The sequence below is a fragment of the Oncorhynchus nerka genome, linkage group LG22 (genome assembly GCF_034236695.1).
Source record: "Oncorhynchus nerka isolate Pitt River linkage group LG22, Oner_Uvic_2.0, whole genome shotgun sequence".
Lineage (NCBI taxonomy): Eukaryota > Metazoa > Chordata > Actinopteri > Salmoniformes > Salmonidae > Oncorhynchus > Oncorhynchus nerka.
This window is the reverse complement of record NC_088417.1, coordinates 36,887,768-36,959,856: the sequence shown is the minus strand read 5'-3', so window position 1 is coordinate 36,959,856 and position 72,089 is coordinate 36,887,768. Positions and strand designations below refer to the sequence as shown.

General features: G+C 42.4%; 1 protein-coding gene across 1 annotated transcript; it reads right to left on the bottom strand.

The window, feature by feature from the left end:
- Positions 1-35,513: 35,513 nt before the first annotated feature.
- LOC115105127 (divergent protein kinase domain 1C-like) lies at positions 35,514-55,707 on the bottom strand. The gene is made up of 4 exons (XM_029626769.2): positions 54,876-55,707; positions 43,423-44,106; positions 40,546-40,710; positions 35,514-36,511 (listed from the first exon to the last, which is right to left on the bottom strand). Exons 1-4 carry the CDS (start codon positions 55,089-55,091, stop codon positions 36,242-36,244), a joined length of 1,335 nt encoding a protein of 444 aa, XP_029482629.1. The 5' UTR covers positions 55,092-55,707; the 3' UTR covers positions 35,514-36,241.
- Positions 55,708-72,089: the final 16,382 nt, after the last annotated feature.

Below are 72,089 nucleotides of genomic sequence, written 5' to 3'. Positions count from 1 at the left end.
CAGATGACACTCATAGGACTTCATGTTATACAATACATTTATGTTTTGTTCGATAAAGTACATATTTATATCCAAAAATCTCAGTTTACATTGGCACGTTACGTTCAGTAATGTTTTGCTTCCAAAACATCTGGTGATTTTGCAGAGAGCCACATCAATTTACAGAAAAACTCATCATAAATGCTGATGAAAATACAAGTGTTATGCGTGGAACTTTAGAAACTTCTCCTTAATGCAACCGCTGTCAAATTTCAAAAAAGCTTTACCGAAAAAGCACACCATGCAATAATCTGAGTACAGCGCTCAGACAGCAAAACATGCCATACAGATATCCGCCATGTTGTGGAGTCAACAGAAGTCAGAAATAGCATTATAAATATTCACTTATCTTTGATGATCTTCATCCGAATGCACTCCCAGGAATCCCAGTTCCCCAATAAATGTTTGATTTGTTCGATAAAGTCCATCATTTATTTCCAAATACCTCCTTTTTGTTTTCACTTTTAGTACAAAATCCAAACTCACGAGGCGCGGGCAAGTCCAGGCGAAAGTTCAGATGAAAAGTCATATTACAGTTCGTAGAAACATGTCAAACGAAGTATAGAATCAATCTTTAGGATGTTTTTATCATAAATCTTCAATAATGTTTCAACCGGAGAATTCCTTTGTCTTTAGAAATGCAATGGAACGCAAGCTAATTCTCACGTGAGCGCGCATGATCAGCTCATGGCACTCTGCCAGACCCCTGACTCAATCAGCTCTCATTCCCCCCTCCTTCACAGTAGAAGCCTCAAACAATGTTCTAAAGACGGTTGACATCTAGTGGAAGCCTTAGGAAGTGCAATATGACCCCATAGACACTGTATGTTCGATAGGCAATGACTTGAAAAACTACAAACCTCAGATTTACCACTTCCTGGTTGGATTTTTTCTAAGGTTTCTGCCTGCCATAAGAGTTCTGTTATACTCAAACAGTTTTAGAAACTTCAGAGTGTTTTCTATCCAAATCTAGTAATAATATGCATATATTAGCAACTGAAGATAATTCGTAAAAATCCAAATAACTTCACAGATCTTCATTGTAAATGGTTTAAACACTGTTTCCCATGCTTGTCCAATGAACCACAAACAATTAATGAACATGCACCTGTGGAACGGTCGTTAAGACACTAACAGCTTAGGCAATTAAGACGGTAGGCAATTAAGGTCACAGTTATGAAAACTTAGGACACTGAACGCACAATCCCTCCATCATTGCTCAGACTATCCGCAATAGGCTGAGAGAGGCTGGACTGAGGGCTTGTAGGCCTGTTGTAAGGCAGGTCCTCACCAGATATCACCGACACGTCACCTATGAGCACAAACCCAGCATCGCTGGACCAGACAGGACTGGCATAAAGTGCTCTTCATTGACGATTCGCGGTTTTGTCTCACCAGGGGTGATGGTCGTCGAATATATCATCAAAGTAATGAGCGTTACGCCGAGGCCTGTACTCTGGAGCGGGATGGATTTGGAGGTTTGGGTCCGTCAGGGTCTGGGGCGGTGTGTCACAGCATCATCGGACTGAGCTTGTTGTCATTGCAGGCAATCTCAACACTGTGCATTACAGGGAGGACATCCTTCTCCCTCATGTGGTACCCTTCCTGCAGGCTCATCCTGACATGGCCCTCCAGCATGACAATGCCACCAGCCATACTGTTAATCCGTGCGTGATTTCCTGTAAGACAGGAATATCAGTGTTCTGCTATTGCCAGCGAAGAGCTCGCATCTCAATCCCATTGAGCGTGTCCGGAAATTTGCAGGTGCCTTGGTGGAAGAGTGGGGTAACATCTCACAGCAAGAACTGGCATATCTGGTGCAGAACCATACCTGGTTCACCAACTACTTTGCAGACAGAGTTCAGTGTGTCAATGGGGGTGCCACAGGGTTAAATTTTCGGGCCGACTCTTTTCTCTGTATATATCAATGATGTTGCTCTTGCTGCGGGCGATTCCCTGATCCACCTTTACGCAGACGACACCATTCTGTATACTTCCGGCCCGTCCTTGGACACTGTGCCATCTAACCTCCAAACGAGCTTCAATGCCATACAACACTCCTTCCGTGGCCTCCAACTGCTCTTAAACGCTAGTAAAACCAAATGCATGCTTTCTATTCCGCAACAAAGCCTCCTTCACTCACGCCGCCAAACTTACCCTAGTAAAACTGACTATCCTACCGATCCTCGACTTCGGCGATGTCATCTACAAAATAGCTTCCAATACTCTACTCAGCAAACTTGATGCAGTTTATCACAGTGCCATCCGTTTTGTTACTAAAGCACCTTATACCACCCACCACTGCGACCTGTCGGCTGGCCCTCGCTACATATTCGTCGCCAGACCCACTGGCTCCAGGTCATCTACAAGTCCATGCTAGGTAAAGCTCCGCCTTATCTCAGTTCACTGGTCACGATGCCAACACCCACCCGTAGCACGCGCTCCAGCAGGTGTATCTCACTGTTCATCCCTAAAGCCAACACCTCATTTGGCCGCCTTTCCTTCCAGTTCTCTGCCGCATTGTGACTGGAACGAATTGCAAAAATCGCTGAAGTTGGATACTTTTATCTCCCTCACCAACTTCAAACATCTGCTATCTGAGCAGCTAACCGATCGCTGCAGCTGTACATAGTCTATCGGTAAATAGCCCACCCAATTTTACCTACCTCATCCCCATACTGTTTATATTTATTTACTTTTCTGCTCTTTTGCACACCAATATCTCTACCTGTACATGACCATCTGATCATTTATCAGTCCAGTGTTAATCTGCAAAATTGTAATTATCCGCCTACCTCCTCATGCCTTTTGCACACAATGTATATAGACTCCCTTTTTTTCTACTGTGTTATTGACTTGTTAATTGTTTACTCCATGTGTAACTCTGTGTTGTCTGTTCACACTGCTGTGCTTTATCTTGGCCAGGTCGCAGTTGCAAATGAGAACTTGTTCTCAACCAGCCTACCTGGTTAAATAAAGGTGAAATAAAAAAATAAAAAAAATAAAAAATGAGGAGGAGATGCACTGCAATACTTAATGCAGCTTGTGGCCACACCAGATACTGACTGTTACTTTTGATTTTTTCCACTCCTTTGTTCAGGGACACATTATTCAATTTCTGCTAGTCACATGTCTGTGGAACTTGTTCCGTTTATGTCTCAGTTGTTGAATCTTGTTATGTTCATACAAATATTTACACATGTTAAGTTTGCTGAAGATAAATGCAGTTGACAGTGAGAGGACATTTTTTTTTTGACTGAGTTTACAATACACACACAGTTACCCTGTGAATGTATTTGTCCTCACTACTTCTTCCTTCCTTGTTGTTTTTTCATATTTTTCAGTATGGCTACCGACTCTCCCAAAATGACGAGGAAAAAAGGAATCTAGTGCAGCATGTACTTCAAACTGGTTGGAGAAAGGCTGGTCACGTGTCTTTTTACACCCGTGGTATGGATTGGGGAACATCTGAGGCTTCTGCCTTTGTCCCACTTATCGAATGCTATGTTGTTATGCAGTCACTTTAATGTCTACTAATTCAACTATTATTAACATAGGCTACAGCTATTGTTTGCATGTAATTGCTTGTAGCCAGCATGTGTCCCTTGATAGGCTGTAAAATGAAACAGTAGTGGAAAGAGGGAGAGAGAAAATAACAATATGGTGTAATATGGGTCACATTTGGTTACATATGCTGCTCTTTAAATCAGTGTTCACTCTCTGTTTAAATTAATACACATTTTGCAGACATTTCAAGTAAAAGGACAATTACATCGTTACAAACCATGTAGTAAAACAAGCTTAGAGTATATTTTGGCTTCTGATAGCATTGATCTAAGCTCTTGAGACATTTATAAGTTCTATTCAAGAATCAATTTCTTCAATTAATTTATAAGCCCAAAAATGGATTGCTCCTTTAAAGTGAGTTCCATCCAGACAGCGGAGTTGGTCCGTTTCTTAACTAGTCAACTGAGGTACCCTCTGAGCTGTATCCGGACTGAGCCGGTGTAGCACTGTCCCAGAGTCAACCGCCAGGGGGTGCTCAGATCCTTCCTGTCCTACCTGAGGGATAGCCTTCAGGCAGTCTGGATTTCCAGCCTGCGTGACCAGCAAGTCCTGCTACCACATCGCCACACACAGGTACAGAACTCTCGACTGTCATTGATACGACGTATGCCATTTTCACATGTAAACACACATACTGGTACTATGTTTTGCCTCTCATATGTTTATCTTGCATTTCAAATGACACACACAAGATTTGTAAGTGTTAGAAATAAAATAATTTTTTTTAAACAAATAAAAGCGTCACATTTCTCAAGATCCAAAAAAGTATTCAACATATTCTTCTCATCCCCTGCCTGTCAGAGAGGAGCTGTGATGATAATGTCTGGGTCCTCCCAAAAGTATGTGAGAAACAAGCAGACAGAGAGAGAAGGCGCCGGTTCCCTCCTCTGTCCTCCCACTATTTCTGGTGATTTATTAGTACAACCTGGGTGAATAATACAAGGCATATTAAATCCTTGAGTTTCCAAGTTCAAACAATGGCAAAGCCATTAGAATGTATTCATTAGTGCACATGTAGCAAAACGTTCTACAAAGGAAGATGTTTTGCCACAAAAACGAGTGTTTCTTATTGGACAACTTCAGGTTATTTCCTCTCTGTTTAAATCTATTTTCTTCAATTAGATTCCCAGTGAATATGACCCTCGTTTGTTATGGCCCACAGATGGCGGAAGTGGTGGAAGCGCTGGCTGCCAAAGTGAACAGAGTTTATTTGTACTGGACCTGTAACGCGATGGTGATATTAAAGTTTGACAAACGAGGTGGGAGCTTGATTGAAAGAGCAGTATGTTTCAGCGGACACAGATGTCAGTCCATTTTATGCCAGCAAGAAGTTAACACATTCACAGTTTTTAAATGAAGAAGTTAATGAATAAATAGGACTCACACTCTCACAGTAATCACTCATTTTACAGGAGTTATACATTTATAGGTACAGTAGAAGTCGGAAGTTTACTTATTTACTTACTGACTTCAAATTTTTGTTGAAGTGTCATGTACACATTTAAGGTGGCGTTTAAATACAAAACAAAATTGACAATACAACTTTCATAACAGTTACATACAAAAAAAATAAAAAATAACAATCATTATAATAAATAAGGAAGTTTGCATTTAGGTTGGAGTCATTAAAACTTGTTTTTCAACCACTCCACAAATTTCTTGTTAACAAACTATAGTTTTGGCAAATCGGACTGAGCTTAGAAACTTCAAGTCATTCTTCCAACAATTGTTAAAATTCACTGTGTCACAATTCCAGTGGTCAGATGTTTACATACACTAAATTGACTGTGCCTTTAAACAGCTTGGAAAATTACAGAAAATTATGTCATGGCTTTAGAAACTTCTGATTGGCTAATTGACATCATTTGAGTAAATTGGAGGAGTACCTGTGGATGTATTTCAAGGCCTACCTTCAAACTCAGTGCCTCTTAAATTGACATGGGAAAATCAAAAGAAATCAGCCAAGAAAAAAATGTAGACCTCCACAAGTCTGGTTCATCCTTGGGAGCAATTTCCAAAATGCCTGAAGGTAGCACGTTCATCTGTAAAACAATAGCACGCAAGTATAAACACCATTTGACCACTCAGCCGTCATACCGCTCAGGACAGAGAAGTGTTCTGTCTCCTAGAGATTAACATACTTTGGTGTGAAAAGTGCAAATCAATCCCATAACAACAGCAAAGGACCTTGTGAAGATGCTGGAGGAAACAGGTACAAAAGTATCTATATCCACAGTAAAATGAGTCCTATATCGACAACCTGATAGGCCGCTCAGCAAGGTAGAAGCCACTGCTCCAAAACTGCCTTAAATAGCCAGACTACGGGTTGCAACTGCACAAGGGGACAAAGATCGTACTTTCTGAAGAAATGTCCTCTGGTCTGATGAAACAAAAATACAACTGTTTGGCCATAAGGACCATCGTTATGTTTGGAGGAAAAAGGGGAGGCTTGCAAGCCAAAGAACATAATCTCAACTGTGAAGCACGGACGTGGCAATGTCATGTTGTGGCTGTGCTTTGCTGCAGGAGGGACTGGTGCCCTTCATAAAATAGATGGCATCATGAGGGAGGGAAATTATGTGGATATATTGAAGCAACATCTCAAGACATAAGTCAGGAAGATAAAGCTTGGTCGCAAATGGGTCTTTCAAATGGACAATGACCTCAAGCATACTTCCAAAGTTGTGGCAAAATGGCTTAAGGACAACAAAGTCAAGGTATTGGAGTGGCCGTCACAAAGCCCTGCCCTCAATCCTATAGAACATTTTTGGGCAGAACTGAAAAAGTGTGTGCGAGTAAGGAGGCCTACAAACCTGACTCAGTTACACAAGTTCTGTCAGGAGGAATGGGCCAAAATTCACTCAACTTATTGTGGGAAGCTTGTGGAAGGCTACCTGAAATGTTCGACCCAAGTTAACCAATTTATAGGCAATGCTACCAAATACTAATTAAGTGTATGTAAACTTCTGACCCACTGGGAATGTGACGAATGAAATAAAAACTGAAATAATTCGCTCTACTTTTATTCTGACATTTCACATTCTTAAAATAAAGTGGTGATCCTAACTGACCTAAGACATGGAATTAAATGTCAGAAATTATGAAAAACTGAGCTTAAATGTAATTGGCTTGTCATGTTCGTCGTAATGAGGAGACCAAGGTGCAGCATGACAAGCGTACATAACTTTTTTTAATAAAAGAAAGAACACTGAACAAACTATCAAAACAACAAAACAAACCGTGAAGCTAATATGTGTAGTGCAGACAGACCTAAACATGTATGGGAGGGTCTGGGTGGGCATCTAACTTTGGTGGCGGCTCTGGCTCTAGACGCCGCCCCTTTTCTTTACATTGAGCCCTCCGCCCTTGTTTCACTGACCCGTGGATCGTCGCCGGAGGCTAATTACTGATGATCATCGCTGGAGACCCCGAGCTGGGGACCGTCGCTGGAGACCCCAGGCTGGGGACCATCACTGCATGGATCATCACCGGAGGCCCTGGGCTGTGGCCCGTCGTGGGAGGTTCCGGACTGTGGCCTGTCGTGGGAGGTTCCGGACTGTGGCCCGTCGCAGGGAGGTTCCGGACTGTGACCTGTCGCCGGTAGGTTCTGGACTGTGGCCTGTCGCCGGGAGGTTCCGGACTGGGTACTGTCGCCGGATGCTCTGGACTGGGTACTGTCGCCGGACGCTCTGGACTGGGTACTGTCGCCGGACGCTCTGGACTGGGTACTGTCGCCGGACGCTCTGGACTGGGTACTGTCGCCGGACGCTCTGGACTGTCGAGGCGCACTATAGGCCTGGTGCATGGTGCCGGCACTGGTGGTACCGGGCTGGGGACACGCACCTCAGGGCGGGTGCGAGGAGCAGGAACAGGGCATACTGGACCCTGGAGGCGCACTGGAAGCCTGGTGCCGGCACTGGTGGTACTGGGCTGGTGACACACACCTCAGGGCGAGTGCGGGGAGGAGGAACAGGACGTACTGGACTGTGGAGGAGTACTGGAGGTCTGGAGTGTAGAGCTGACACAACCCGTCCTGGCTGGAAGTTTATTTTCGTCCTACAAATGCAGGGCGCTGGCACAGGACGTACTGGGCTGTGTAGACTCACCGGAGACACAGTAAGCAAAGCCGGAGCAGGATATTCTGGTCCAAGGAGGTACACTGGAGACTAGAAGCGCTGAGCCGGCACCCCTCCTTCCTGGCTGGATGCCCATTCCAGAGCTGGAATAGAGCGCACCGGGCTAGAATAGCACACTGGAGACACAATGCATTCTACAGCATAACACTGTGCCTGACCAGTAACACGCTCTGCACAGTAAGCACGAAGAGTTGGCTCAGGTCTCCTACCTGACTCAGCCAATGTCCTCGTGTCCCTCCCCCCACCAAAACAATCTTGGGGCCTCTCTTTCCTCCTCAGAAAGGGGATACTCCCCCGGCTGCGTCCAGGGTCCTGCCCCATCCAATATTTCCTCCCAGGTCCATCTCCCCATTAAATGCTGCTCCTCCTTTTTCACGCTGCTTGGTCCTGTTCTGGTGGGTAATTCTGTCACGTTCGTCATAGTGAGGAGACCAAGGCAAAGTGTGATTTGAATGCATTCTTCTTTTATTAACGAAGAACATTAAACAAACTAACAAAAATAACAACCCAAACGTGTCGCTATAAACAACGAGTGCTGAAACAGGCAACTAAACATAGACCGTAACCCACAAAATACCCAAGGAATATGGCTACCTAAATATGGTCCCCAATCAGAGACAACGATAAACAGCTGCCTCTGATTGAGAACCAATCTAGGCAACCATAGACATATAAACCCCTAGACATACAAAACCCCTAGACATACAAAACCCCCTAGACAATAAAAAACTAAACAAACCACCTTTGTCACACCCTGACCTAACCAAAATAATAAAGAAAACAAAGACAACTAAGGTCAGGGCGTGACATGGCCCTGACAAGTCAACAAAGACATGCCACCAGAAGAGCTTCAATGCGCCTTGGCATAGATTCTACAAGTGTCCAGTACTTTATTGAAGCGATGCGACACCATTCTTACACAAGAAATTCCACAATTTGGTGTTTCGTTTATGGTGGTGGAAAATGCTGTCTCAGGAGGCGCACCAGAATCTCCCATAAATGTTCAATTGGGTTGAGATCTGGTGACTGAGACACACACTCACGTAGAATTAGTGCTGCCACTTTGACTGATTCGTTTTCGGGCTCGGGCACACATAGGCACTAAATTGACATATTGACTTAATGGCAGCATTGCAATGAAGACCCAGGAACCTGCAGGCTACCCCTGGATTTCTTAAAGTATCTGTCCAGTGTTCCAGATTTTTATAAAATATGACCTAAAATGTTTTACAATATGAATGAAATAGATGTCCTTCCAAAAAATTACAATGAATCTTTTCTCTATGCCCCTGCTTGGCCTGCTAGGAAACAACAGAGTGGTCTGGGCATGTATTGGGCATATACTGGTAAAAACAAGTGAGACATTCATACACTTGGATATACAGTATGCCCGGCACTACTTTTAAAAATAGATTTGTACTTGTACAGTTACTTTAACATTCAACTAACGGAAGGTTTACAAGGAGCTCCGAGCTAAAATAATGCTTGTTGCAATGAACAAACTGCGGAACAAAACTAGTAGACCAGCTGATCTGACGGTGTTATTTGTCATGCCGGCTTTATAATAGGCAGCGGGAATGGCAGGGGAAATGGTAATAGTCTGCATTCACTACTTCCGGCCCATTAAAATAACATCCTGTTAGGACAAACGATGGAAGATAGACGGAAGAATATGACATATAACAAACAAAATTAAATGATTCGACTGGAAATGTAGTCTTATGTCAATTACGATGATTTATCCAACATGTTGATTTGCAGACAATTACTTATGCCTGCACCAAGTGATATGGAATTCAGCAACATGTGTGATAGAAAACTTGAATATCATTATAAAATTAAGAATCTGTTTGGTTAAGATATCGACTTCCAAATGATACGAAATTACTCTCCCTACCAAATTTCTTTCCAATTCAGAATGTTTTTTCTTCAGTAGAGTGCAATATGCCACAGAGTGTTATCCATTGTTCTACCAATAAATAATCTCCATTTTCCACACAGCATAGGAAATGCTACTCATAATAGCTTAAACACGATAAACATTTGTGCAACTTTGTTAGAATGCAATATAATTTCATTCAAAATACAACACAATCACAATCAGTTTAGTTTCAAATGTCAAATGTGTAGCCTACAGTTCAGGAATATTTCCTTTCCCCCTCTTGATAAGAAATTAGCATATTTTTTTAGGACAAGTAAGGTCATTAATGGATTTGTCACGACTTCTCCCGAAGTCGATGCCTCTCCTCATTCGGGCGGTGCTCGACGTCGACGTCGCCGGTCTTCTAGCCATCGCCGATCAATTCTTCATTTTCCATTTGTCTTGTCTTGTTTTTTCCACACACCTGGTTTTCATTTCCCTCATTATGTGTTGTGTATTTAACCCTCTGTTTCCCTCATGTCTTTGTGTGGTATTGTTTATTCTGTTTCATGTTATGTGCACGTTAGTCTGTTGCGCTGGGTTATGTTAACCTGAATTGTTATTTTGTGTTTATTTTTGCCTGTGCTTTTGGTTCGCCTAAATAAAAGTCTCCGTTGGCTACCCAATATCTGCTCTCCTGCACCTGACTCCCTTACAGCCAATTACGCATACCTGACAGGATTACATCATTTGAAAATGAAAAATGTATCGTATACCATGAAAGTATCCAAAAGGGCCAAAATTACATAAAATACTTGAAAGTTACAAAAATTCTGGCAGTTTGCTGGGAAACGTAGAAAGTTTCCAGTAATATACCCTCCCTTTGCAACCCTAATCAGGACTAAAAGATAACCCCCGACATCCGTGTTATGGAGTGGTAAATCGGTGGTGGATGATGGTTGCCAGTGAGATCAGCTGTTCCAGTGATTTTAGCGCATATTGATGGTTTAATGAGAGCTCAGTTGGCGATAACCTAGTGGCCATCAGTGGTTGCCATTGGCTCAATATACTTTAGGGAGGGATAAGAGCGTCTGCTAAATTACTTAAATGTAAATGTAAAAATCTACAGGGTTATTAATCTCCAAAATAACAAAAAAAAACACCCATTGGAGCCAGGAAATTTGCTTACATCTCCACAAAATCTACAGAAAGTGCATTTTCTCTGTACAATAAAGAATACTAGCAATCACAACCCATAATGTAGGGAAAACACTCATGTAAGAAATGTCTCGACGTTTGAGGTGCTCGCCCTCATAAAAAGGTGAAGGTTTCTCACTACCGTGTCTGATGAAATCTCTCAACTCTCGTAGGCTTCCTTACTCTCCGAACTCTCCAGACGTTCCTTATCTGTCGATTCAAGAGCTATAATTGGAAACTCAAGTAAGCAAAGTAAGCATCCGGAAGATGACATTATACAAAGATTACAGTATACCTGTCAGGAGATTCTCTACCGCCTCAGATTCTTTGTCGACTTATAGTAGGATGAGTAGGATGTAAAACGTGCTTCATGAAATACATTTGATTGATTGTCTGTCCGAACGTGTCCTGTTTGCTACTCAGCTTTTGAAGACCCTGCAGGCCTGGCTGAAGGGCAGCGGAGTGGTGGTACGACTCCAAGGACAGGAAAGTGGAGCTGGTGTCAAAGGTCATGCATTGCCTGAGTGAATCTTGAGTGGTGAGGGCCACCTTCCAGACAGACACAGCGACGGGTCACATTACACTTTGCAACATCACTGAGAACGAGCCGGTTTTAAGATAATTGATAGTGAGCTTTGCATTGCTATCATCAGGTTTCACCATGGTTTCAGGTTTCACACTATGGTGTTCTTGTCATGGAGCTAGTAAGATGTTTCTGGCATTGAGGTTCAGGTAAGAAAATACGTTTTTAGCTAATATATTTAGTTAACATATAAAGAGTAAGATATCTTATTTACATTGTTTTGTTTTATATATATGTGTGTTTTTATGAATCCCCATTGCTTTTCTTATTGTTCAGTACATCATTTTATGTAGTGTGTCTGAGCTTTATTCCAGAAAAGGTAAAAGCTAATGTTTGTTAGTGGAGTTTTCATTTGCAGAGTTGTAATGCTTAGTCAGTATTTATTCAGATCCTTTGAAATTGTGCATACCCATTGACTGCCATAACAAAACAAAGATGTTGTTTTACATAGACAGAAATAGACAGAAGGATTCCCCATCATATGCCGCATTGCACTTTCTGCTTTCTGCAAAGTGAATGTTCTCTGACCAGACCTGAGATCCATTACAATTAGAAATCTTTCAAAGACTTTGAGTATTTGCTTTAACGTGCATGGAGTGCCAGGTGAGTGGGGTTTGCACTTTGGGGACATTTCTATTGGTTCCATTGCAACAGGCAAGCTCAATAAAGCACAAATAAAGAATTTGAAATTATATCAAATAGAATTTGAACTCAGGTCTGCCATTGTCCACATTGAAGTGTGCTATGTTTACTGAGCCAGCAAGGCAACTCACGTATTCTGTTCAATGCCTCTCTCAAAGACAGAATTCTAGAGTGTGACGGCTGCTGTGACAGCAGAAAAGTGTGGTCTAACTAAGTATGACGGAAAGCGCTGCGATGGTTGTTTGAGCCAGCTGTAATGATACCCTCAGTATGGATTGACGGCAGAAAAAGAAGCATTTGAGTGAAATGTAAATGAAGGATGCCGACTTTGATGGCAAGCGTCAGAAGCCAAACTGCATCACTTTCAAAGAGGACACTTTAAGCTCTTTCTTTATGGTTTATTCAGACAAAAGCTTAATGATCCGTACAAATCTGACAGCTATGCATTTAGTTAGGGTTCACGACATGGCAAGATTCTACTTTTCTTTCAAGGTTTTTTAAAGCCATTATTTTGGAGGGCTGGTGTTTCAATACATCAAAGTTTTTAATGTGAAACAGACTGGATTCATTTTTCCTCTTCCCTTTCTTGTCTTTAAGGGCGACTGTTAGTTATTAGAGTATATGGCCCCATGCATCATGGCTCTTTTATGGATGCATGTGCTCTTTGTGACAGTAACGTGATATTACTTTGATAATTAGCCTGCTAGTCATTACCAGCAGTACAGTAGTTGTGTTTCAATCTTCTTCTTAATCAATCCATTAGTCCAACATATCTTTTGTCAAATATGGGTTGCATATCTAATTTCCAATGCCTACGGGTACACAAAATGCAATGGGGTGTGATTGGAGGCCAAAATCACTTCAAGCCTAATAGTCTTAAAGGTCCAATGCAGCCATTTTTATCTCAATATCAAATCATTTCTGGGTAACAATTAAGTATCTTATTGTGATTGTTTTCAATGAGATGGTCAAAAAGAAACAAATATAGCTTCTTAGTGAAGAACAATTTCTCAAGCAAGAACTTTGATAGGACTGTCTGGGGAGAACTGAATACTAGCTGTTTACATTTTAGTCATTTCGCAGACACTTTTATCCCAGAGCAATTAGGGTTAAGTGCCTTGTTCAAGGGCACATTGGTATATTTTTCACCTAGTCTGCTCGGGGATTCAAACCAGAAAACTGTTCCAGTGCTCTTAACCGCTAGGCTACCCGCCGCCCTGCTGTTACTGGCAGAGAGGTTGTAAAATCTCTTTCTTATTGGTCTAATAATGAATTTACTGCATGGTAATGTCACCAGGCACCCCAAAACTTCATCCCACCAAAACAGGCTGACATGTTCAAACAGATCGTACACTAAAAGTGAATTATTGTACTTTTCACAATTTCACAGTATTATTCAAAATTCATACTGTGGGAATATACACTGCTCAAAAAAATAAAGGGAACACTTAAACAACACAATGTAACTACAAGTCAATCACACTTCTGTGAAATCAAACTGTCCACTTAGGAAGCAACACTGATTGACAATAAATTTCACATGCTGTTGTGCAAATGGAATAGACAACAGGTGGAAATTATAGGCAATTAGCAAGACACCCCCAATAAAGGAGTGGTTCTGCAGGTGGTGACCACAGACCACTTCTCGGTTCCTATGCTTCCTGGCTGATTTTCTGGTCACTTTTGAATGCTGGCGGTGCTTTCACTCTAGTGGTAGCATGAGACGGAGTCTACAACCCACACAAGTGGCTCAGGTAGTGCAGCTCATCCAGGATGGCACATAAATGCGAGCTGTGGCAAGAAGGTTTGTCAACATAGTGTCCAGAGCATGGACGCGCTACCAGGAGACAGGCCAGTACATCAGGAGACGTGGAGGAGTCCGTAGGAGGGCAACAACCCAGCAGCAGGACCGCTACCTCCGCCTTTGTGCAAGGAGGAGCAGGAGGAGCACTGCCAGAGCCCTGCAAAATGACCTCCAGCAGGCCACACATGTGCATGTGTCTGCTCAAACGGTCAGAAACAGACTCCATGAGGGTGGTATGAGGGCCCGACGTCCACAGGTGGGGGTTGTGCTTACAGCCCAACACCGTGCAGGACGTTTGGCATTTGCCAGAGAAGACCAAGATTGGCAAATTCACCACTGGCGCCCTGTGCTCTTCACAGATGAAAGCAGGTTCACACTGAGCACATGTGACAGACGTGACAGAACGTTCTGCTGCCTGCAACATCCTCCAGCATGACCGGTTTGGCGGTGGGTCAGTCATGGTGTGGGGTGGCATTTATTTGGGGGGCCGCACAGCCCTCCATGTGCTCGCCAGAGGTAGCCTGACTGCCAATAGGTACCGAGATGAGATCCTCAGACCCCTTGTGAGACCATATGCTGGTGCGGTTGGCCCTGGGTTCCTCCTAATGCAAGACAATACTAGACCTCATGTGGCTGGAGTGTGTCAGCAGTTCCTGCAAGAGGAAGGCATTGATGCTATGGACTGGCCCGCCCGTTCCCCAGACCTGAATCCAATTGAGCACATCTGGGACATAATGTCTCGCTCCATCCACCAACGCCACGTTGCACCACAGACTGTCCAGGAGTTGGCGGATGCTTTAGTCCAGGTCTGGGAGGAGATCCCTCAGGAGACCATCCGTCACCTCATCAGGAGCATGCCCAGGCGTTGTAGGGAGGTCATACAGGCACGTGGAGGCCACACACACTACTGAGCCTCATTTTGACTTTACATTACATCAAAGTTGGATCAGCCTGTAGTATGATTTTCCACTTTAATTTTGAGTGTGACTCCAAATCCAGACCTCCATGGGTTGATACATTTGATTTCCATTGATAATTTTTGTGTGATTTTGTTGTCAGCACATTCAACTATGTAAAGAAAAAAGTATTTGATAAGAATATTTCATTCATTTAGATCTAGGATGTCTTATTTTAGTGTTCCCATATTTTTTTGAGCAGTGTATATTAAAGACAGGAAATTAAGTTTTTGATTGCACTGGGCCTTTTAACAAAGCTGAGATTTACTTTGAAGTCCAAACTCTATGAATACAGGTCAAATCAGTTATTGATATTGACGTGGTGGCATGGCAGAAAGATCGCAATGCCATGAATCAAGAGATTATGAATTCATATCCTATGCATGTTGATTAATAATTACTGTATAAATAACCATACAAAGTGTGTCAAATATGTAGGTTGCAAACACTGCGACTGTGTGATGTTCTGGGTACATCCTTTTTATTTTATTTTATTTAACCTTTATTTAACTAGGGAAGTCAGTTAAGAACAAATTCTTATTTACAATGACAGTTTACCCCAGCCAAACCCGGATGGTGCCAATTGTATGCCAATTGTATGCCGCACAACGGGACTCTCAATCCCGCCCGGATGCCTGTATTCGAACCAAGTACTGTAGTGAAGCCTCTTGCACTGAGATGCAGTGCCTTAGACTGCTGCGCCACTCGGGAGCAAAATGACGCACTTTTGATGGCAGGGAATTACCTGTGAAATGTCATGTGAAAAATACCCACGTGAAACTTCCTATGCAGTAACATGACATGTGAAGTGTTCCAAAACCACATGGATATATTCACATGATTTCAAATGTGGAAGGTTATTTTTGATCACTTGAAAATCCCTGTGAAACTTCATGTGAAATATCATCACATGTGAAGTGTTCCAAAACTGCATGGTTTCACATCATTTCACAAAATAGAACGTTACATGTGTAAAGCGTGAACATTTCACATGTGAAATCATGTAATTTCCATATGTAAAATCATGTGGATTTTTCCATAAGGGACTACTTTGTTGAATGTTTCCCTGTATATGCTTGGAGAAAAACAAGGACGTCAATGTTTTCACAACAAGGTCTTTCTCAAGACCAGTCTCAATGAAAAGTGCACTGTTTTCATTGAGACTGGTCTTGAGAAAGGCCTTGTTGTTTTTCTATATATCCCCAGGGGATTCGCATCCATTGTGTAGCGCATATCTTTCTTATTTCTACCCATATACTGTATGCTGCCATTTCTATCCAGCCATTGATTTGAGCATAACTCACTCGGACAGCTCAGTAAAGCTTTCTCTCACGGGTGGTTTTCCATGTGGTGGGAACTGCTAATCAGTTTAGAAGCAGTCTAGCTGCTCTCTTCTTAGCTGACACAGTTAGCAGGATATGCTCCTCATGCTTCCTGCATGTCAGTATGGGTAACACCACCACAGGAAGATAAGCATTACCATGCTTTAGTCAGGCTGTGTTAGCGCTGTAGCAGGTGTCAGCTGGCTTCGTTCACCCACCCCACTCCATCCAAATACATCTGATTAACCCTTTCTCTGACCCCCGAGTCTAGATGCAAGCTGGTAACAACAAGGTGGTCTTATGGGATACACAGTCTCCCCTGATGGATTTTTTCCCCAAAATGTGTCACCCAAAACATTCCCCCCTCACAGGTTGATCAATAATGTTGGAAGTCTTTTACTGAACCGGTCTCTCTTGCAAAATAGATTTGTATCTAAATGAGAATACATTTGTATTAATAAAGGTTCAACAAAAACTAAGTAGTGACCATAACACTCACTGAATTTCTGTGGCTCTTGAACAAAGGGGTTGGACTTGAGACGATCATGAGGTTGTACTCAATGGGCAGTGGAGGGGAAAAGAATAGGTGGAGAAGTCTAGCCTTAACAAAAAGGACTCGAGTGTAACAAGCGGATAGATGTGAAACAGCCTAGATTCGAACCAGGTACTGTAGTGAAGCCTCTTGCACTGAGATGCAATGCCTTAGACTGTCCATTAAAACTGTTGCGCTCCCATGGTTTATGATGGGAATTTCACAGTTATATTTTTGGGGAGAGAGCAGTTCATGTAATGTACTAGTTTTTGTTGTGTTAGCTGGAGAGTCCATTTCCACACTGCCATGGGAAGGTAGTTGGATGTTGATAGAGAAAGGCCAGCTGCATAGGCTATGGAAATATTTTTCTGGTTTCAAAAATAAATCCCTCAACGAAAAATCACTGCCAAAACTGGCACTTATTTTGTTTTCTTAGGACTCAAATTATTGATGAAAAAAGATTTGTTACAGAATATTAATATCATTTTGTGACCTAAAAATTCAGGTTTCCATAGACAAACGTAACAATATTACTGTCATGATGGATTAATGTTAGTGTTCTGGGCTTTTCATTTGGGTCCATACAGTACATATACTAACCAAGTATCTGTTTTGCATTTACATCCAGCAATGCTAAATTTCTCAAACAAATTATGTAAAGAAAGACCATTGCCAGTTTACCACCTTTTTCAATTACGTTCTTGTATCATCGCTCCCCAATGGGCTCGGGAGAGCCTAAGGTCGATTCCTGGGTCCTCCAAAAAATGACCCGCCAAACCACGCTCCTTAACCTGGAAGCAAGCTGCACCAATGTGTCAGAGGAAACACTGTTCAACTGACAACCAAAGTGAGCCTGCAGGCAAACACTCTCCTAATCTGGACAATTGTGTGCCGCCCTATGGGACTCCCAGTCAAGGCCAGTTGTGACACAGCCTGGGATCTAACCCAGATCTGTGGTGATGCCTCAAGCACTGCGATGCAGTGCCTTAGACCGCTGTGCCACTCGCGAGGCCCAAATGTTGCCAAATCTGATTGTACAATAGCAAATTGGGGTTTCATGGCCCAAGCTACTGTGACGAAGAATCATCTATGGCCTTTAGAAATATTCCAGACTATTATGATACTGTTCCCTCTTAAGTAATGTGTCCAAATTAATTTTACGTTAAGGTTTGGATTCAATCGAAATCACAAAGGTCTTGCTCTGCAGCTCACAAAATGATTCATGTGGTGTAAGTATTTCCATGATTTGTCTCATGGGGATATTTGCATTGTTCATTCAAGAGGTGGTTATGTCAATTCAACTTTAAAATACATTTCAATTCCATACAGGTGAAATTATTTTACTCCTCTGCCCTCCCATTAATTACAAACATGTTAGTGCTCCCCGATCCTGACATTTCATTACATCTGGTCGGCTTGTCTTTAGGCGACCGCTCCCTTTCCTAAACCATCCTCGCTGTACTTTCAATGGAGATGGCTCAGCTAAATGTTGGGGGCGTAGCCAAGAGATACTTCCCCTAATCGTGTTATTTCCCCTGTGTGACATTCTTTGCTTCCTGACCTGGCTTTCCTCACCGGGGGACGAAGACCGCCCTGCCTCCCAAAATAAAACAGTTCCCACCAGGGATGGGAATCTGTCCTTCATGGATACATGCTATCACTTGAAAACATCTGACTGTACTGCAAAGGGACAATGTTTTTTTACTGAGAAACGGATATGGAAGATGTCTCGGGAAGCAAGGCATCATCGCGAGACAGCCTCACACCCTCTCTGATGTCTCAATGTCAGCTCACGGTTTACAAAGGCTTGGAACAGACCATCTCAAATGCTTGAAGGGACTTACTCACAGCTGTAGATGAGGCTCTGTCATACATGTGACCAGTGGGATTAGGCGGACGCTCAGGGCAAATCATCTGAGAGCTGAAAAGATAGTAGAGAAAGAGCACAATTCATAACACAACCTCTTTGAAGTCCTCTTCAAGCGGTTCTGCTTTATAAGCTAAACTTTTCACCTCAACCTAATCTAACATACTTGTCCCCTGAATGTACGGTCATTGGGACAGACATTACTGGTATTCATAATGATGAGCATTTCTGTATTTTCCTGAAGGGTTCGAACTATGATGATAAGTATGACCGACACAGTACCGTTCAGAATACATGTTGTGACTTAGTATGTGACATTATTGGATACGGCCTGTTATCTACTTTGGAGACTACTACTGGGTTTCACGTTACTTGATCTAAATACTCTTTAACCGAACTTGAGAGCCAAAACCTGGACTCTTGGCTGCATCCAAATATCTTTAAAGACATGCTATGGAACTTTGGCTACTGCGAAGTATTTTTTAAATGTCCCGATTTGGGCTGGATGTGTCAATGTGTAGTTCATACATGTATGATCTATGAGCACAATTACTGTTTAACTTCAATTAGCAACAAAATTCCTAGTTTGAAAGCGACAGTTTTTATGGATGCTGTGCTGTGCCATTGTCCTAAATTTCCTCCCACATGGGCCAGCCCACCTAGCAATTTCAGTTCAACCATTGAGCTTCAGCCCCTCGCCATATGAGTGACAGCTAGCAAGAGGCACATCATGCACACAAATAATATCGAGAGAGAGAGAGAGAGCAATGATGTGGTGAACAAATCTGCACGTATGTGACGTAGTACTTAATTTTCGAGGGACAACTTTTGGCTCGTGAGCACTACTGAGCGCTCCTAAACTCAAAGCATTATATTGAATGCATGCTATTTATTTTAAGTTCCCAAGAAGCTGTCACCACGCCAGACACCATTTGGCCACCTTTGTTTTTGTGAGATGGCAACTAGATTGTTGCAATCCAAGGCTGATATTAATCGGAATATCCTTGTTAACCCTGATTGCCACCACAATGAAAAGGCTTTATACAAGTTGGTAAACAGAAGGATTGTGGGAAATCCTCTAATTGAGTAGAGCTTCAGAATCAAGGAGATGACTGGACAGGTGGGGACAGGCATGGAGCTTCTGCAAACTTAATCCAGCCCCTGGGGAGAGATCAGCCAGGTGTTGAAATAGACCTGCCTCAACACAGGTGCAAAACATTGCCAAGGAACTGAAGAATTTGACACTGCTGTAACTAAACACAAGAAATCGGATGAACTTTGGAGGAAATGACAACATTGTTCATTTCAAGAGTGTGCAGATGGAGATAGGACTGAGCTCACTCTTTCTTTAGCAAGTCGTGCACAGTGGCCTTCTTGCAAGATCTGAAGAAACAATGGTCCTTTTTTTGTAGGTCACTACCATTCAACATACTCAGGCACGGGCCCATGTGGTTGTACATTTTTTTTTTTTATGACAACTTTATTGTCTTCAAATGAGGTTAATGATAATAAATGAGGATGATACATACTGTATATCAAATGTATCAAATGAACACAATATCTATCAAGCTTTTTCCCTTTTTTCATTTGACTTTACAAAGGTTACACCGAGAAAGGACTCATTCATCTGGTGTGTGGCTGACCTAGAAAGTAAAAAAGGTACTGGCAAGCACACAAAAGTTTCACTCTGTCTGAGCTCACGGAGTCCAACTCCTGCCTTTGTTGGGTGACATTTCTCACACGTCGCTCCAATGGGTTGCCCTGGAAATGTGCTGTTTTCACCGTTTTTGTGAGGCCAAGCTGTCCCTTTGGAGGAATCAGTTCACCTTTTATACTGAACAAAAATATCCTCAAATTGCAACAGTTTCAAAGATTTTACTGAGTTACTGTTCATATAAGGAAATCAGTCAATTGAAATAAATGTGTTAGGCCCTAATCTATGGATGTCACATGACGGGGCAGAGGCACAGCCATGGGTGGGCCTGGGAGAGCATAGGCCTAACCACTTGGGAGCCAGGCCCACCCACTGGGGAGCCAGACCCAGCCAATAGGAATTACTTTTTCCCCACAAAAAGGATTTATTACAGACAGAAATACTCCTCAGTTTCACCAACTGTCCGGGTGGCTGGTCTCAGACGATCTCGCAGATGAAGAAGCCGGATGTGGAGGTCCTGGGCTGGCTTGGTTATACGTGGTCTGCGGTTGTGAGGCCGGTTGGACTGCCAAATTCTCTAAAACGACATTTATGTTAGAGAAATTAACATGAAATTCTCTGGCAACAGCTCTGTTGGACATTCCTGCAGTCAGCATGCCAATTACACGATCCCTCAAAACCTGAGACATCTGTGGCATTGTATTGTTTGACAAAACTGCATATTTTAGAGTGGATTTTTATTGTCTCCAGCACAAGTTGCAACTGTGTAATGTGTAATGATCATGCTGTTTAAGAAGCTTCTTGATATGCCACACCTGTCAGGTGGATGGATTATCTTGGCAAAAGGAGAAATGCTCACTAACAGGGATGTAAACAAATTTGTGTACAACATTTGTGAGAAATAACGTTTTTGTGCTTATGAAACAATTCTGGGATCTTGAATTTCCACTCATGAAACATGGGACCAACACTTGCATTTCTATTTTTTTGTTCAGTGTAGTTTGAGTCTTCAACCTACTTCTCCGTGTGATGATAGTCAATGCCCTTTATCTCTGACATTGAACAATGGTGCATAAGGTGCGCGTTACCGGAGCAGTGAACATGGCCTCTTTCTTATCTATATTGGAATGTCAGTAGAGATTGCCCAGATACCCATCAAAGGTGCGTGTCTCTGTTAACAGCTTTTTGAGGTTCTTCTGTGCTGAGTACCCCATAATTTGGTGGTGTAATATTTTATTTTATTTTATTTAAAACCTCTTAAGGATCGGAACCCTTTAATTTTTTTTTTTGTTGCCTAAAATGACATACCCAAATCTAACTACCTGTAGCTCAGGACCTGAAGCAAGGATATGCATATTCTTGATACCATTTGAAAGGAAACACTTAGATCCTTAGATCTACCACATTAGATCTGGTAAAAGATCATACAAAGACAAAAACATATTTTTTTTCATCAACTTTGAAATGCTAGAGAAACGCCACAATGTACTATTGCAGTTTAAGCGCAATGTAGATTTTGGCCACTAGACTGCAGCAATGTATGTGCAAAGTTTTAGACTAATCCAACCATTGTATTACTGTTCAAAATGTCGTATCAAGTCTTCCCAAATGCGCCTAATTGGTTTATTGATACATTTTCAAGTGCATAACTGTGCACTCTCCTCAAACAATAGCATGGTATTAGCTACTGTAAATTGGACAGTGCAGTTAGTTTAACAATAATGTAAGCTTTCTGCCCATATCATATATGTCTATGTCCTGGAAAATGTTCTTGTTACTTAAAAAGTCATGCTAATCACATTGGCGCACATTAACTCAACCGTCCCGTGGGGGGACACACACCGATCCCGTAGAGGTTTTTAACCTTCATTTAACTAGGCAAGTCAGTTAAGAATAAATTCTTATTTACAATGACGGCCTACACAGGTCAAACCTGGACGATAATTGGCCAATTGTGCACCGCCCTATGGGACCCCCAAACACACCCTGTTGTGATACAGCCTGGGTTCAAACCAGGGTGTCTGTAGTGACACCTCAAGCACTGAGATGCGATGCCTTAGACTGCTGTGCCACTCCGGAGCCCCAATCACCTGGCCAACAGTGATCACAACGGACAGCGTTGGCAGTTGTGAGGAGCGTCAACATCTGTGACAAGTTAGAGAAGTGTATCCATGGATCCCATGGATAATGTTTCATGTTCCACTGCTTTTCCCATCCATACTATGCCAATGAGGTGATGTATAATTGGTGTACGCCTCTCCTCTCCTCCTCATATCCTGTACTGCACCACAGACAGACTGGCTGGCCGGTGGCAATGGAAGTGGGTTAGTCAATGAGGTCCAATATTTTCGACTTCATTTGCGGTATGTACAGTAATGTGATTAACTGGGATAGAATCTGGGTCTGCTGCACACCACAGCAATGAAATAACCCGCTGAGCAAAAGCTTAGGCACGTCTTCAGGTCTACTCATTACATTAGTCTTTTCCATTGTTCCACCTACAGTAGCATAATGAGCATAATAAGATTTATAAACATTGGAAGGTATTTGCATCTGGGAAGCCTACATCTGGGAAACCTACTGTAACAGCCACTGTTTGGGATCCATGGATATAGTTCTCTAACTTGTCACAGATGTTGACGCTCCTCACAACTGCCAACGTTGTTCACAGTCACTCACTTTTGGCCAGGTGATTCCCATCATGGCAGGAGGCCAGTGAACTTTCCAAACCTAACCCTGGGAAAATGCATGGAAGCTCGTGGTAACAGACTCTCAGACATTTCCCAAGAAAGTTGTGAGTTCTGTGGTTTCTGTTTTCCATTGAAATTTCAACATGCTGGTATATGGATGGTAAATGCCCCCATTGAGAGGGTTGTTGGTCAGTGATACAGGTCATTGGTTATTTGTAGTCTGGGTTAGTACTGCAATTCCTTGGCCTCCATATTGTCACATTTTGCAGGAACACTTCGTATAAGTACATTTCAGCTTTGGACCCTGTTGTGCAATCAAAAAATATTGTTTACTGAGATGCCACATGATTGCATTGACCCTGATGTGAGCATGATCCCTTTGTAGTACAGAACATTTATAATTTGTGGGATTCCACTCAAACACAACAGCAGTGTGTTTTCCCATGAAACACTGGATTTTATGCCTTGCTTGGGAAAATGGACTGAATCTACAACTGATTTCACATATCGAAAATCACCCGATTTCATGTGAAATTTCCATGTTTTGCACATGTGAAATTGGATTTCTCGTGAAATTCCACTTGAAATCATGAGAAACCTTGTGTTTTTTGTACAATTTACATGTGATGATATTTCACAAGGAGTTTCACGTGGATTTTCACATGATCCCATAACAGTTCATATGTGAATTAAAATGTTCACGAGAATATTTTTCACGTGAGATTTCACAGGTGATGCCCAGCGAACAAAAATGAGTTGTTAGGATACACACACCAACAGTGCTTTTAACATAGTGTTTTCAAGTTACATATTTGTCACTATTATATTGTGTATGTTTATACTGTAATTATTATTCACAATTTTGTGCTCACCTGGGATTTGAACTTACAACTTATTGGTTCAAGGTATTCCGATCTTCCTGCCATGCTACCATGTCTGTGTTGATGACTGATTTCACTTGTAATTCCTGCACTTTGGACTTAGGTCAAGTAAATAGCTGCTTTGTTAAAAATACACAGAAGAAAAACGATTACATTTATCATAATGATTCAGGAGTAACATTAACACTGACTAATATGCCCCCCCTACATTAGACAACTTTACAGAAAACCCCTCAAATTTCTGAAATAGGTTAATTAAATCTATGATGAGAGAGTAGTCAGATCAACTGATAACAAAAATAGAAGTGCAGATGGCATTATTTTGCTAAGTGCAGAGATGTATTGTAGGTAATGAATGTGTAGAGGAATGCGACAGACACAGCACAACAGAAAGGTCAGCATACATGTTGAGCTGAAATGTACACGTACAAAAAGAGTCACGTGAGGTCAAATCTAACTGGCACATGTATTTTGTGAAAAGCTTTCTTGAAATGTTGCATCCCCATAATGTAACATATATTTCACGTTAACACATGTTGCTTTCCCATGTTGTCACATTCACTTCACATGCGATCACATGTTTTCCCGTGCAAAATGTGTGTTTTTTCTTTAAGGGTAGACCTAATTCATCCCCATCTCTCACTCAGCTCCTCTTAAGAAAAAAAACAAACATAAGTGCTTTAAAAAGATATGCTCTCCCCCTCAAAGAATGCATGCTACTGATCCTTTTACTCTGGCAAGGGTACATATAGCGAATGACACAGTGGCTACCGATGAGATGATGACTGAGAAATGATCAAATTTTACATTTTTACTTCAGCCAATTATTCACACTTACTATGGAATGTGAGTCTTTTGGCCAAGACTGTCATTCATGAGCACTGCCTGGCTGCTGATATCCCTTCTATCGGATGTTATTATGCACTTTCCGATGTCATTACTCATGTGGAATCTACTTCAGGGACTTACAAACTATTTAAAGGAGCACTGCCTTTATTATTTTATAACTCATTGCTGTTTTCATTGTTGAAAACTTCATCATATTCAGTCAGGCTTGAGTGGAGGGCAGACCGTATGCATCAAATATTTGATCTATTTATGAATTTTGATTGGCAACACTATTGTTCATTTTGTGACTACGAGTTAACTTCAACCAGATTCAATATCCTTCGATGACTAGGATTGTTAAATTTGCTCTTTACCGTTGATGTTTATTGTGGGTCCAAAATATTTTTTTTACACCCCATTTTGAAGCTCTATCCCAAAGTAGTGTTCTTGATTTCAGATTAATATTTTTTTTTAAAGTGAAAGATTTCTGGGCAGTTTTAGTTTCCCAGCAGTGGTGATCCTCCTCTTGATTTTTTATATATACCTTGGACAGCTTCTCCGCTGTAGGGAAACGGTTGAGGTAATGTGAGGCTCATCCACATCTGTCTCGCACTACTCTTGAAATGGATCCCAGATTTCAATGTTAACACTCTGCTATCTTGTTTAAGAGGATTTGCAAAGGTATGATTCATGGTAAACTCAATTAGTTGAACTGTGCTGCGTTCGCTCAGAAAATTAATTAAGAACCATGCTGATTAATGAGGTGACTGGAGAATTAACTCATTAACATTTCATTTCATGCGCAGGGCTGTATTATGAGTAAGACCAGACAAATTTGTCTTGCAGACAGCTCATTTTGTACATCATGATGAATTAGGGAAAGCTTATTGACTTGATTACCTGATCAGGAACCATTTTCTTTTCCTGCATTTTGTTGATTGGAAAAAAGCCTTCCCCAGCTTTATGCCAAAAGGAACGGGAGACTGTCCAGCTAGCACATAACGTTCTGAGAACCATATGTTTCTTAGAGCTTGGCGAGAGCGTGATTGTCCTATGGTTATTTTGCATGCAACCTTCCCACAGAGAGGAAATTCAAAAGCTAATTTGACCCATGCACTAACAAGGCGTTTCAGCATAACCAGCGTGACTACTGCTAGAGTACTGTCGCTTTATTGATCTACTGTACTTCAACAACAGACGTACTCACATTGGATGGGTGATTAGATTTCAAACCTTCTCTCAAACAGCCTAATACAAACTCTTAGAGTAGGTTTACCCCATTAATGTACTTGGTTTGGTAAACATGTTTTTACATGTAAGACATTATCCCATTTCACTCGTTTCTACATTCAAATCAAATCAAATCAAAAATTGATTGGTCACATACGCATGGTTTGCAGATGTTAACGTGAGAGTAGAAAAATGCTCGTGGTTCTAGTTCCGACTGCAGTAATATCTAACAAGTAAACTAACAATTCCCCAACAACTACCTAATACACACAAATCTAAAGGGGTGAATGAGAATATGTAAATATACGCATATGGATGAGCGATGGCCGAGCGGCATAGGCAAGGGGCAATAGATGGTATAAAATACAGTATATACATATGATATGGGTAATTTAAGATATGTTAACATTATTAAAGAGGCGTTACTTAAAGTGGCTTTGTATAAAGTGACTTGTGAACCATTTATTAAAGTATGTGTAGGCAGCAGCCTCTCTGAGTTAATGATGGCTGTTTAGCAGTCTGATGGCCTTGAGATAGAAGCTGTTTTTCAGTCTCTCTGTCCCAGCTTTGATGCACCTGTACTGAACTCACCTTCTGCATGGTAGCGGTGTGAACAGGCAGTGGCTCGGATGGTTGTTGTCCTTGATGTTCTTTTTGGTCTTTCTGTGACATCAGGTGTTGTAGGTGTCATGGAGGGCAGGTAGTTTGCCCCCGGTGATGCGTTGTGCAGACCGCACCACCCTCTGGAGAGCCTTGCGGTTGAGGGTGGTGCAGCTGCCGTAGGCTAGGTCAAATGTGGGGAGGTTTTCCCGGAAACAGATTAAGCCTAGTCCTGGACTAAAAAGCAAGATCAATGGAAAATCTCCATCCCAAATTATGTCTAGTCCAATCTGTGTCTGCAAAAACACTCCTTAATAACTTCTTCGGATTCGGTGTCCCTTCCACGAGACAGTTGAGCTAACGTAGGCTAATGCGATTAGCATGAGGTTGTAAGTAACAAGAACATTTCCCAGGACATAGTCATATCTGATATTTGCAGAAAGCTTATATTCTTGTTAATCTAACTGCACTGTCCAATTTACAGTAGTTACTACAGTGAAATAATACCATACTATTGGTTGAGGAGAGTGCACAATTTTGAACATGAAAAGTTATTAATGAACAAATTAGGCACATTTGGGCAGTCTTGATACAACATTTTGAACCGAAATGCAATGGTTCATTGGATCAGTAAAAAAACGTTTCACATACACTGACACATCTAAATTGCACCTGGGCTGGAAAATTACATTATGGTCTTTCTCTTGAATTTCAAAGATGATGGTACAAAAATAATACTTGGAGAACGGTTGGATTTTTCTTTGTATTATCTTTTACCAGATCTATTGTTATATTATACTACATTCCTTTCACATTTCATAAACTTCAAAGTGGTTCCTTTCAAATGGTACCAAGAATATGCATATCCTTACATCAGTGCCTGAGCTACAGGCAGTTAGATTTGGGTATGCCATTTAGGTGAAAATTGAAAAAAAGGGGCTAATCCTTAATCCCACATTTTACCTAGCCTTAAACATAAGCCTACTCAGACAAGGTAGTTGACAGTATTTTAACATATTTTGGTTTATGTTCCTGTTATAAACAATGGAGTAATGCAACCTTATATTTTGGGATATGGTAGGGTAAAAGAGTTGTGCTATGACTTTAATACATTCTAGTATTTAAAGGGTGAATCTGTGATTACTTAATACATTTTGTGACTTTAAAAATTATTAACACACACCCATTGATTCTTAAAGAATATAACTTATATGAAAAATGCATCATAAGTTTAGTCCAATTGTCATTCCCCATCAGAACCCCAAATATATTCTTGTTCTACTCAATGGAGCCCATTTTGCCATTCCCAATGTCTTAAAGCAGCACAGCCGTCCCCTCCTGTACTCCCTGTTCACACACAACTGCATGGCCAGGCACGACTCCAACACCATCATTAAGTTTGCAGACAGCACAACAGTGGTAGGCCTGATCGCCGACAACGATGAGACAGCCTATAGGGAGGAGGTCAGAGACCTGGCCGGATGGTTCCAGAATAACAACCTATCCCTCAACGTAACCAAGACTAAGGAGATGATTGTGGACTACAGGAAAAGGAGGACCGAGCACGCCCCCCATTCTCATCGACGGGGCTGTATTGGAGCAGGTTGAGAGCTTTAAGTTCCTTGGTGTCCCACATCAACAACAAATTAGAATGATCCAAACACACCAAGACGGTCGTGAAGATGGCACGACAAAGCCTATTCCCCCTCATGAAACTAAGCTTAAGATTTGTCATGGGTCCTGAGATCCTCAAATGGTTCTACAGTTGCAACTGCAATTGCTCTGCCTCCGACCGCAAGGCACTACAGAGGGTAGTGCGTACGGCCCTCCTGCCTGCCATCCAGGACCTATATACCAGGCTGTGTCAGAGGAAGGCCCTAAAAATTGTCAAAGACCCCAGCCACGCCAGTCATAGACTGTTCTCTCTACTACCGCATGGCAAGTGGTACCAGAGTGCCAAGTCTAGGACAAAAACGGTTCTCAACAGTTTTTACCCCTAAGCCATAATACTCCTGAACAGGTAATCAAATGGCTACCTGGACTATTTGCATTGTGTGCCCCCCATAACCCCTCTTTTATGCTGCTGCTACTCTCTGTTTATCATATATGCATAGTCACTTTAACTATACATTCATGTACATACTACCTCAATTGTCCTGACCAACCAGTGCTCCAGCACATTGGCTAACCGGGCTATCTGCATTGTGCCTCGCCACCTGCCACCCACCACACACCAACCCATCTTTTACGCTACTGCTACTCTCTGTCCATCGTATATGCATAGTCACTTTAACCATATCTACATGTACATACTACCGCAATCAGCCTGACTAACCGGTGTCTGTATGTAGCCTCGCTACTTTTATAGCCTCACTACTGTATATGGCCTGTCTTTTTACTGTTGTTTTTATTTCTTTACTTACCTATTGTTCACCTAATACCTTTTTTCCCACTATTGGTTAGAGCCTGTAAGTAAGTATTTCACTGTAAGGTTGTAATCGGCACATGTGACAAATAAACTTTGATATGATTTGATGGCTGCAATTTACAAAACTGTTGTGCTGCCACCCTGTAGCACAGCAGTTCCACTTTGCTTTTCCTCTTGTCTCTGCACACTGTAACAGGTGACCTTGCCCAGCTTTTTTCATAGTAGAGAACACTCAAGTTATGTGACATATTTATTTTAACATCTGTTTTCAATTCAGTCTAGCAATCATAGGGTGAAGAAACTTCAAAGTGTCACACAGGATAATACGCATTGCAACAAAGGATGGGGCATTTACACCACAGAACCATGACATCAGTGGTTCTAAGCCCACCAACGATGAGGTGGGGAAGCTTCCCACTGGGCACACCACGTCATTTCAGTGTGGAGAATCGGGTAATAGTTGGTAGATATGCTGAACAATGAGATTCCGTCCTCTTTTAACACACTCAAAAAGACAGCTATAAATTGGTTGAATTCCAACTGCATTATCATTATATTTTCAACCATCTAATAGCACAAGCAAGTTCCAAATTAAAATCATCATCTGATTTTTGGTTTAGTTGTCACCTAAATGTGTTATCACTGCGCTTTCAACCATTTAAAAGCAAAATAAAGTTGAAATGGGAATACAATGTCAGATATTTTGTTTGTTTATACAAAAACTTAATGTGTTAACACTGTTTCATCTAATAGCACAACCAAATGACTTGGATTACAGTTGAGATTACATTAAAGTACATGGTATAAGTGATCAATGCCGTTTGAGATTCTGTGCAGATTATTCTAGCAATTGTGAAGATTTCCAAAGACCTTCGACCCTGAACATGCACACTTTTTATGATTACGTAAGAAGGCAATTGTGTTGCAGTAACATACAAATGTGGCCATGGATGTGTTACTCATTTTAAGGTTGAATAAATACTGTTACATTAGTTTGTAAGACAGTCTTAACATTAAGCTGTTTATTTATTATTATTTCAAAAGTATTATTGAATTGTGTTTGATCAGTCGCATGTATTCATGGGTACCAAGGGAAGCCATGCTTCCACCAAAAATGTACCAATATAAAAACGAACTAAAAACAATTCTCTCTGTGTTTCATAATTTTCCTTCAATTTGCATGAGGCTGAATAGACTTCACTGGAGAAAGCATTCGAGCGAGCGAAACAGCGCCCCTCTGTATATGTAGACCATCTATCTGATGCTGTCTGGTCAAAACGAGTATGACATTGTTGCCGCCCATAGCAATGAATGCAATGGAAGCCACCGAGCATTTCCCCTCTCTTGATAAAAAAAATCTATAACATAATAGCCAATCAGCGTTAAGCTAAACTGAGTGAGCTCAACTGTGAATGGTCCTGGTGCACAAAATAAGTATCATGTGAAGCCAGTTTGGATTTGGCTTCACACCAATCACATCACATCAAAAGCCAAACGTCATTGACAGAAAAAAATTGAAATGTTGCATCTCATTGTGTCGTTACTCTCTGTTGGCTAGCTAGCTAATAAGCACATTTGTCATTTTCCTAAATTAGCCATGGATGGAGATACACATTTGGACTTGATGTTTTACTTAATTTTCCGTACTGGCCAATGACTATAACAATGATTATGATCCAACCAGACACTCATACATTGTTTCACTGGCCTGAGAGGATGGACGTTTAATATGTATCTAGATGTAGTAGTCTAATGTTAACTAGCTGGCTCATCATTGCCCATGAAAAGAAGTGAGGCTAATGAGCAAGCATTTTAGCCAAGTACTAAAAACAAAAACTAAAGGCATGTATAGTGCCTTGCATAAGTATTAGACCTCCTTGGCATATTATGTTGCATTACAACCTGTAATTTAAATGTCATTTTACTTAGATTTAATGTAATGGACATACACAAAATAGTCCAAATTGGTGAAGTGAAATGAAAAAAATGACTTGTTTAAAAAAAAATCGAAACAATTAAAAACAGAAAACTGGTGAGTGCATGTTTTCACCTCCTTTGCTATGGAACCCCTAAATAAGATCTATTGCAACCAATTACCTTCAGAAGTCACATAATTATTTAAATAATTAGTTAAATAAGTGTCACATGATCTGTCACATGATCTCAGTATATATACACCTGTTCTGAAAGGCCCCGGATTCTGCAACACCACTAAGCAAGGGGCACCACCAAGCAAGGGGCACCATGAAGACCAAGGAGCTCTCCAAACAGGTCAGAGACAAAGTTGTGAAGAAGTACAGAGTTGGGTTATAAAAAAATATCAGAAACTTTGAACATCCCAAAGAGCACCATTAAATCCATCATAAAAAAATGGAAAGAATATGGCACCACAACAAACCTGCCAAGAGAGGGCCCCCCACCAAAATTCACAGACCAAGCAAGGAGGGCTTTAATCAGAGAGGCAACAAAGAGACCAACGATAACCCTGAATGATCTGCAAAGCTGCAAATTGTCCATAGGACCACTTTAAGCCGTACACTCCACAGAGCTGGGCTTTACTGAAGAGTGGCCAGGAAACAGTTATTGCTTAATGAAAAAATAAGCAAACACATTTGGTGTTCACCAAAAGGCATGTGGGAGACTCCCCAAACATATGTAAGAAGGTACTCTGGTCAGATGAGACTAAAATGGAGCTTTTTGGCCATTAAGGAAAACGCTATGACTGCTGCAAACCCAACACCTTTCATCACCCCGAGAACATCATCCAGTGAAGCATGGTGTTGGCAGAATCATGCTGTGGATGTTTTTCATTGGCAGGGACTGGGGAACTGGTCAGAATTTAAGGAATGATGGATGGAGATAAATACAGGGAAATTCTTGAGGGAAACCTGTTTCAGTCTTCCAGAGATTTGAGTCTGGTTACGGAGGTTCACCTTCCAGCAGGACAATGACCCTAAGCATACTGCTAAAGCAACACTTGAGTGGTTTTAGGGGAAATATCTAAATGTCTTGGAATGGCCTAGTCAAAGCCCAGACCTCAATCCAATTGAGAATCTGTGGCATGACTTAAAGATTGCTGTACACCAGCGGAACCCATCCAGCTTGAAGGAGCTGGAGCAGTTTTGCATTGAAGAATGAGCAAAAATACCAGTGGCTAGATGTGCCAAAGCTTAAAGAGACATGCCCCAAGATACTTGCAGCTGTAATTACTGCAAAAGGTGGCTCTACAAAATATTGACTTGGGGTGGATAGTTATGCATGCTCAAGTTATTCGTTTTTTTGTGTCTTATTTCTTGTTTGTTTCACAATAAAAAAATATTTTGCATCTTCAAAGTGGTAGGCATGTTGTGGAAATCAAATGAAACAAACCCCCCCAAAAATATACTTTAATTCCAGGTTGTAAAGGCAGCAAAATAGGAAAAATTCCAAGGGGGTGAATACTTTCGTAAGCCACTGTACTGTATGTCAGAGTCATAGACCATTTCATCAACATGAAAGGAGGATGGCATTGGCATTTTTATAGAAGTAGGGTGAGTCAACGCATGTTTCTCAATATGCATGCTATTGTGCTCCACACTCTGATGCTCTGAGTGTAATCTCCTACGACACTCTTTTTTATAAAAAAAATAAACACATTTACTTTACCTTTATTTGACTAGGCAAGTCAGTTAAGAACAAATTCTTATTAACAATGACAACCTGCCCCCAAACCTGGGCGACACTGGGCTAATTGTGCCCCGCCCTATGGGACTCCCAATCACGGCCGGATGTGATGCAGCCTGAGTAGGTTCTTGTGAGGCCGAGAGTGCGGAGAACACATAGAACATTACATTTGAGAAGCACTCACACTCCCCCTACTGTATTACCTCACTCTTCACCTCTCCATTCACTGATACTTCTTCCAGCCAGGACAATGGTAACAATAGGCGAAACAAGATGTACACAAAGCAAACATTCTACTTCATAATTATCAGCTAGATGTGTGAACCATAATAATCTAGCTAGCCAGCTAGTTAAATGGGCACAAATGACCTAAAATGAATGTTAAGCAAGGTAGATGTACATTTTTCGTGGCTAGCTGGCTTGCCAGTTAGACCTATTGACCTATGCACTTACCAATTCACTGAACCGTCTTTCAAACAGGACAATAGCAACAGAGAAGAAACAACATATACACAAAACATCCATTTTACTTCATAATTATCAGCTACAGTAGTTGCAGTGCATTTGGAAAGTATTCAGAGCCCTTTACTTTTTCCACATTTTGTCACGTTACAGCCTTATTCTTAAATTGATTAAATAAAAACAAATCCTCATCAATGTAGTGGTGTGGGGGCTGTGCTTTGGCAAAGTGGGTGGGTTATATCCTTCCTGTTTGGCCCTGTCCGGGGGTGTCCTCGGATGGGGCCACAGTGTCTCCTGACCCCTCCTGTCTCAGCCTCCAGTATTTATGCTGCAGTAGTTTATGTGTCGGGGGGCTGGGGTCAGTTTGTTATATCTGGAGTACTTCTCCTGTCCTATTCGGTGTCCTGTGTGAATCTAAGTGTGCGTTCTCTAATTCTCTCCTTCTCTCTTTCTTTCTCTCTCTCAGAGGACCTGAGCCCTAGGACCATGCCCCAGGACTACCTGACATGATGACTCCTTGCTGTCCCCAGTCCACCTGGCCATGCTGCTGTTCCAGTTTCAACTGACCTGAGCCCTAGGACCATGCCCCAGGACTACCTGACATGATGACTCCTTGCTGTCCCCAGTCCACCTGGCCATGCTCCTGCTCCAGTTTCAACTTCCACCTGACTGTGCTGCTGCTCCAGTTTCAACTGTTCTGCCTTATTATTATTCGACCATGCTGGTCATTTATGAACATTTGAACATCTTGGCCATGTTCTGTTATAATCTCCACCCGGCACAGCCAGAAGAGGACTGGCCATCCCACATAGCCTGGTTCCTCTCTAGGTTTCTTCCTAGGTTTTGGCCTTTCTAGGGAGTTCTTCCTAGCCACCGTGCTTCTACACCTGCATTGCTTGCTGTTTGGGGTTTTAGGCTGGGTTTCTGTACAGCACTTTGAGATATCAGCTGATGTACGAAGGGCTATATAAATAAATTTGATTTGATTTGAATCTCCACACAAAGCGAAAACACGCTTTTAGAAATGTTGGCACATTTATTACAAATTATAAACAGAAATACATTTTTTACACAAGTATTCAGACCCTTTGCTATGAGACTCGAAATTGAGCTCAGGTGCATCCTGTTTCCATGTATCATCCTTGAGAAATTTCTACAACTTGTTTGGAAAGGCACACACCTGTACACATTTGTAAGGTCCAACACTTGTCAGTGCATGTCAGAGAAAAAAACAATCCATGAGGTTGAAGGAATTGTCAGTAGAGCTCAGAGACAGGATTGTTTCAAGGCACAGATCTGGGGAAGGGTACCAAAAATGTATGCAGCATTGAAGGTCCCCAAGAACACAGTGGCCTCCATCATTCTTAAATGGAAGCAGTTTGGAACTACCAAGACTCTACCTAAAGATGGCCGCCCGGCCAAACTGAGCAATTGAGGGAGAACTGCCTTGGTCAGTGTGGTTACAAAGAACACGATGGTCACTCTGACAGAGCTCTAGAATTTCGGGAAATGTATAAAAATAACAGGATGCGCCTGACCTCAATTTCGAGACTCATAGCAAAGGGTCTGAATACTAATGTAAATAAGGTATTTCAGTTTAAAATTTGTAATACATTTGCAATAAACATTTTATCACTGTTTTTGCTTTGTCATTAAGGGGTATTGTGTGTAGATTGATGAGGAAACAAATGTATTTAATACATTTTAGATTAAGGCTGTAACTTAACAAAATGAGGAAAAAGTCAAGGGGTCTGAATTCTTTCCGAATGCACTGTAGGTTGGAATATGCCTTTTTTGGAGGGGGATCCTCTGTGATTTTACCCACACGCAGCTTGTGTGTTTGGGAAAGGGAAAAGGGGGTTGACACTGTATCCAAATATCAACATTTAAATGATATGCATCTACTGCTTAGATAGTTAGATCTGAGCCACTGGCTTATTCCTATTATTTTATTTCTTTAACTTTTAATTTTGGTTGAGATGGAGACGTGAATCCTCATATCATATGTTAACTTGTTGACAATTAATAGACTATTTAACGTGCATCGCAATCAAATATCAACATTTGAAGGAGACGTTTATTTTTCTTGGATATATCCATCTGTGCCTCTGAGTCTGGTATTAATTCCAGTTTGTCTACAAATTAATAATTGATATGTTGGATTCAAGTCTCCTTTTCAACCAAAAAAATCCACCATGTCATTTAGGTTAAAAGTTGGGTGAAAAAAATACAAAATGCCCTTACTTTGATGACATTTTGCAAATCCAATTTGTTTTCACGTCCTCATACAAATATTTTGGGTTGAAATTACGTGGAAACAATGTTGATTCAACAAGTTTTCCAACCATATCCGCAGTGGGATATGTCTAGGGTTTCAAGCTTTAGATGATTTTAAATGGAATCTACAAGTTAATAATACTTGTGTTGTATTCACTTCTCCATCTCAACCAAAAATTAAAGTTAAAGTCAAATCAAACCTTAAATGCACTTTAAACACACTTTACTTACATTTTTGGTTGAGATGGAGATTGAGATGTGTTTTGCCCCCCCCCCTCCCATCCCACCCTCCCTTCCTGTCCAAAGCCTGTTCTTCATCTTATTTCCTCCCCCTGTCCTGTGGTGAACCAGCTGGAGAGCCTAGGGAACCTGATTTTTTTGGAAGCTAAGGCCACTGAAGAAAGAAGGGGAGTACTCGCACTGCAGCATCGCCATTTTCCATTGGAACAGGCGACCAGGCCGGATGGTGGGAACCAAGCACAGTTTCTGATATATGCTTCTCCCCGTCCATTAGCCTGGAAAGTGTTGACATGTTACTTGAAACAAAAGGTGGACCTGACAACAGGCAGCTGTGGTTTTGGCTAGTGGATCACAAGCGGGTGCATGACTACAAACCTTCCGTTCATACAGACATTGCAAAACATTTTCAAAAAGCTCTGAAGTGATCATGAGATTATAGGCCGACTGTACAAAAGGGTCAAAAGAAAGTTTCTGCATTTATTTGAGGTAAAGATGACTCAAATAGATTGACCACTTGCTTGATAGACCATCAGTTATTGGCAGATGCTACAGTAATACCTCTGAAACAGCCATAGTCTGCTTACTGTAGGTACTAAAGAACATAGTCAGTGCTAACAGCATCAGAGCATTTTTTGTCACTTCAAAAACCAGTATCATCCAGTCCTCAGGAACCACCTCACAAAATGCAAAACATCAAAAAAAAATTAAATTAGCGTCTCATGAAGCCAATACTGTTGGTTTCTCCACTGAATAGTTTTTGTGAGGGGGAACAGTGCAATGCTTCAGAAGTTAAGAGCTGTGTGAGGGTGAATGCCCTCTCTATCTTCTCCCCCTTCGCCCCAATGCTCAGAGGATGTCCCTTGGTGGAGGAGGCCCGTGAGGAGGTCTAGCAGCCGCTTCTGGACAGCCCGGTCTTGCTCCTCGTCCTCGCCCCCCGCAGTCTCTACGCACTCCTGCACCGCCCGCTGGAGGTCCACCTGGGGGGGGAGGCCCGCCTTGGCGCCCAGCAGCGTTGGAGAGAACCAGGGCCTAAAGATCTTCTCACAGATCACCTGTCCAGAGCGGAAGAGGGGGTGACAGACCAGAGAGGAGTGAAGAAAGGAAGAGAGAAGAGGGGGTGACAGTGAGAGACCCAAAAGGAAAGAGGGTAACAGAAAGTTGAGAGAAGTAGAGGGGGCAATCAGTAGTCATTGTGAGAGTGACCTACTGTTCCTCTGTTCTTATTTAATTATCACTGGGGTCATTATCAGTCATATTCTTATTACACGCCAATTTGAAGGGGACATAAGCCACCCAGACACAAATACCCTTTCCTCTACCCCTGCAATCGTTAAATGACAAAGCCTCTATTGTCTCCTTGTATGGCAGGCAATACAATGGAGAGGTAGGGGTCAGCGAGGGTTACGATAAGTGATCAGAAGTGGAGGAAAGGTATCGCAGCAGCCACCTGTGGCCTTGAGGTGGACCTGGTGTAATCACGTCAACGGCATTATCTGGGAGCTATCCACTTCTCCAGTGCATCCGGCAGTGTGAGTGACAACAGTATGTCAATTTATCAATTGGATGCGTAGTATGTCAAAGACTAGGTATTGACTCGAAGCCGGTATTCAAACAAATTCGGATCTGCGATCTGCGTACTGCATTTACTTTTGGGTTGGGATTCAATCTGATTGCAGATGTGGACAATATGCCAAGGTCATTTTCGATTGAGCCTGACGTGCAGTGTTCACCATGAATGTGGTCTCCATGAACACAGAAATATTGCCTTTATAACGTGCATTGCCGGAAAAATGCAATCGGATTGGATCCCGGCCTCAAGGGTGTTATGCGTGTGATCTCCGCGAATGTCTGGGAAATTATATTTAAAAATGTATTTCCGTGTGCAAGGCATTAATAATCTGCATTAGATTACATCCTTTACAATCCCTTGCAATTCGTGATTTATTTGGATCAATGCCCCTTGACGCTAATAATACTATTGAGGAACTCTTGAAGTCTTATCTAACCTGGATTTGCTTCTTGTATTGTGAATATGCTCTGAAAAACCCTAGTGTTATCATAAGAAATTAACATTCCTTGTAGCACTCAACTACACACTCACAATTAAAGTAATTAAAAGTTAAGGGTATGACTAGGGTGGGCATTTTAGTTTCTTTATTTCTATTTCTTTGTGTTTGGCCGAGTGTGGTTCTCAATCAGAGGCAGCTGTCTATCATTGTCTCTGATTGAGATCCATACTTAGGTAGCCCTTTTTCCACCTGTCTTTGTGGGAAGTTGACTTTGTTTAGGGCACATAGCCTTTAGCTTCACGGTTTTGTTCTGCGTCTTTTCAAATAAAGAGAAAATGTACGCTCACAACGCTGCACCTTGGTCCAGTTCCTTCAACAACCATGACAGAGAGTATTATAGTATAGATATTGAGAGGATCAACCAAGTTACAATTCAACAACTTGTTTAATCATAATGTGTAGAGTGAGTTGAAAATACAATGAACAACATATACATGCAACTTACAACAATTTCAAAGATTTTACTGACTTACAGTTCGTTCACATAAGGAAATCAGTCAATTGAAATAAATTCATTAGGCAGTAATCTATGGTTTTTACATGACTGGGAATATAGATATGCATCTGTTGATCACAGATACCTTTAAAAAAAAAGGTAGGGGCGTGGATCAGAAAACCAGTCGTTGTCTGGTGTGACCACCATTTGCCGCATGCAGTGCAACACATCTCTTTCGCATAGAGTTGATCAGGCTGTTGAAATTGGCCTGCAGAATGTTGTCCGTCCCGCTTCTCTTCAATGGCTGTGAGAAGTTGCTTGATAATGGCAGGAACTGGAACAACCTGTTGTACACGTTGATCCAGAGCATCGTGCGACATGGCTGGTGAGTATACAGGCAATTGAAGAACTGGGACATTTTCAGCTTCCAGGAATTGTGTACAGATCATGGGGCCATTCATTATCATGCTGAAACATGATGTGATGGCGGCGAAGGAATGGCACGACAATGGATCTCAGGATCTCGTCACGGTATCTCTGTGCATTCAAATTGCCATGGATAAAATGCAATTGTGTTCGTTGTCCGTCGCTTATGCCTGCCCATACCATAACCCCACCGCCACCATGGGGCACTCTGTTCACAACGTTGACATCAAGAAACTGCTCGCCCACGCAATGTCATATGCACTGTCTGCCATCTGCCCGGTACAGTTGAAACCGTGATTCATCTGTGAAGAGCACATTTCCCCAGTGTGCCAGTGGCCATCAAAGATGAGCATTTTCCCACTGAAGTTGGTTACGACGCCAAACTGCAATCAGGTCAAGACCTGAGCATTTGAGCACAGCGCTCTATGAGCATGCAGATGAGCTTCCCTGAGAGGGTTTCCGACAGTTTGTGCAAAAAGTGTTGGTTGTGCAAACCAACAGTTTTTCATCAACTGTCCGGGTGGTTGGTCTCAGACGATCCCGCAGGTGAAGAAGACGAATGTGGATTTGCTGGGCTGACATGGTTCCACGTAGTCTGCGGTTGTGAGGCCGGTAGGACGTACTGCCAAATTCTCTAAAACAACATTGGAGTCGGCTTATGGTAGAGAAATTAATATGACATTTTATAGCAACAGTTCTGGTGGACATTCCTGCTTCTGATTGGCTAATTGACATCATTTGAGTCAATTGGAGGTGTACCTGTGGATGTATTTCAAGGCCTACCTTCAAACTCAGTGCATCTTTGCTTGACATCATGGAAAAAGAAAGAAATCTGCCAAGACCTCAGAAAAACAATTGTAGACCTCCACAAGACTGGTTCATCCTTGGGAGTAATTTCCAAACGCCTGAAGGCAGCACGTTCACCTGTTCAAACAATAATATGCAAGTATAAACACCATGGGACCACTCAGCCGTCATACCACTCAGGAAGGAGACACGTTCTGGCTCCTAGATATGAACGTAATTTGGTGTAAATCAATCCCAGAATAACAGTAAAGGGCCTTGTGAAGATGCTGGAGGAAACAGGTCCAAAAGTATCTATATCCACAGTAAAATGAGTCCTATATCAACATAACCCGAAAGGCCGCTCAGCAAGGAAGAAGCCACTGCTCCAAATCTGCCATAAAAAAGCCAGACTACAGTTTGCAACTGTACATGGGGACAAAGATCGTACTTTTTGGAGAAATGTCCTCTGGTCGGATGAAACAAAAATAGAACGGTTTGGCCATAATGACCATCGTTATGTTTGGAGGAAGGAGGAGGAGGCTTGCAAGGCAAAGAACACCATCCCAACAGTGAAGCACGGGGGTGGCAGCATCATGTTGTGGGGGTGCTTTGCCTGCAGGAGGTATTAGTGCACTTCACAAAATAGATGTTTTCATGAGTAAGGGAAATGATGTGGATATATTGAAGCAACATCTCAAGACATCAGTCAGGAAGTCAAAGCTTGGTCGCAAATGGGTCTTCCAAATGGACAATGACCCCAAGCATACTTCCAAAGTTGTGGCAAAATGGCTTAAGGACAACAAAGTCAAGGCCCCGAACTAAATCCCATAGAAAATGTGTGTGCAGAACTGAAGAAGTGTGTGTGAGCAATTAGGCCTACAAACCAGACTCAGTTACACCAGCTCTGTCAGGAGGAATGGGCCATAATTCACCCAATTTATTGTGGGAAGCTTGTGGAAGGCTACCCAAAACATTTGACCCAAGTTAAACAATTCAAAGGCAATGCTACCAAATACTGATTAAGTGTATGTAGACTTCTGACCCACTGGGAATGTGATGAAAGGAATCAAATCTAAAATAAATCATTCTCTCTACTATTATTCTGACATTTCACATTCTTAAAATAAAGTGGTGATCCTAACTGACCTAATACAGGGCAATTTTACTGGATTAAATGTCAGGAATTGTGAAAACTGAGTTTAAATGCATTTGGCTAAGGTGTATGTAAATTTCCGACTTCAACTGTATTTGTACGTATAGAACATTTCTGGGATCTTTAATTTCAGCTCATTAAACATGGGACCAACAGTATTTTTTTTGTCCATCATAGTATGGAATACCGTTCATATTTTGATGCAACCATACATACCTGCAGGTTGCTATTTCTCCGCTTGGAACTGCACTTGTTCGTCTTCATGTTGCATTTGGATATGCAGTCAAAGAAGTTGCAGTCGTCGTCGTTAGTGCAGTTCTGCTCAAGGATGTCTCGCATTTTGGGCTCGAAGAAGGCCATGTCCACATCTATAGCCACCACCTGCAGATCAGCACAGAGAGTGAGTAAGTGCCGGAGGTCTGGTCATGTTGCATTGCTGCCAACTCCGGAGCTCACACTGACCACAGAGGCAAGGATTCAATAGTCAAATGTATTAGGCCTCTCCTTTCTTACATCCACCATTATCAGTCTTGCTTTTGCCTTTTCATCCATCTCCCTATTCCACCGTCTGAAAAACACATTTAAAAAAAAGGGAGGGTAATAAATCAAGAGTAACCAAATTGTAAATATTCCTGTTGGATAAATGTGGAATTTGTCATTGACGTGATCATTGAGAAAAAAAAGTCCTCCTTTTCTCTCACATTGCTGTTTAAGGGAGTTGCTGTTTAATCTGCATGGCTTGATATGTTCGTCCTCTTTGCAGTAGATGGCTCGTAAAGAATGACTCCACTGCAGCACTTCATGTCAGCTACAGCTGATTTATGGCAGAACACGCCACCAAATAAATAACACCTGTCACTGTCGAACCTTGGAAGGTCTTCGTGATCAGTGAAAATAAGAGACAGTAAGCATACGTAGCGTTTGAAGGAGCTGTAGATCTGACAGACATGATAATAAGTGCTATTCTCAACGAAGCAAGCCAACCCAACATGTACACCAATATACTTTTAATATATACAATATACCCCCTCAATATACTGTTTGCCCCAACATACGTTTAATATACACAATCTACCCCCAATATACCCCCCCCCGAATATAACATAGACATTTCACTTCCTCTGTTTATTATCACATGAGAAAACGGAAGCAGGGATCAGCTGTATCCCCTGGAGCTATAAAACAGAGAGAGGAGGGATTGGAAGTCTACTTTGTTTTAATTACAGAGCAGCTGAAACATAAACAATAACAAGCCTCCTTTGGATTCATCTCCTTTCTCCTGGTCTTTGTTCACATGATAACATGAGCTCACTGTTTGTGTGAGCCATGACAGGTACAATAATATTATGTTTCATTTCAAACAGTGTAATCTTTTGAACTTCGATGCTTTCAAAAAAAGTGTAAACTTACCAGCAATTATACAGGGGGGGAAAAAACATGACGGAGATATGGTTTCCAAACCGTTTTCTCTCCCGAACATTCACAAGCAAAATAAAAGCTTGCGTGTTACTTTTTATCTTCGAAGGGTAATTTAAATCGGCATTCTGACCCGCATGCACATTACACACTAAATGATGTCCATATAACAATGGTTATCTCATTAAGGGCCTCATCGAAATAATATTTTCCTGTCACGAATGACATTTACATTTTACATTTACATTTACATTTAAGTCATTTAGCAGACGCTCTTATCCAGAGCGACTTACAAATTGGTGCTTTCACCTTATGACATCCAGTGGAACAGCCACTTTACAATAGTGCATCTAAGTCTTTTAAGGGGGGGTGAGAAGGATTACTTTATCCTATCCTAGGTATTCCTTAAAGAGGTGGGGTTTCAGGTGTCTCCGGAAGGTGGTGATTGACTCCGCTGTCCTGGCGTCGTGAGGGAGTTTGTTCCACCATTGGGGGGCCAGAGCAGCGAACAGTTTTGACTGGGCTGAGCGGGAACTGGACTTCCTCAGTGGTAGGGAGGCGAGCAGGCCAGAGGTGGATGAACGCAGTGCCCTTGTTTGGGTGTAGGGCCTGATCAGAGCCTGGAGGTACTGAGGTGCCGTTCCCCTCACAGCTCCGTAGGCAAGCACCATGGTCTTGTAGCGGATGCGAAAAATGACGCTGCAACAATGATAATATGGTGCATAACAACGACGTATTTTTCTCCATCCTAAAATAGGAATAACGATTTCCTTTCTGAAGCTACATTTGCGTCATAGTTACATAAGCCAAGTCTACAGACCCTGAAAATAAGACGTGTGTTTTTCATTGATTGCTCAAACAGCTGTTTGTGGCCCTTTTATGGAAATCAAATGAAAATGGTGCCGAGGACTGTTAATACATTGTAATACCCTCTGTTCTCACACTATCCTTTTGTGTGAATGATGTTAGCTTTTCATTCCGCTTACGTGACCTATTCAGAAAGTAGTTATATCAATGTTCGATGTCTGTTCACGCTATGAATCACCCGTCAGCAGAAACACAACACAAATCCAATGCAAGGTGTTCTTTGCACCTTGCTCTCAGTCCTTGATAGGTCATAATCAGCCAAATATGCATCGGTTTCAAACAGACCAAACTAAGGTAAAAACCAATGTAGTACAATGTTGATAAATGGCACAAGCGGCCATTTTTGTTCTTGTGGAAAACAATTAGGCAGCCTGGAGCCTCGTCATTCTTTGTACACCGCATTGCTCTCATCAAACTGTTTGCACTCTGCGGATGAATGTGCCGCTGTATTGTGTGGATAAATTAACTAATGCGAATGGGGGCAAAATCGGGTCGGTCTGTGTGTCTTAGTGTGAAAAAAGGGAGCTAGATTTCCTAACCTTGTCTTGTTTACACAGGAAGAAATCTAAACTCCCCCACTAAAGAGAAACATATCTCAGATCTGTGACGGTTACCCAGCAGCCGTTTTGGGACTGTTATAATGACAGCTTTCCCTTCACACAAGGCTCCCCTGTTGTTTTGTGTGAGGGAGTCAGCAACTCTTTGCTTTGAGGTGTGTGCATGTTAGTTGAATGTGTGTCTATGGGTGCACTGTGTGTGTGAGTGTGCGTTCCTTTGCAGGCTCAAGTGTGTGTGCAAACGTCAGCTCACCGTAAGGTCCTTCCGGATAGCAAAGTTCTCCGGCTTGATGTCACACAGGTGGAGGCGGTGCGAGAAGTCGTTGTCGAAGCGCCACGCCATGTCCAGGAAGCTGAGGGCGATGCGGTGCACCATGTCCCTCGCCGTCCGTGGGCCCGCCGATACCTCCTCCAGCGAGAAGATGTTCTGGTCCCAGGCGTGGCCTGCCGACAGGTACTCCACAGCGTAGAAGTGTCCGCAGGAGCCCAACACCTTGGCTAAGTGGCGGCTGAGGTCCTGCAGCACCCTCAGGAAAGTGTACTCCTCCTGCTGGAGCAGGGACCACAGCGATGCTAGCTCGGCCCGCGAGTAGGCCTGCCCATGCTCCCTAAGCCTCTGGCCCCACAGCGGCGGCAGAGAGGCGTTGCCGCTTATATCCAGCCCCAGGGAGTTCCTGATCTCCAGGGTGGCGTAGAAGACCACGTCCAAGGGAGAGAGCTCTTCGGCTGGGTCCTGGTACTCCAGGAGACCCAGGCTTTCGTATGAGGAGAAGTTTTCCAGTTTGGACTTGAGCACCACGGGCGTGTCACGCCACCGGGCCTCGATCACCTTCTTACCGTTCTCGTAGTAGAGGCAGCGCCTGTACTCCACCTGGCCGCTCACGCACAGGTCCTCGCACAGGTCACCGGTTAGGGCGCCCTCGTGATACTCCTCACACTGGGACAGACAGACAGACATAAACACACACAGACAAAATCTAATTATTTTTGGTGTACATAATACGGTTGTCATGCATTTGAGGTAACAAATAGTGGCCATTTTTCAACTAAAATGTGATTTGTAGTCCATGTCTCATCCCAATAAGGGAATGGCACTGTGTGATTGTGCTACTGAACCTAAAATGGGCAATTCTGTACGCATCAGTACATTTGATGCACATTTTTCAGTTGATGCTGAATTATATCACATCACACTTCAGACTCGGCCTCTAACCTGCTCTCAATGTCTCGGATTAGCGAGCAAATGGGATTGTTATAAGTCTCTGTGCATAGATGTCGGTCCAGAGGTTGGAAATTATTAGTGTTCCTGGGGGATTAGAGAGAAAATCCCTCTCTGCCCACATTCCAAAGTAAACAGCTGTCATCTTGAGTTGGTCACGATTTCAACAAGATCAGATGCTTAATGGCTTTACTGGGTGGCATGGCATTAGCACTTTAGCCATAGCTGTGTATCCCTTATCACCAACCCTCACAATGGTTTATTGGTCCTTCCCCACCCTTTCCTCTGTGGCCTCTCTTACATGTTACATTGAAATTGCAAGCCTACAAGCCTAGGTCATACTTTATACACAATGTAGTGACACAATACATTTTTATTAATTGGTGAAATAACATACATGTAATTCCCAAGTAATTACACTGGTAATAATTTAAAACAATGCCGCTGAGGACAATTTATTTTCATTACAATTAAGTGTTGTCCATATAGCATAATTATATTTATATTTTACAAAATAAATTAAGAGTCAACAGTATTGTCCTGATATTTAATGCACATTATAAATTCCTTGAGATTCATACTATGGATGTTTTGGCAGACTTTACTGCGCTCCAACTTTGCTCTCTGTTTAGCTGGGTGACATCACAAATGAAAGTGGCCTATCTCAAGCTGTATAATATAGTTTGACGGCCACAAGTGTCCTCACCTTACCTCCAGAGGGTTGAACTCGGAGACCCCTGCAATTATTTTGAGGTCCCTAATGTGCCCCTAAGATCTCTCGGCACTATGTAGGCTAAGCTGCGCTGTGGCCGTAATGTTCCAGCCTAGGCATCTGGCCCAGGACAATTTTTTATTTTTTTTAGAGCCTTTCCAGTGCGGCTGCCACGTTCCACACGTACATTTTAATTCCCTGTATTTCATGGTACAAGCATCATTTCGGGCTGCAGCTGTTTCTACTGTAGCTTCTGTTTGCATGTAAACTTTCCCACCATGGTGTTTGGACTGTGTGCAAGTCTGTCATGGTGTTTTACTTGCATTTGTATATGTGTTGGAGTTTACAATGTACATGTAATTGATTGTTGGAGAAACCCTGTCTGTCAAGCGTTGAATTGTGATTAATAACAAAAGTGAATTCCAAATGAACATGGCTTCAGCTTCAGTTTACATGTCATACTATCAGTTGTGGATATGTACAGACGAGCCAAATTACAGTACAAAAGCTAAAGTCAATAAATAGCCCTGTTGACGCCCACAGCATGTTTGTTTTGCGTTTCAAGCTCTAGCTAATGACAAACAGTAAATTCTCCGGTGAACACTGAGAGTGTTATATCAACACTGAAAGTGTGAAGTCTGTGGACTCATATGCACACCGGAACAATTAAATTAACACAGTGCTTAGTTTAGAGCCTGAATAAAATATTTGCCTTGTTTTTCTAGTAAATTGTAGAGTTACCACCCATGGCTGTATTTGTTAGTGACAGAGACATGGTTGTTGCATTCACACATTTTCAATCCTATGGACTTCACCAAGTGAGAACCTAAGCGAATATGTTTTTTTTTTAAAAATTTTTTTTTTTTTTTACAATTAACACAATAGCATACTTATTTCATAAGGCCTTATTTTGAGGGCATAGTTTTACCCTAATATAGGGGCTTTAAATGCATCACATTGAGCAAAAACCACAAACATAGATATTGAAACAAACTATTCTAAAACTCTACCTGCAATAGAGCAAGCAGGGAAATATGATGATTATAGTTTTGGTTTTGGTTCAAAGTGATGTGTATGAGTTTCAGGCCTGTCTGTATTAGGGTAAAACTAACTAACTGTGTGTTAGGTATTGTTTTAAACATTTATTTTTGAATTATGACATATTCGCTTAAGATCTCACATGGTGAATGCAACAACCATGTCTCTGTCACTAATATATACAGCCGTGGTGGTAAGTCGACAATTTGCTTCAAAGGCAAATATTTTAACAAGGCTTTACACTAAGCAGTGTATTAAATTAACATAGTTCAGGTAGGCATATGGGTCCACAGACTCAACCCTTTCAGTGTTGATTTAACACTCTCAGTGTTTATTTTGTTTTAATTAACTGGCTATGAATAAGTGGTTCAAGGGAAACAATACCCTCCAGACTTTGAAGTAGTCCACACCTTTAATGAACCTTTGGTTAACCAGGCAATTGGTTAACCAGGCAAGACAAATCATCATGATTGTTGGGTTTGGATGAAGCAGTGAAAAAATCTGAGGTTTTGTTTGTTTTCTGTACTTTTCCTTCTTTTATATTTTATTTCTCGAACCCCCCCCCCCCCCCCAAAAGACAATGAACAAAGCAAACATCTATTGGCCATCAATAAGAATCAAGGAAATATCTGTTGGCTGAGCAAAACCTAAATTCTGTCTCTGGGGCACATTCCATATTCAAAAGTGCAAATACATTGACCTTAAAAGGCACGGCAAAAGCGAATCACGTACGTTTCTGATTTAACTCAACGGCATGGTTTACTAAGTGTTTACACCGCTGCAAGGATTGGTCCACTTTACAGGATCATTTCTATTGTATTCCTATTCTATGGCTGGAATTCAATCAAATAGAAAGAGACAATGTTTACAAACTACTGCCCATTTACGCACACTTTTGTACTCTGAAGGCATCTACCTATGAAGAAAGTCTACCTGGAAGTAGCAGTAGGCCTAGGTTTTTACAGTATTCATCATTCTATAATCGTATTAGGTCATGGGAAATGGAGCTATAGCATAAATAATGTAAAATCCCTTAGCATGTGTGTAATAACAAACACATCGCTTGGAATTAGGTTCGTTTAAATGAATGTTGTACATTTAGTTAGATTCCTGTCATTCAAATCATCTTAAAAACAAACTGATTTTGTATAATTGCACTTTGGGTGCTTATTGAGCTCTCGCCTTGGCAAAGTAATGGTTAAGTCTGGAGTGGACCAGTGTGTCTGTGGTCTGTCGAGCGGAGCGCAGCCCGGCCCAAGCGTTGGTCAGAGTAGGCATGTGGGGAATGTCCTGTGACAGTAGCCTTAGCTCTACTTAGATTTCTCTCCCTCACAACACTGGAAAAAATGAGCCTGAAAACAAAGATCTGCTCAAATATGTCCAGAGAAGACCTTTTAGTCAATAGACAATCATATAAATATATACGTTGTAGCCTAGATTATATAGGACTACATTTGGCTCGAATTGCCAAGCGGGAACAATGTGAGAATTATTTTGTCTCATTCGCGGCCAATGTAAGCCTGTACTGTAAATCAAATCAAATCAAATTTTTATTGGTCACATACACATGGTTAGCAGATGTTATTGCGAGTGTAGCGAAATGCTTGTGCTTCTAGTTCCGACAGTCCAGCAATATCTTTCAAGTAATCTAACAATTCCAGAACAACTACCTAATACATACAAATCTAAGTAAATGAATGGAATAAGAATATATACATATAAATATATGGATGAGCAATGACCGAGCAGCATAGGCAAGATGCAATAGATGGTACAAAATACAGTATAAACATATCAGATGAGTAATGCAATATATGTAAATATTATTAAAGTGGCATTATGAAAGTGGCCAATGATTTCAAGTCTGTATGTAGGCAGTCTGATGGCCTTGAGATGGAAGCTATTTTTCAGTCTCTCTGTCCCAGCTTTGATGCACCTGTATTGACCACGCCTTGTGGATGGTAGGGGGGTGAACAGGCAGTGGCTCGGGTGGTTCTTGTCCTTGATTATGTTTTTGGCCTTCCTGTGACATCGAGTGCTGTAGGTGTCTTGGAGGGCAGGTAGTTTGCCCCAGTGATACGTAGTGCAGACTCCAGCCTCTGGAGAGCCCTGCGGTTATGGGCGGTGCAGTTTCCGTACCAGGCGGTGATGCAGCCTGACAGGATGCTCTCAATTGTGCATCTGTAAAGGTTTGTGCGGGTTTTAGGTGACAAGCCAAATTTCTTCAGGAACAGGGAGTACAGGAGGGGGCTGAGCACACACCCTTGTGGGGCCCCAGTGTTGAGGATCAGTGAAGTGGAGATGTTGTTTCCTACCTTCACCACCTGTCCAAGACCCAATTGCACAGGGTGGGGTTGAGACCCAAGGCCTCAAACTTCATGAGGAGCTTGGAGGGTACTATGATGTTGAATGCTGAGTTGTAGTCAATGGACAGCATTCTTACGTGGAATAGGGCAGTGTGCAGTATGATGGCGATTGCATCATCTGTGGACCTGTTGGGTCTGTACGCAAATTGAAGTGGGTCTAGGGTGACAGATAAGGTGTAGGTGATATGATCCTTGGCTAGTCTCTCGAAGCACTTCATGATGACAGAAGTGAGTGCTACTGGGTGATAGTCATTTAGTTCAGTTACGGTTGCCTTCTTGGGTACAGGAACAATGGTGGCCATCTTGAAGCATGTGTGGACAGCAGACTGGGATAGGGAGAGATTGAATATGTCCGTAAACACACCAGCCAGCTGGTCTGCGCATGCTCTGAGGACGCAGCTAGGGATGCCGTCTGGGCCTGCAGCTCTGCGAGGGTTAGCACATTTAAAGGTCTTACTCACGTCAGCCACAGAGAAGGAGAGCCCACAGTCTTAGGTAGCGGGCCACGTCGGTGGCACTGTATTATCCTCAAAGCGGGCAAAGAAGGTGTTTAGTTTGTCTGGAAGCAAGACCTCGGTGTCCATCACGTGTCTGGTTTTCTATTTGTAGTCCGTGATTGTCTGTAGACCCTGCCACATACGTCTCATGTCTGAGCCTTTGAATTGTGACTCCACTTTGTCTCTATACTGACATTTTACTTGTTTGATTGCCTTGTGGAGGGAATAACAACACTGTTTGTATCTGGCCATATTCCCAGTCAACTTTCCATGGTTAAATGTGGTGGTTCGCGCTTTCAGTTTAGTGTGAATGCATAGTAGTTCCATAATTGATACTATTGTTGTGTGGAGTGTGAATTTGGGTGGACATTGTGTTTATTCATTTTAAAATGGAGAAGAGCAACAAATGCATACATTTTGAGAGCACTGACTGGGTTGCCTGTTTTACAAGAAGTTCAGTTCACTGGGAGTAATAGTTTTCCAAAATGATGTTTGCACTATACACAACATCATTGCTGCTTCTTGGACTCAAACTAAACCAATTTATTCAGTGGCCTGAATAACGTTACATTAATTGATAGTTTAGCTGTGGGATTCAATTCTTCGTCGTATTGTTTGTAATCTCAAAAGGCTGGTTTACTAGCACATATATTTACAAATCACGAAAGTTACTACAGATATGATTAAATCAGATCAAAAATCAAACCAAAGATTCCACATCTGTATTGCTTGAGGTTTGCGGTTTTAGGCTGGTTACGTACATCTGCGGATGTAAAAAAGGCTTTATAAATAAATACATCTGATTTGATTTGACCATAGATGTTATATTAATGATTTGTATGCCTGTTCCATCTCCACAAGTGGTTACATACCTGTGAAGCCATACAGTACACACATGTTGAGTGCTACTATTATCACAGTATCATTAACCAATCATGTTATTCACAATGGCATGACATAAAAGGAACACAATAGCATATTTACATTTTTAATTTTTTTTATATATATTTTTTTTACAGATGGTAGAATATATAATGTATACTTTTTGTAACAGTACTGCAATTATCCTATGAAACACAACCATCATTAGAATTCACATTGTCGTGGCCCTGGCACCATTCCCTATCTCCAGGCAATGCCAATTTATGGCTGGCTAAATGCGTGAATAAAGAACTTTAAAAGGCCAAGCTGTAGTGTAAGCACCAGAGCAGAAAGCTATTAAGGTGTGCAATAAAAAGCTTAAGGGATTTGTTCAATTAGTAAAGGCTGCATAAACCAAAAAGTCCCTATTGCCAGCTGAGAGTCAACCTCCCTTGCCATTGTGAGAAGTTGTTCCAAGAAGGATATATGCTTCATCTTTGCAAATCAAGAAACCGTAGATAATCATAGAAATATTGGGACAAGGTTAGTCCCTGTGTCTATCGTCAGGATTATGGAGCATTTCCATCAAAGTTCGCTCTCAAAGTCACCTACTGCCTTCCCTGTGTGTGGTTATGGTAATATGTTCACAAGGTATGAGTGTAATAGGTTTCATCGAGTAATTCAAAATACCATCAACTGATAAATAATGGCCCAGTGCAGTCAATAACGTGATATTTCTATGTTATATACAGTACCAGTCAAAAGTTTGGACACTCCAGGGTTTTTATTTATTTTTTACTATTTTCTACATTGTAGAATAATAGTGAAGACATCAAAACTATGAAATAACACATATGGAAACATGTAGTAAACAAAAAAGTGTTGAACAAATTTGAGCTGTTCTTGCCATAATATGGACTTGGTCTTTTAACAAATAGGGCTATCTTCTCTATACCACCCCTACCTTGTCACAAACCAACTGATTGGCTCAAACGTATTAAGAAGGAAAGACATTTCACAAATTCACTTTTAACAAGGATCACCTGTTAATTGAAATGTAATTCCAGGTGAAAACCTCATGGAGCTAGTTGAGAGAATGCCAAGAGTGTGCAAAGCTGTCATTGATTCGTTGATTCGTTTTTGTTACTACATGATTCCATATGTGTTATTTCATAGTTTTGATGTCTTCACTTCTTCACTACAATGTAGAAAATAGTAAAAAAAAAAAAAAAAAACTTGAATGAGTAGGTGTGTCCAAACTATTGACTGTTATTGTATATATTTCCACACTATGAGGTTGGAATAATACAGTATAAGAGCTGTTTGAAAAGACTGACTGACATTTCTGCCTGTTTTGGTGGGATGGAGTTTTGGCCTGCCTGGTGACATCACCAGGTGGTAAATTACTTAATAAACCAATAAGAAAGAGAAAGAAAGAGTCGCAAACCTCTCTGCCAATAATAGCTAGTTTTCAGTTTCCCCGACCCCACTCAGACCTCTCCCAGACAGTCCTAGCAAAACGATTGCTGTTAGAAATTGCTATTTTTTAAGGAGCTATTTATTTTGGACAATTTTAATTGAAAACAATCACAGTAAGGTATTTAATTAACTTTCACCCAAAAATGATTTGATATTGGGATACAAATGACTGCATTTAATATACAATTTAGCCTCAAGCCTGTGTTCGCCTCAAGCCACATAATATATAAATTTAGCCCCAAAGCTCCTATATGCAACGACATTTAGACGAGAAGCTAAATAAACTATTAACACATTTATATCTGTACACTTTACCAGAATAATGATGTAAATCCTCTAAGTACTCTATGTGGGTACATATGAAACATATCATTGCACAAATGCAAATAAATAATGATATATACTGACATCAGACAGAATAGGAACTATCTGTCTGAACAGGAATAAACACTCAGAGAACAAAAACAGGTTGGGTGGTTTTTGTTCTGTCCTGTCAACCTCGGCACACAATGGTCAGTTTGACCCTAAAGAGAGGCTACTTTTTGAGGTTGGCCAACATTAGGTCCTGCAACAATGTCAAAACCAGAACCGACGGACTGTTGGCCTATTGCACTGGGCAGTTTGCCAAAAGGGAGTCGCAAAAGCAACCACTGTTTGTCTATTTTGTGCTCATTTCTTGTCTGTCATTATATACTGGACTAGCTGCATTTAAAGGGGAATTTAAAAGCATGTTTGGGGTTATTTATGAGGTTAAACATTTAAGCAATTGGCAGAGTAAATGTTGATGGGAGACAATGGGGTTCATGTAATCATAATATGAAATCTAGCTATCATTGCCTTGTGTATTAAGTCATATTTTGTGTCATAAATTCATGGCTGGATAATCAGCAGTGGCTCATTGTGTCAGGTTAGATCCCCACCCTGGGTCTTTTTTTGTTTCATATTTAGAGGACAGAACATTCCATGGAATCAAAGGTCATCATTTATCTGACCAAGGCCTTTGCCCCGAGGAGACAGAGGGGTGTAACATTTCCTCTGTGAACTGTCACTGCACTCAAAACACTGTCAAGAGAGAACACACAACTGTGTCATCCATAGAAATTCAAGTCAAAGTTATTTATTGAACAGGTCAACTGGAATTTAATAAATGTCCATTTCAAAGGGATGGTTTTCTTCGGCTTGCAAGCCTCCCCCTTTTTCCTCCAAACATAACGATGGTCATTATGGCCAAACCGTTCTATTTCTGTTTTATCAGACCAGAGGACATTTTCCAAAAAGTACTATCTTTGTCCCCATGTGCAGTTGCAAACCGTAATCTGGCTTTTTTATGGAGTTTTTGGAGCAGTGGCTTCTTCCTTGCTGAGCGGCCTTTCAGGTTATGTCGATATAGGACTCGTTTTACTGTGGATATAGATACTTTTGTACCTGTTTCCTCCAGCATCTTCACAAGGTCCTTTGCTGTTGTTTTGGGATTGATTTGCACTTCTCGCACCAAATGTACGCACATCTCTAGGAGACAGAACGCATCTCTTTCGTGAGCGGTATGACGGCTGCGTGGTCCCATGGTGTTTATACTGGCGTACTATTGTTTGTACAGATGAACGTGGTACCTTCAGGCGTTTGAAAATTGCTCCCAAGGATGAACCAGACTTGTGTAGGTTTACAATTTTGGCTAATTTCTTTTGATTTTCCCATGATTTCAAGCAGAGGCACTCCATTTGAAGGTAGGCCTTGAAATACATCCACAGGTACACCTCCAATTGACTCAAATGATGTCAATTAGCCTATCAGAAGCATCTAAAGCAATGACAGCATATTCTGGAATTTTTTCAAGCTGTTTAAAGGCACAGTCAACTTAGTGTATGTAAACTTCTGACCCACTGGAATTGTGATACAGTGAATTATAAATTAAATAATCTGTCTGTAAACAATTGTTGGAAAAATCTCCTAACCGACTTGCCCAAACTATAGTTTGTTAACAAGAAATTTGTGGAGTGGTGGAAAAACGAGTTTTAATGATTCCAACCTTAGTGTATGTAAACTTCCGACTTCAACTGTTTATATTATATTATATTCTTTCAGTGCAAGTTGAATTACCTTTGGAAAAAATGGTGGAAAGCTTTAGAAATCCATCCCTTTCTGTCTTGTGTGGTTTTGGCAGTGAAGTGATGTTGGTTAGCCAGAATGGGATACGTTGCTCTATCGTTTTGTTATGATCTGGGTGAGAAATAACAACTTCAGTCTCGGTCTCCACCTACCTGGAAGAGATTTGTGTCTCACTTCCACAAGTGACACACTGAAATGAGATTTAACCACCCACTCAATATTGTGTGTAATCTACTAGTACAAAAGTGCGCTTTATGTAAAAGCTTTAGAACCAAGAAGTAATCCCAGAAAAAAAATGAAATTATTTTGTTTGAGGTTCAGGGCCACTTCTAGAAGTTAAACTCAGATGAGTATCCAATCGTAATTTTATTAAGTCTCGCTGTATTGTTTATCAAATCAAGACTCAGGGGAAAAAAGGGTAGAGAAGTAAAATTATGGAAGATGTCTAATGCACCATGTCTTACAGTTTTATCACTACCAGCAATCATTTTTGAGAAAATGTCCTCCCCATTAAATGTGTTGTCGTGAAATGCCTCGAGGGCTACAGAAAGATGTTGGGGCTGAAACATTAGTCGGTGTACTTGGTAGAGAGCGTGGCAGTGCAGAAATAATTCTGTCTTTTAAGTAAACAAAGGGGTGGACTGTGGTCTCGGCGCTTCCCTTACAAAAAAAGATTGCAGTCAGAGTGCAGTATAACTGCAATACACTGTCGTATAACTGTCGTTAGAATGCAGTATAACTGTAGTAGGCTGCAAATACTGTGTCCAAAATAACACAGCCGACTGCAGTTACTGCACTTTCACTGCAGTTTCAAAACTTCAATCTTTTTTTGTAAGGTTTAGAGCAAGTTAATTAAAAGGCATATTTCTATAGTACAGAGGTTAAGAGTAAGGGAGAGAGAGTGAGAGGAGCAACTGAAGGCATTTTTATGTCTACTACTGCTTAGGAAATGCTTCTCAATTGAGTCGTGATGTTTTATTGGTTTTTCCGCTCTACGTTCTCATGGTATTCTATCAATTCGGCTTAATTCCATCACAGTGTGTTACTCTGTGAATGTTGGTTGGTATAATTCAAAAGGTATTTGTCCAAGACAGATAGATGTCTATGGATTAAATAACTTTACCGTGGGAAAATATTTTGACTCTGTCTACTCTACATTATCTTCATGTGTAATATTGTTTGGCTTAGTGTGTGGTTTGTGTTGTGTCACACACACACACACACACACACACACACACACACACACACACACACACACACACACACACACACACACACACACACACACACACACACACACACACACACACACACACACACACACACACACATTTTACGTTGTGTGTATCAGTATTCACACTAACCTCAAGTTCAGTGTCAACATCGAAATGGAAGTGTGAGTCCGCCGTCTCCATGTACTGTACTCACCACTCTCTGCAGGATCTTCTTGCTCTTGTCGTCCGTGCAGTAGTCGGAGAGGATGGTCCGGTGCACAAACACCAGGCCATTGAGGAACACCCAGGAGCCGAACCAGAGCAGGGCGAACACCAGCGTGCTCCTGCGGCACACCTTCATCCCGAGCCACCTGAGCAGACAGCGCCCCCGCGATGGCTCTGGCCCCATGGCCCTCCGCAACGACCACATCTGTTGACCGCAACCCCCCTTCAACCCCTGGTTAAACCGCTCAGGGGTGAGAGCTAATTAGTCAGCACCCACTCAGCCCGATTGTCTTGCATCTCTGGTAGTGGCAGTCTGGTGTTGGGGAGCTGCAGTGCTGCTGGTAGGTTCTGTCCTGCTGGGTACATGCTCTTCTGGTTTCTCCTCTCTCTGTCTGCTGCCTGGTAGCTCCCCATGGCTGGCCCGTTGACTGGCTGGCCGGTGCTTGTCTGGAGGCCCCCCCTGCCCCCCTTGAGACAGCTGCTGGATCTTAAACTCAGGCGCTCTGCCCCATTTGGTTTCCTTCTCCTGGGCTGCCTTCCCAGCTCCCAGCTCCTTCCTCCTTGTGTGTGTTTTTGTATGTGTGTGTGTTTTTCCTGAATAAGCATAGCCAAGTGCACTGATTGAGAGGCTGTGCTGTGAGTGCACGGCCAGTCAACTGCTCTGAGCACCTCTTCTATGCTACACTCTTCCTATCAAACTGGAGAGACTCCCCTGCAGTTTTTCTCTCTCCTGTCTTATCTCTACCCCTATTTCCATTATTTTCCCCCATCTGTCTGTCTTTCTTTCTCTCTCTCTCTCTCTCTCTCTCTCTCTCTCTCTCTCTCTCTCTCTCTCCCTCTCTCTCTCTCTCTCTCTCTCTCTCTCTCTCTCTCTCTCTCTCTCTCTCTCTCCCTCTCTCTCGCCCTCTTTCTCGCGCACCCCACCTCTTCCCCCTTTCCTCTGCCTCCCGCCCCCTTGTTATGAGATCGCCTCCTTTCGGGTTGCAGCACTCTTTTTTACCGTTACCACGGCAGCCGGGACTTTGCTAAGACACAGTCCCTGCACAGTTGTGTCTGCTGAGTGTGCTGCCAATTCTTATTAGTCTCTCTGTGTACTTTCTTCTGTGCCACACATAACAGGCATAACTGTAAAAACAGCCCAGTTGTTCTTAGGCTCTGTGATAACTGCTCTATTTGTAAATGGGGATAAAATAAGGCAAGTGAAATACAGCCCCCATCAACAGATTTTATTTTTTAATTGATTTTTAACAACAAATAGTTCACCGGAAGGATCATGTTTGAGACACCTATAAAGGGTTGAATCTTCAAATGTTGGTTCTGCTGCCTCAAGGGAATAGATTATTTCCCTCTCCATTCTCTCTTCGCTCTCTCTCTGTACTCTCTCTCTCTCTCTCTCTCTCTCTCTCAGAGCAAGAGTAGCAAGTGCCCAGAATGTCTAATGACTTCACAGAAAAGGCACCAAAGCCCTTGCGAAGCTCTGTGCACATTTATACATTTAGTGCGGAGTTTTGTGTCATTCTAATTGGCAATTAAACAGTCTTGTGTACTTTGTGTAGCTCCTCAGCGTTGGCATGATCCAACACTCTTCTTCTCTAAACTTATTAATGCTCATCAGAGACGCCAGGCTGATTTTAATGGTCTGACACCATTTCCAAATTGCCGGATAAACATATATTTTAAATTTGGTTATACCCTATTATATCTCATTTTGAAATGTACAAATCTCACATAAAATGTACAAAAAAAGAAAGAGTAAACACTCCAATACATATCTATTTACACTTATGTAATGCAACATACGTATTGACAGCGCAATGAATTGTTTGTATGACATATGTTTGATCAACACCATACCTATATGTATTTTCACATCATTCAGTTATTTTGTTGGGAACTTGTACTCACTTGCTACCTTGGTGAATAATCTGATCACTTGATTGTAACCTTTGCAAGTCTATAAATATACATTTACTGAGTTCTGTGTATATCCTCCTTAAAGCTGTATCACAGCGCCATCTAGTGATTATAGGTACATGTAACTATAACAGGTTATTAACAGATGAGCAGGCCCTGAATTCATTCACCTTCACTTAGGATCTTGATATTTATGTTACATCCTGCTCTCTTGTAAACAATTGCATGGGACAATTATCCAACGTGCATACAACTGAATTCCTGAATTCTAGATGATGAACCCTGAACCTTGTGTATTCGGTGAACATTTACATTTTACATTTGACATTTAAGTCATTTAGCAGACGCTCTTATCCAGAGCGACTTACAAATTGGTGCATTCACCTTATGACATCCAGTGGAGCAGCCACTTTACAATAGTGCATCTAAATCTTTTAAGGGGGGTGAGAAGGATTACTTTATCCTATCCTAGGTATTCCTTAAAGAGGTGGGGTTTAAGGTGTCTCCGGAAGGTGGTGATTGACTCCGCTGTCCTGGCGTCGTGAGGGAGTTTGTTCCACCATTGGGGGGCCAGAGCAGCGAACAGTTTTGACTGGGCTGAGCGGGAACTGTACTTCCTCAGTGGTAGGGAGGCGAGCAGGCCAGAGGTGGATGAACGCAGTGCCCTTGTTTGGGTGTAGGGCCTGATCAGAGCCTGGAGGTACTGAGGTGCCGTTCCCCTCACAGCTCCGTAGGCAAGCACCATGGTCTTGTAGCGGATGCGAGCTTCAACTGGAAGCCAGTGGAGAGAGCGGAGGAGCGGGGTGACGTGAGAGAACTTGGGAAGGTTGAACACCAGACGGGCTGCGGCGTTCTGGATGAGTTGTAGGGGTTTAATGGCACAGGCAGGGAGCCCAGCCAACAGCGAGTTGCAGTAATCCAGACGGGAGATGACAAGTGCCTGGATTAGGACCTGCGCCGCTTCCTGTGTGAGGCAGGGTCGTACTCTGCGGATGTTGTAGAGCATGAACCTACAGGAACGGGCCACCGCCTTGATGTTAGTTGAGAACGACAGGGTGTTGTCCAGGATCACGCCAAGGTTCTTAGCGCTCTGGGAGGAGGACACAGTGGAGTTGTCAACCGTGATGGCGAGATCATGGAACGGGCAGTCCTTCCCCGGGAGGAAGAGCAGCTCCGTCTTGCCGAGGTTCAGCTTGAGGTGGTGATCCGTCATCCACACTGATATGTCTGCCAGACACCTGGTCATCAGAAGGGGGAAAGGAGAAGATTAATTGTGTGTCGTCTGCATAGCAATGATAGGAGAGACCATGTGAGGTTATGACAGAGCCAAGTGACTTGGTGTATAGCGAGAATAGGAGAGGGCCTAGAACAGAGCCCTGGGGACACCAGTGGTGAGAGCACGTGGTGAGGAGACGGATTCTCGCCACGCCACCTGGTAGGAGCGACCTGTCAGGTAGGACGCAATCCAAGCGTGGGCCGCGCCGGAGATGCCCAACTCGGAGAGGGTGGAGAGGAGGATCTGATGGTTCACAGTATCGAAGGCAGCCGATAGGTCTAGAAGGATGAGAGCAGAGGAGAGAGAGTTAGCATTAGCAGTGCGGAGCGCCTCCGTGATACAGAGAAGAGCAGTCTCAGTTGAATGACTAGTCTTGAAACCTGACTGATTTGGATCAAGAAGGTCATTCTGAGAGAGATAGCGGGAGAGCTGGCCAAGGACGGCACGTTCAAGGGTTTTGGAGAGAAAAGAAAGAAGGGATACTGGTCTGTAGTTGTTGACATCGGAGGGATCGAGTGTAGGTTTTTTCAGAAGGGGTGCAACTCTCGCTCTCTTGAAGACGGAAGGGACGTAGCCAGCGGTCAGGGATGAGTTGATGAGCGAGGTGAGGTAAGGGAGAAGGTCTCCGGAAATGGTCTGGAGAAGAGAGGAGGGGATAGGGTCAAGCGGGCAGGTTGTTGGGCGGCCGGCCGTCACAAGACGCGATATTTCATCTGGAGAGAGAGGGAAGAAAGAGGTCAGAGCACAGGGTAGGGCAGTGTGAGCAGAACCAGCGGTGTCATTTGACTTAGCAAACGAGGATCGGATGTCGTCGACCTTCTTTTCAAAATGGTTGACGAAGTCATCTGCAGAGAGGGAGGATGGGGGGGAGGGGGAGGAGGATTCAGGAGGGAGGAGAAGGTGGCAAAGAGCTTCCTAGGGTTAGAGGCAGATGCTTGGAATTTAGAGTGGTAGAAAGTGGCTTTAGCAGCAGCGACAGAAGAGGAAAATGTAGAGAGGAGGGAGTGAAAGGATGCCAGGTCCGCAGGGAGGCGAGTTTTCCTCCATTTCCGCTCGGCTGCCCGGAGCCCTGTTTAGATGAATATAACCCATCATTGCATAGTGAATTACACACAACCCAAACCAAAATGTGACTCATTTTCACTCATTGCTTGGAGTTGATTTTAAAAAAATACATAAACAAGAACAATGGAACAAATAGATTTTCGGCCTGTGTACATGTGGTTAATTCCTTTTCTGTGTTAAAACAGAGCAACGGAAAAATGGAAAATGGCTTGTATTGTTGTCTATTTTTGCAAATAAACCAAAATCATCTTGATATTTCGTTTTTCACATGTGGGTGGGGTTAAATGTGAAATGCCTTTATTGGCCAAACACACAGCCAACGCGTCCTATCCCTTCAAAATAGGAGTTCACCATTGGAAGCTGCTGTGGGGAGGACAGCTCATAATAATGGCTGGAACGGAGTTAATGGAATGGCATCAAACACATGGAAACCACGTATTTGATGTATTTGATAAAATTCCACTAATTCCGCTCCAGCCGTTACCATGAGCCCGTACTCCCAAATTAAGGTGCCACCAACCTCTTGTGGAGTTCATCTGACTTCTATTAATCTTTTATCTATTACTTGATAGCTATTAATTAATCTATTGAAGCTAGAATCCTTAGTTGGACTTACAAATGAATGAAGAGTGTAGCTTATAACTGCAGAGCTTAGTTCTGTCACACCCTGATCTGTTCCACCTGTCTTTGTGCTTGTCTCCACCCCCTCCAGGTGTTGCCTATCTTCCTCATTATCCCCAGTGTATTTATACCTGTGTTCTCTGTTTGTCTGTTGCTTGTTCAAATCAAATCAAAGTTTATTTGTCACGTGCGCCGACAGTGAAATGTTTACTTACAGGCTCTAACCAATAGTGCAAAAAAATGTGTTAGTTGAACAATAGGTAAGTAAAGAAAGAAAAACAACAGTAAGAAGACAGGCTATATACAGTAGCGATGCTATAAAAGTAACGAGGCTACATACAGACACCGGTTAGTCAGGCTGATTGAGGTAGTATGTACATGTAGATATGGTTAAAGTGACTATGCATATATGATGAGCAGAGAGTAGCAGTAGCGTAAAAGAGGGGTGGTGGGTGGTGGGACACAATCCAGATAGCCCGGTTAGCCAATGTGCAGTAGCACAGGTTGGTCGGTCCAATTGAGGTAGTATGTACATGAATGTATAGTTAAAGTGACTATGCATATATGAGAGACAGAGAGTAGTAGTTGGCACTCCAGTACCACTTGCTATTCGGTAGCAGAGAGAACTGTCTATGACTGGGGTGGCTGGGGTCTTTGACAATTTTTAGGGCCTTCCTCTGACACCACCTGGTGTAGAGGTCCTGGATGGCAGGCTGCTTAGCCCCAGTGATGTACTGGGCCGCACACACTACCCCCTGTAGCCTTGCCATCAGAGGCCGAGCAATTGCCGTACCAGGCAGTGATGCAACCAGTCTCTCGATGTTGCAGCTGTAGAACCTCTTGGGGATCTCGAAATGCAATAAAATGCAAATTACTTACTTAAAAATCATACAATGTTATTTTCTGGATTTTTGTTTTAGATTCCATCTCTCACAGTTGAAGTGTACCTATGATAAAAATTACAGACCTCTACATTCTTTGTAAGTAGGAAAACCTGCAAAACCGGCAGTGTATCAAATACTTGTTCTCCCCACTGTAAGTGTTCCTTTTGCCCAGGTGGGAAAGGGCAGTGTGGAGTGCAATAGAGATTGCATCATCTGTGGATCTGTTTGGGCGGTATGCAAATTGGAGTGGGTCTAGGGTTTCTGGGATAATGGTGTTGATGTGAGCCCTTACCAACCTTTCAAAGCACTTCATGGCTACGGATGTGAGTGCTACGGGTCTATAGTAATTTGGCAGGTTGCATTTGTGTTCTTGGGCACAGGGACTATGGTGGTCTGCTTGAAACATGTTGGTATTAAAGACTCAATCAGGGACATGTTGTAAATGTCAGTGAAGACACCTGCCAGTTGGTCAGCACATGCCCGGAGCACACGTCCTGGTAATCCGTCTAGCCCCGCAGCCTTGTGTATGTTGACCTGTTTAAAGGTCTTACTCACGTCGGCAATGGAGAGCATGATCACACAGTCGTCTGGAACATCTGATGCTCTCATGCATGCCTCAGTGTTACTTGCCTCGAAGCGAGCAAAGAATTGATCTAGCTCTTCTGGTAGGCTCGTGACACTTGGCAGCTCGCAGCTGTGCTTCCCTTTGTAGTCTGTCATAGTTTGCAAGCCCTGCCACATAAGAAGAGCTTCGGAGCCTGTGTAGTATGATTCAATCTTAGCCCTGTATTGATGCTTTGCCTGTTTGATGGTTCGTCGCAGGGCATAGCAGGATTTCTTGTAAGCCTCCGGGTTAGAGTCCCACACCTTGAAAGCGGCAGCTCTACCCTTTAGCTCGATGCGGATGTTGCCTGTAATCCATGGCTTCTGGTTGGGGTATGTACGCACGGTCACTGTGGGGACGACGTCCTCAATGCACTTATTGATAAAGCCAATGACTGATGTGGTGTATTCCTCAATGCCATCAGAAAAATACCGGAACATGTTCCAGTCTGTGATAGAAAAACAGTCCTGTAGTTTAGCATCTGCTTCATTTGACCACTGTTTTTATAGACCGAGTAACTGGTGCTTCCTGCTTTAATTTCTGCTTGTAAGCAGGAATCATGCTTGTAAGCATGTCGTCATTCAGCCAAGATTCTGTGAAACATAGGATATTACAGTTTTTGATGTCCCGTTTGTAGGATATTCGTGATCGTATCTCGTCTAATTTATTGTCCAATGATTGCACGTTGGCGAGTAGTATTGACGGTAATGGCAGCTTTCCCAGTCACCTTCTCCTGGTCCTGACCAGGCATCCAGCTCTTTGTCCTCTGTACCTGCGTCGCTTCCTCTTGCAAATAACGGGGATGTCGGTCCTGTGGGGTGTTTGGAGAATGTCTTGTGCGTCGTCTTTGTTGTAGAAAAAAACAATTGTCTAATCCGAGTTGAGTGATCGCTGTCTTGATTTCCAGAAGCTCTTTTTTTGCCGTAAGAAACATTATGTACAAAATAAGTTACAAATAACGTAAAAATAGCACAATTGTTTGGGAGCCCGTAAAACTGCTGCCATTTCCTCCGGCGCCGTCTTGTCATGTCAGGTCTTACCAGCATGGTTTCCCATCTCCTTGCTTTTCTCAAGTTCTGTTTCCCCGGTTCTGACCATTCTGCCTGCTATGACTCCTAGCCTGCCTGCCGTTCTATACCTGCCTGACTCTGATCCGTTTACAAACCTCTGCTTGTCTTGACCCCGAGCCTGCCTGCTGTTCTGTACCTTATTGACTCTGCCCTGGTTACGGTCAATGTAAACAACAACACTGTATAGATTCAAAACACGGATAAAACTATAATGTTTATATCATGGATGGTCCCTCCTTGCATCCATAGCTCTGCCTATGAATGTGAGAGTGGTTAAATATCTCTCAGCTGTTTACCAAAACAGAGGTGGGGATCCAAATGTGTTATTGTTCCAATTACAGATTCTCACTTTAATGCCAAGATAAGGTGATATTTCTCAATTTCTACTTTAGATTTAGGGTTAGTTATGTGAGCTAGCCACAACAACAATAGTGTTTGTTGGCTTATCAATGAGCTGCTGTTACTGTAAATTGTTAGCTGCTAACGGATATTTCCCAGCTAACCATTGGTAATCTTATTCAATTATGGCATACAGCAAAAACAACAGTATCTATGGCTAGACTAGAGATATGCCCCTTGCTATATTCTTTCACTGTTTACAGCAGGTCTCCAGCTATTCACAAAGATACTCTCGAGGAGGAATCAGAACTGCTCTGCTTCACTATCAGCCTGATAGGGTGCCGTGGGTGCGTCCAGAAATTGAATGAAATACCCAACCAATTCCTCAAGTGATAAACAGTGTTAATTTTGGCAGCCATTTTAAATGACATTTTAGTCATTTCATCCTTCATAGTTTTAGATATTACCAGTTGACTAAAACTCTGGATAATTTTAGTCTAGTGTTAAGTCATAGTCATTTTAGTCACGTCTAACTTCCATCATGTGCACATTAAGATAACCTTGTCCAACTAGGCCTACTATCCCCTCATATAGTGGGCAACATTGCTATTGTGGCAGATTGTGACCAATGCCATTGCCAGACATGATTAACCATATAGATTACAGAGCCTTGGCTACAAGTTAAACATTGTAGGCCTACAGCTCTGATTTTCTCCCCATTATAATCTTGTGATGGAGGTAAATAAGAGGGATTCCCTTAAAAATTGGAGAATCTCAGCTTTCCAACAATCCCCGAATGATTTCCAATCCCCCATACATTTTTTTATATGCATCTACTGTATAGTATATATATTTCCACTAACCCTACCATCCCTCCCCTAATTGGAGTAAATGAATGGACAACTCATAGGCGTCTACTTCCAGCTTACACATATTATATCAAATGTACAGACACAGTATAGGTTACAGTAGTTATCTTGTTCTTCAGCTCCACTCAACCCCTCCCATCTATCTATGAACAGAATCCAATTTGTAAATGTATTTGCCATCTATTTTTCAATTGTGCTGTGAAGTTTCACAAAAGTACTGAACCTTTCTATTCTCAGAGGTTCTAACAGATTGTAAATGAAAGATAAACATTTTCGCTAAGAGTGTTATTATATTATTAATGGATTGACTATGACTTTTCAAATAACCCAGCAGTGCTATTTGCAGAGTTAGCTCCGGGTAAATGTTGCAATTCTTCAGACATTCCTGGACTTGCGACCAAAAACAAGCTAAACTCAGCAAAAAAAGAAACGTCCTCTCACTGTCAACTGCGTTTATTTTCAGCAAACTTAACATGTGTAAATATTTGTATGAACATAACAAGATTCAACAACTGAGACATAAACTGAACAATTTCCACAGACATGTGACCTACAGAAATTGAATAATGTGTCCCTAAACAAAGGGGGGGGGGTCAAAATCAAAAGTAACAGTCAGTATCTGGTGAGGCCACCAGCAGCATTAAGTACTGCAGTGCATCTCCTCATCATGGACTGCACCAGATTTGCCAGTTCTTGGAGTGAGATGTTACCCCACTTTTCCACCAAGGCACCTGCAAGTTCCCAGACATTTCTGGGGGGAATGGCTCGAGCCCTCACCCTCCAACCCAACAGGTCCCAGACAGGCTCAATGGGATTGAGATGGCCAAGGCAGAACACTGACATTCCTGTCTTGCAGGAAATCACGCACAGAACGAGCAGTATGGCTGGTGGCATTGTCATGCTGGAGGGTCTTGTCAGGATGAGCCTGCAGGAAGGGTACCACATGAGGGAGGAGGATGTCTTCCCTGTAACGCACAGCGTTGAGATTGTCTGCAATGACAACAAGCTCAGTCCGATGATACTGTGACACCCCAGACCATGACGGACCGTCCACCTCCAAATCGATCCCGCTCCAGAGTACAGGCCTCAGTGTAACGCTCATTCCTTCATAAATAAACGCGAATCCGACAATCACCCCTGGTGAGACAAAACCGTGACTTGTCAGTGAAAAGCACTTTTTGCCAGTCCTCTCTGGTCCAGCGACAGTGAGTTTGTGCCCATAGGCGACGTGTTTCCGGTGATGTCTGGTGAGGACCTGCATTCCAACAGACCTACAAGCCCTCAGTCCAGCCTCTCTCAGCCTATTACAGACAGTCTGAGCACTGATGGGGGGATTGTCCGTTCCTGGGGTATCTCGGGCAGTTGTTGTTGCCATCCTGTACCTGTCCCGCAGGTGTGATGTTCGGATGTACTGATCCTGTGCAGGTGTTGTTACACGTGGTCTGCCACTGCGAGGACAATCAGCTGTCCGTCCGTCTCCCTGTAGCGCTGTCTTAGGCATCTCACAGTACGGACATTGAAATGTATTGCCCTGGCCACATCTGCAGTCCTCATGCCTCCTTGCAGCATACCTAAGGCACATTCACGCAGATGAGCAGGGATCCTGGGCATCTTTCTTTTGGTGTTTTTCAGAGTTTGTAGAAAGGCCTCTTTAGTTTCCTAAGTTTTCATAACTGTGACCTTAATTGCCTACCGTCTGTGAGCTGTTAGTGTCTTAACGACCGTTCCACAGGTGCATGTTCATTAATTGTTTATGGTTCATTGAACAAGCATGGGAAACAGTGTTTAAACCCATTACAATGAAGATCTGTGAAGTTATTTGGATTTTTACTAATTATCTTTGAAAGACAGTGTCCTGATAAAGGGACATTTCTTTTTTTGAGTTTACATATTGACAGTAACAAAACAAATGATCTAATGTTTCTGTCTCTTCGCAGCAAAATCTTCAGAAAATCTTCAGAAAGTATTCAGACCCCTTCACTTTTTCCACATTTTGTTACGTTACAGCCTTATTCTAAAATGGATTAAATTAATTGTTTTTCTCATCAGTCTACTCACAATACCCCATAATGATAAAGCAAAAAAAATATTTTAGAAACATGATTTGGAAAGGCACACACCTGTCTATATAAGGTCCCTCAGTTGACAGTGCATGTCAGTGCAAAAACCAAGGCATGAGACAGATTGTGTCAAGGCACAGATCTGGGGAAGGTTACCAAGACATTTCTGCAGTATTGAATGTCCCCCAAAACACAGTGGCCTCCATCATTCTTAAACAGAAGAAGTTTGGAACCCCCAAGGCTCTTCCTAGAGCTGGCAGCCCGACACAATCCTGTTTTGGAGCTCTACACACAATTCTTTGTCCTCATGGCTCTGTTTTTGCTCTGACATGCACATCCTGTACCTGTCCCGCAGGTGTGATGTTCGGATGTACTGATCCTGTGCAGACAGATCTGTGCCTTTTCAAATCATGTCCAATCAATTGAATTTACCACAGGTGGGCGGACACCAATGAAGTTGTAGAAACATGTCAAGGATGATCAATGGAAACAGGATGCACCTGAGCTCAATTTCGAGTCTCATAGCAAAGGGTCTGAATATTTATGCAGATAAGCTATTTCTGTTTTTATACATTTGCAAAAAAATCTAAAATCCTGTTTTCACTTTGTCATTATGGGGTATTGTGTGTAGATTGCAGAGAATGTTTTTTAAAATTCCTTTTAGAATAAGGCTGTTACGTAACAAAATGTGGAAAAAGTCAAGGGGTCTGTTGATGTTAAGCCTTCCCACCGTTGAATTTCCTCTCCCTGATGGATGAGCATTCTGAGTAGGCCTTGAAAGAGCGTCTTTCCTGCGGTCGGTCACAGTCCGTTGAGATTCACAGTGGTTTGTTTAAACCTTGACACAAAGGCAACATTCAAAGGACATTGTGAATGGAATGGAACATTTACGGTTACAACTTGCAGACTTGTTTACGTGCTGATGTGCGTTTTGTTGCCAACCTTACTTTGCCACCTGACAACTTTACGGTTTTTACTTTTTAATTACCATTTATATTTTTAGTTTTTCCCTCACTCAACTTTTTTTCATTCAACTTTTTCACTCCGGACGTTTTATCTGGACATGGTTCGTCAGGACCTCCACCAGCTGAAGCTAAGTAGTAACATTAACATGATGCCTTTTAACTGCAGTCGCTGTACTCATAATATACAGGAGAACGATCGCCTTACGGCGAGGATAGCTGTTCTGCAAGGCCAGCTTCAGACGCAAGCGTTGGGCAAGGGTAATTTCAGTGTAGGGAAGGATGAAACAGCGTCTGTGCCACCAGTAAGTACAGATAGTAACATTAGTATAAATCCCCTCGCAAGGTCCCCGCAGCCGGACAACTTTCTCATGGCTTCTGGAGGGAAATGCTGTAGGAATGCTCTACCGGTGTTGCTCATTCAGCCGAAGCTTCCCACCATTAGCTCTGACAAATTGAAAACCCTAGTCATTGGCGACTCCATTACCCACTGAATTAGACTTAAAACAAATCATCCAGCGATCATACACTGTTTACCAGGGGGCAGGGCTACCGACGTTAAGGATAATCTGAAGATGGTGCTGGCTAAAGCTTGCTGTTATCCACGGTGGCACCAACGATGTTAGGATGAAACAGCCAGAGGTCACCAAGCGCAACATAGCTTCAGCGTGTAAATCGGCTAGAAAGATGTGTCGGCATCGAGTAATTGTCTCTGGCCCCCTCCCAGTTAGGGGGAGTGATGAGCTCTACAGCAGTCTCACAACTCAATCGCTGGTTGAAAACTGTTTTCTGCCCCTCCCAAAAGATAGAATTTGTAGATAATTGGCCTTCTTTCTGGGACTCACCCACAAACAGGACCAAGCCTGGCCTGTTGAGGAGTGACGGACTCCATCCTAGCTGGAGGGGTGCTCTCATCTTATCTACAAACATAGACAGGGCTCTAACTCCCCTAGCTCAACAATGAAATAAGGTGCAGGCCAGGCAGCAGGCTGTTAGCCTGTCAGTGTAGTCAGCTCAGCTATCCCCTTTGAGACTGTGTCTGTGCCTCGACCTAGGATGGGCAAAACTAAACATGGCGTTGTTCGCCTTAGCAATCTCACTAGAATAAAGACCTCCTCCATTCCTGCCATTATTGAAAGAGATCGTGATACCTCACATCTCAAAATAGAGCTACTTAATGTTAGATCCCTCACTCCAAAGGCAGTTATAGTCAATGAACTAATCACTGATCATAATCTTGATGTGATTGGCCTAACTGAAACATGGCTTAAGCCTGATGAATTTACTGTGCTAAATGAGGCCTCACCTCCTGGTTACACGAGTGACCATATACCCCGTGCATCCCGCAAAGGCGGAGGTGTTGCTAACATTTACGATAGCAAATTTCAAATGACAAAAAAACCCCAGACGTTTTCATCTTTTGAGATTCTAGTCATGAAATCTATGCAGCCTACTCAATCACTTTTTATAGCTACAGTTTACAGGCCTCCTTGGCCATATATAGCATTCCTCACTGAGTTCCCTGAATTCCTATCGGACCTTGTAGTCATAGCAGATAATATTCACATTTTTGGTGACTTTAATATTCACATGGAAAAGTCCACAGACCCACTCCAAAAGGCTTTCGCAGCCATCATCGACTCAGTGGATTTTGAACAACATGTCTCTGGACCTACTCACTGCCACAGTCATACTCTGGACCTAGTTTTGTCCCATGGAATAAATGTTGTGGATCTTAATGTTTATCCTATAATCCTGGACTATCGGACCACCGTTTTATTACGTTTGCAATCTCAACAAATAATCTGCTCAGACCCCAACCAAGGAGCATCAAAAACGCAAAGATTCCTTGATGCCCTTCCAGACTCCCTCTGCCTACCCAAGGACGTCAGAGGACAAAAATCAGTTAACCACCTAACTGAGGAACTCATTTGAACCTTGCGCAATACCCTAGATGCAGTTGCACCCCTAAAAACGAAAAACATTTGTCATAAGAAACTTGCTCCCTGGTATACAGGAAATACCCGAGCTCTGAAGCAAGCTTCCACAAAATTGGAACGGAAATGGCACCACACCAAACTGGAAGTCTTCTGACTAGCTTGGAAAGACAGTCCCGTGCAGTATCGAATAGCCCTCACTGCTGCTCGATTATCCTATTTTTTCCAATGTAATTGAGGAAAATAAGAACAATCCAAAATTTATTTTTGATACTGTCGCAAAGCTAACTAAAAAGCAACACTCCCCAAGAGAGGATGGCTTTCACTTCAGCAGTAATACATTCATGAACTTCTTTGACGAAAAGATCATAATCATTAGAATGCAAATTACGGACTCCACTTTAAATCTGCGTATTCCTCCAATGCTCAGTTGTCCTGAGTCTGCACAACTCTGCCAGGACCTAGGATCAAGGGAGACACTCAAGGTGTTTTAGTACTATATCTCTTGACACAATGATGAAAATAATCATTCCTCTTAACCTTCAAGCTGCATACTGGACTATATTCCAACTAAACTACTGAAAGAGCTGATTCCTGTGCTTGGCCCTCCTATGTTGAACATAATAAACGGCTCTCTATCCACCGGATGTGTACCAAACTCACTAAAAGTGGCAGTAATAAAGCCTCTCTTTAAAAAGGCAAACCTTGACCCGGAAAATATAAAAAACTATCGGCCTATATCAAATCTTCCATTCCTCTCAAAAATTTGAGAAAAAGCTGTTGCACATCAACTCACTGCCTTCCTGAAGACAAACAATGTATACGAAATGCTTCAGTCTGGTTTTAGACCCCATCATAGCACTGAGACTGCACTTGTGAAGGTGGTAAATGACCTTTTAATGGCGTCAGACCGAGGCTCTGCATCTGTCCTCGTGCTTTTAGACCTTAGTGCTGCTTTTGATACCATTGATCACCACATTCTTTTGGAGAGATTGGAAACCCACATTGGTCTACATGGACAAGTTCTGGCCTGGTTTAGAGCTTATCTATCGGAAAGATATCAGTTTGTCTCTGTGAATAGTTTGTCCTCTGACAAATCAACTGTAAATGTTGGTGTTCCTCAAGGTTCCGTTGTAGGACCACTATTGTTTTCACTATATATTTTACCTCTTGGGGATGTCATTCGAAAACATAATGTTAACTTTCACTGCTATGCAGATGACACAGCTGTACATTTCAATGAAACATAGTGAAGCCCCAAAATTGCCCTCGCTAGAAGCCTGTGTTTCAGACATAAGGAAGTGGATGGCTGCAAACTTTCTACTTTTAAACTCGGGACAAAACAGAGATGCTTGTTCTAGGTCCCAGGAAACAAAGAGATCTTCTGTTGAATCTGACAATTAATCTTGATGGTTGTACAGTCGTCCTGTGAAGGACCTCGGCGTTACTCTGGACCCTGATCTCTCTTTTGACGAACATATCAAGACTGTTTCAAGGACAGCTTTTTTCCATCTAACAAACATAGCAAAAATCAGAAACTTTCTGTCCAAAAATTATGAAGAAAAATTAATCCATGCTTTTGTTACTTCTAAATTAGACTACTGCAATGCTCTACTTTCTGGCTACCTGAATAAAGCACTAAATAATCTTCAGTTAGTGCTAAATACGGCTGCTAGAATCCTGACTAGAACCCCAAAATTTGATCATATTACGCCAGTGCTAGCCTCCCTACACTGGCTTCCTGTTGAGGCAAGTGCTGATTTCAAGGTTTTACTGCTAACCTACATTACATGGGCTTGATCCTACCTATCTTTCTGATTTGGTCCTGCCGTACATACCTACACGTTCGCTACGGTCAAAAGACGCAGGCCTCCTAATTGTCCCTAGAATTTCTAAGCAAACAGCTGCAGGCAGTGCTTTCTCCTATAGAGCTCCATTTTTATGGAATGGTCTGTCTACCCATGTGAGAGACGCAGACTCGGTCTCAACTTTTAAGTCTTTACTGAAGACTCATCTCTTCAGTAGGTCATATGATTGAGTGTAGTCTGGCCCAGGAGTGTGAAGGTGAACGGAAAGGCTCTGGAGCAACGAACCACCCTTGCTGTCTCTGCCTGGCCTGTTCCTCGCTCTCCACTGGGATTCTCTGCCTCTAACCCTATTACAGGGGCTGAGTCACTGGCTTACTGGTGCTCTTCCATGACATCCCTAGGAGAGGTGCGTCACTTGAGTGGGTTGAGTCACTGACGTGATCTTCCTGTCTGGGTTGGCGCCTCCCCTTGGGTTGTGCCGTGGCAGAGATCTTTGTGTGCCCTACTTGGCCTTGTCTCAGGATGGTAAGTTGGTGGATGAAGATATCCCTCTAGTGGTGTGGGGGCTGTGCTTTGGCAAAGTGGGTGGGGTTATATCCTGCCTGTTTGGCCCTGTCCAGGGGTATCATCAGATGGGACCACAGTGTCTCCTGACCCCTCCTGTCTCAGCCTCCAATATTTTTGCTGCAGTAGTTTATGTGTCGGGGGGCTAGGGTCAGTCTGTTATATCTGGAGTATTTCTCCTGTCTTATCCGGTGTCCTGTGTGAATTTAAGTATGCTCTCTCTAATTCTCTCTTTCTCTCTCTCGGAGGACCTGAGCCCTAGGATCATGCCTCAGGACTACCTGGCTGTCCCCAGTCCACCTGGCCGTGCTGCTGCTCCAGTTTCAACTGTTCTGCCTGCGGCTATGGAACCCTGACCTGTTCACCGGATGTGCTACCTGTCCCCAGACCTACTGTTTTCAACTCTCTAGAGACAGCAGGAGTGGTAGAGCTACTCTGAATGATAGGCTATGAAAAGCCAACTGACATTTACTCCTGAGGTGCTGACTTGTTGCACCCTCGACAACTACTGTGATTATTATTACTTGACCATGCTGGTCATTTATGAACATTTGAACATCTTGGCCATGTTCTGTTATAATCTCCACCCGGCGCAGCCAGAAGAGGACTGGCCACCCCTCATAGCCTGGTTCCTCTCTAGGTTTCTTCGTAAGTTTTGGCCTTTCTAGTGAGTTTTTCCTAGCCACCGTGCTTCTACACCTGCATTGCTTGTTGTTTGGGGTTTTAGGCTGGGTTTCTGTACAGCACGTTGATATATCAGCTGATGTAAGAAGGGCTATATAAATCAATTTGATTAGGTTTGAATACTTTCAGTATCAGCTGGTTATATGTTATAGCTATCTGCCATGTCTGAGCAGAGGAACCTTTCTGTTTAGCGTGTGGAGTCTTCGTTAGTCGTATTAGTATATTTTCTAATTTTCTCATATATCTCCCAGAACCTAATCGAGCATCTGATGCAATTACGCTAGATTCTAGTTCTGGGCTTCAGAGATTACGTCAATTGTTGTAATCTTCCTCTGCCCAGGACTGCACAGCTCCATATACATTAGAAGCACAGACACATACACACACAGACACAGAATTGGCTCAAAAAAGCATATCCACTTCCTACTCATGACCTGGCATTTGGGTTGTGTTTCTGACCCATAGAGAATGATACAGGCAATAGTGTTCAAAAACCTGTTGTACACTGAACAAAAATCTACATGCTTACATGCAAGAATTTCAGGC

Bases quoted from the DNA above. Each gene is read 5' to 3' on its own strand.
- LOC115105127 (XM_029626769.2), bottom strand. From the start codon at position 55,091: ATGTGGTCGTTGCGGAGGGCCATGGGGCCAGAGCCATCGCGGGGGCGC. The intron at 44,107-54,875 runs GTGAGTACAGTA...TGTCTGTCCCAG, and splicing joins AGAAGATCCTGCAGAGAGTG to TGTGAGGAGTATCACGAGGG. The intron at 40,711-43,422 runs GTGAGCTGACGT...GCTGATCTGCAG, and splicing joins CTATCCGGAAGGACCTTACG to GTGGTGGCTATAGATGTGGA.